The 69,983-nt window shown below is 33.4% G+C and overlaps 4 protein-coding genes and 1 pseudogene across 4 annotated transcripts; 4 read left to right on the top strand and 1 right to left on the bottom strand.

Annotated features, from left to right (window-relative positions):
- The first annotated feature begins 1,598 nt into the window (after nucleotides 1-1,598).
- LOC145563351 (putative serine/threonine-protein kinase PIX13) lies at nucleotides 1,599-5,968 on the top strand. Its single transcript, XM_081623796.1, has 6 exons — nucleotides 1,599-1,884; nucleotides 2,079-2,416; nucleotides 4,283-4,418; nucleotides 4,492-4,634; nucleotides 5,027-5,150; nucleotides 5,299-5,968. The coding sequence occupies exons 1-6, from the start codon at nucleotides 1,797-1,799 to the stop codon at nucleotides 5,745-5,747; spliced, it is 1,278 nt and encodes a 425-aa protein (XP_081479922.1). The 5' UTR covers nucleotides 1,599-1,796; the 3' UTR covers nucleotides 5,748-5,968.
- Nucleotides 5,969-9,992: 4,024 nt separating this feature from the next.
- On the top strand, nucleotides 9,993-20,681 carry LOC145562117 (phytyl ester synthase 2, chloroplastic-like). Its single transcript, XM_081622298.1, has 14 exons — nucleotides 9,993-10,468; nucleotides 11,935-11,986; nucleotides 12,096-12,151; nucleotides 12,464-12,622; nucleotides 13,321-13,428; nucleotides 14,413-14,519; nucleotides 15,216-15,337; nucleotides 15,614-15,764; nucleotides 16,733-16,863; nucleotides 17,313-17,679; nucleotides 19,170-19,283; nucleotides 19,617-19,699; nucleotides 19,851-19,960; nucleotides 20,106-20,681. The coding sequence occupies exons 1-14, from the start codon at nucleotides 10,066-10,068 to the stop codon at nucleotides 20,294-20,296; spliced, it is 2,154 nt and encodes a 717-aa protein (XP_081478424.1). The 5' UTR covers nucleotides 9,993-10,065; the 3' UTR covers nucleotides 20,297-20,681.
- Nucleotides 20,682-23,392: 2,711 nt separating this feature from the next.
- LOC145563350 (phytyl ester synthase 2, chloroplastic-like) lies at nucleotides 23,393-29,456 on the top strand (annotated as a pseudogene).
- A 1,854-nt stretch (nucleotides 29,457-31,310) lies between these two features.
- Nucleotides 31,311-42,739, top strand: LOC145564692 (phytyl ester synthase 2, chloroplastic-like). The gene is made up of 14 exons (XM_081624927.1): nucleotides 31,311-31,740; nucleotides 35,712-35,763; nucleotides 35,860-35,915; nucleotides 36,190-36,348; nucleotides 36,935-37,042; nucleotides 38,143-38,249; nucleotides 38,934-39,055; nucleotides 39,680-39,830; nucleotides 39,994-40,124; nucleotides 40,527-40,893; nucleotides 41,289-41,402; nucleotides 41,716-41,798; nucleotides 41,974-42,083; nucleotides 42,363-42,739. The coding sequence occupies exons 1-14, from the start codon at nucleotides 31,311-31,313 to the stop codon at nucleotides 42,551-42,553; spliced, it is 2,181 nt and encodes a 726-aa protein (XP_081481053.1). The 3' UTR covers nucleotides 42,554-42,739.
- Nucleotides 42,740-52,104: 9,365 nt separating this feature from the next.
- On the bottom strand, nucleotides 52,105-57,324 carry LOC145562116 (uncharacterized). Its single transcript, XM_081622297.1, has 6 exons — nucleotides 57,158-57,324; nucleotides 54,936-56,495; nucleotides 54,579-54,830; nucleotides 54,339-54,419; nucleotides 52,919-53,431; nucleotides 52,105-52,296 (listed from the first exon to the last, which is right to left on the bottom strand). The coding sequence occupies exons 2-6, from the start codon at nucleotides 56,154-56,156 to the stop codon at nucleotides 52,240-52,242; spliced, it is 2,124 nt and encodes a 707-aa protein (XP_081478423.1). The 5' UTR covers nucleotides 56,157-56,495; nucleotides 57,158-57,324; the 3' UTR covers nucleotides 52,105-52,239.
- Nucleotides 57,325-69,983: the final 12,659 nt, after the last annotated feature.

Below are 69,983 nucleotides of genomic sequence, written 5' to 3'. Positions count from 1 at the left end.
CTTTTCAGTATAATGTCCTTACAATTGTACCAGTGCATGTACTATATTGTGAGCTGTGACATACCAAGTTGTCCAAGTTGCCATATTTTTTTTTTATTTTTTTTATTTTTTAACAAGAAAAGTAAGATACATGAAAGAGATTAGGTACGTGTTGTTGTAAAACCGTGACCTAATCTATCAAAGAGTTAAAAATAAGAAAATTTACTATTTAGAACAGATCTATATCTTGATGAGTCGGAGTTGAATAGGCGAGAGAGGCAACATAATCTGTTGCTCGATTCCCTTTCCGATAGATATGTCTTGCTTGAAAGCTCGAGAAAGAATCCAAAATAGCCTTGACATCTGGCATAAAAAAGATGAAGTTTCCATGGATAGTTGAAATGCCCTGCAAAATATTAATAACTGTTATATTATATGTCTTTATCCTCTTAATGTTCACCCGAATTTTCTTTTTATTTTGTCTCTTTTAAGTTTGTTTCTCATAGATTGGCAGTCATCACAAATGGTCGTAAACTTAACTTGTAAAGGACCGTGATTGTCAGATGGAAAGCAATTAAGCAATTACGGTAGATTATGTCTAAAGAACCTCACGTAGTCATGCCGGACACTTGTATTACATTCGTCTGTTTTTTTTTTCATCTAGTCCCTCCAACAACAACAACAACAAAAAAAAAAAAAAAAAAAAAAAAAAAAAAACTTTATCTTAATAGCACTAACAAAAGGAGGTGAGAATTAAGGGATAGTTCTAGTGGTTAGAGCTTTCCTCCCAATACCTGTAGATCTTGTGATCAATTTTCATCACTCACTCTTCTGACTCTTTAAACAACAAAAAAAAAAAAAGAAGTAATTCTATTGCTACTGTGCTATACGTACTCATATAAGTCATATTATTACAATCTTATTTTTTGCATGTGTGCACCCCACTTGTATAGTTGTACTATATGCATTAAATTGGCAAGGACTCTTTTTGTAACTTTGATTAAGATAAATGTTCATATCGTCTTCAATCAAAGTGGAAAGAAAAATTAATTTCACATGGCTTAATTAATTGCATGAAGTATCACAATCTATGTAGTTATATCACCATGTTGCAATCTACTATCTATACCAAATTTACAATTACCATATTCTTCTCTTATAAAAAGCATACTTTACATTTTCTAGAATACATTTATATAATAAGTCCGAGCTAGGTTTACAAATGCTAACAATGACATTGACTCGATACAACTTCGCAAAATTAAGTCATTTATTTACTAAATTTTCAATTTCATTATTAGATTTTCATTTAAAGGCTAAATTTTGAATCTTTTCATTTAGAGACCTTGTACGATCGTCTACCTTACATATGCCCGGAAGTCAAAATCAACTTTAATACAAGTCCCAATAACTTCTTCTCGGGGATGTGCAATAGATTTTCAAATGCAGTCTATGAAATATGAATTGCTTGCAACTTGCAATCAAATGCTTTTGTTTTTTAGGAGTTGACTAGGACAATTATGCTAAAATAAATTCTCCTTCAAAAAATACACCTAATACAAAAATTAAAGTTGACCAAAAATACAAAACAGGAAGAGTATTTTAACTATACATTCTCAGAATTGGACAAACTACACAGCAATACTGTAATTACCTGAGAAGAAAGAGGAAGAATTTGCAACACATTTTCTCTCAATTTTCCCTCTCTTCCTCTCTTTCTCTCTCCTCCGTGACAGCTACTACCATTGCAGAACTTGGTTGAAGAACAAATTCATATGTAAACCAAATTCTGAAGTAAAAAAACCCCGGAATTTAAAATGGGTAATTTGATGGGTTGCTGTTGCTTTGGAAGATCCACCACCCCAGATTTACTCCCTGAAATTCTCACTCCTAATACTTCTTCAGGTACTCCCTTTTTCTCTTTCTTTTGCAATTCTTCATTTTAAATTCATAAAGTTTTCATCTTTTTTGGTGGGTGTTTACCATTTGTTGATATTTTTATTTTCTGAAACTTTGGTCTTCAAATTTGTTGTTTATATGAAGTTAATTTCTCAATCCTGCATTAAAATAAATGTGATTTTGATTTTTGATATTTACAGGAATTTCAGCTAGAAATGCATCAGGAAAAGGGTATTCAGAAAGCAGTAGTTCAGGATATAGTGGATTTTCCTTTGGAGATCAGCTTAGTATTGGGGAAACATCACCCAGTGGAGAATTATTGGAAAAACCCAATTTAAGGATTTTTAGTTTTTCAGAATTAAAGAATGCTACTAAGAATTTTAAGGCTGAAACACTTCTGGGTGAAGGAGGGTTTGGGAGGGTTTACAAGGGTTGGATTGATGAGAAGGGCAGTGTGACTTCTAAAAGTGGGTTGAAACTTGCTGTGGCTATTAAGAAGTTGAATTCTGAGAGTATGCAGGGTTTTGAAGAATGGCAGGTAGTCAATTCATTTTATGTCATCCTACATTTTTCGGTTTTGATTTACACAGTTCTGAGGCCTAACTATAAGCATTGGATATGTTCGTAAAATGAATGTAATATTTGTTTAGGAATGCAGGACAAAATCACATGTCTGAGTGGTGTTATTAATGTTTTGCTGATGTCCTGATGCTTATTGTTTCTGCTTTTAGCTTCTTTTAGCTGGCTGCCTGGCTAACTATGATTATCATTCAGTCACTAGGAGTTCTAGATGCTACAGTTGGGAACCAGTATGAATTGCCATCTGAGGGTGAATAGTAAAACCTAGGATTAACTGTTAAATTGGTTCTTTTTGTGATGATGCTTCTAGGGCTGTACACAGTTTGGTCTGGACCATAACCAAACCAGACCTATGCAGTTTGGTTTGATTTACGGTTTGTAAAAATACAGTTTGGTTTTGATTTTTTTGTAAATACGGTTTATGGTTTGGTTTGGTTTTTCAAAAATTATAAACCAAACCAAACCGTAAACCAGTAAACCGTATTTTAATATTTATATAATTTTTAAATAAGTTAAAATAATTATTATATATTATAAAATAACTAAAAAAAATTAAAAAAAAAAAACAAACAAAAACATTAAAAATCAAAAGAAAACTATAAGTGTTACTGTGTTAGCACTTGATTAGTTGATAGTCATATTTATTATAACTTTGTAGTACAATTTAATCCCTTTGAGCTAATTAATTAAACTTTATTATAAATTTAATAAGTATTATTTGACAATTTTTAGGAAAAAATGTCGTCTCATTATAAATTGCAAATCAAACCGCACCAAACCGTATTATTACGGTTTGGTTTGGTTTGGTTTGGTTTGAAAAATTAACCAAACCGTATTTTGTGGTTTGGTTTGGACTCAAATCACACCAAACCAGACCATGTTCACCCCTAGATGCTTCTATGTGTTGAATTTCAAAGGAATAGTACTTACGATATGATTTATTGATTGTGTTTAACTAGCTTTTGTTTAATTGTAAAAACTTTAAGAGGTAAAGAGTAAAAGTTATAGTTAGGACTTTTGCATCAAATAGGAAAGAAGATACTTACCTCTTGGATAGTTGGTAGGTTAATGGGGAGGCAGTTGGTGTTGTCCCCCTCTTCTTTTGTGACTTTAGATCTTTATGCATGATGTTGCTAAGGTCTATTTACTCAAGTTGCGGTTTTATAATTTTTTTTTATCAGCATTTCTTAGTCTTGACGACTGAAATTTGATTTGTTAGTCTTCAGTAGTTGAACAAAAACTTAAATCTTGGTATCATCATCGTAAAAGTTAGGTTATTATAAATACTGATCAGAATTAATATTTGACATTGTCAAATAATCATTGCTACAGTGCTGATAGTTACTAGGCGGCCTAATTACGCATGCATACGTTAGAAGTCATGTAAAAAGATATTAGTGACCATTTCTTAACACTTTTAACAGCTAATAATTGTTCTTTTGAAGTATTAAATGAATTAAGATGGTTTAGCTACCCTGATGCCAATGTTGGCCACCTTATGCTGATAATATACAGCAGAAGAATTTGGAAGAGGCTTCTGCTTTAAGTTTTACCGCAGGGATAAGGGCTTCAAACCAACCATTAAATTGCTCATATGCCACCTTTTTTTGTCAATTTGTTTAATAAAATGAAGAAGAGAGATTCATAGTTAGATGGGGGGGGGGGATCTGAGCATGTATCTAGCTGATGAATAGATATGATCAGGCAATCAGCAGGACAACCATCATCATAATGCATCAGGTTTTGTTTATAGTTAATTCATCTGACAGGAAAACCTTTCCTATTGGGGTCGTGTCTTATTTGCTGCTTCTGCTAAAAAATGCAGTCGGAGGTGAACTTCTTGGGAAGGCTGTCCCACCCCAACCTGGTTAAATTGTTGGGATATTGTTGGGAGGATAAGGAATTGCTTCTTGTGTATGAATACTTGCCGAAAGGAAGCTTGGAAAATCATCTATTCAGAAGTAAGTTTGAAGAGATTGATTGTCGATAATGCTATGCTTTTTAAGAAAAAGCTAACTCTCTATTAATTTATAGGGAATACCAACGTGGAACCACTCAGCTGGAACAGGCGGATGAGCATAGCTTTGGGAGTAGCTCGTGGCCTAGCCTTTCTGCATAATTCAGAAAAACAAGTGATATATAGAGATTTCAAAGCTTCAAATATACTTCTTGATGTGGTATTGTGGACGATTATATACTGTTTTCTTTATAATAGCTTGGCTACTGTGGTAATATGTTTAAATGCTCTGTAGTAACTACTAGTAAGTAGTAAGACAATGAGAATTAAAGGAAGCAGTGTGTAGCTATGACCTCATTACTTAGGCTGCATAACTTTGTTTTATCAGAAATCATCTTAAATCTCTTCTACTGATGTGAGAATTTGGATTATTTTATTTGACACATATGCCTTGTATCTCTGCAAACAAATGATGTATTTACGTTAATATATTTGACATGGATAAACAATTCTGTTAAAAGTTTAAGCTGCACTATTATTACTAAATTGTCATGTTTGTCTGGAAATCGCTTGTAATGTTCATTCATCTGTTCCCTTTTTACATGACTGCAGAATTATGATGCAAAGATATCAGATTTCGGTTTAGCTAAACTGGGGCCATCTGTTGGAAACTCACATGTGACAACCAGAGTCATGGGCACCTACGGGTATGCTGCTCCAGAGTATGTTGCAACAGGTAATATTTCTTTGTGTATCTACATGTGACAGCTCTGTTCACATAACCGGCCTTATATGGCTGAAAGCCTGAACAGAATATATTTTTTGCTTTTTTCTGAACTTAAACTTGCATTTTGCTGAAAGTATTTGTACCCAATGTTCCTCAGGTCACTTGTATGTGAATAGTGATATATATGGATTTGGAGTTGTGCTGCTTGAGATGTTAACTGGGTTGCGAGCAGTTGATTTGAACCGACCAAAAGGGCAGCAAAATCTTGTAGAATGGATGGGGCCTTATCTCTCCAACAAAAAAAAGCTGAGAATCGTCATGGATTCACGCCTTGAAGGTCAATATTCGCTCAAGGCAGCATTTGAGTTGGCTCAACACACTTTAAAATGTCTCCGCACTGATCATAGAACTCGCCCTAGCATGAAGGAGGCGGTAGAAGTGCTACAAAAAGTTGAAGCCATCAAGGTCAAAGAAAACAGAGGACGCGCTGGAGAAAAATCTCCATCTAATGATAAAAACTCTGATAATTCTCGACGTTCTCCTTACCATCCACGACACCATGATCCAAGGGCAGGGATGGGATCTCAGTCACCGAAGGAATGGTAAAACTGCAAAATACAGTCTAAGACGAGGTTTGCTCAAATCATGTTGTAAATTGTTTGGTTAATGGATATGTGGCTAATTTATGAGATAAAAGCTACTCGCCCTGCTTATCTACAAGCAATTAATTGATTGTTATTTAGTTTGCCTAGTCTTCTAATTCAGCTTCATTTTGTATATCCAGTGACTTTCATATGATTACATGATTCAAGGATTAGTTGTGAGTGTTTTTGTTTGCATAAAAATACCATGACAAAGAAGAAATTAAACTTTGAAGTTAATCACAACATGCATGATTGAGATAAGTTTGCTTCCAAATGTCTTGAATTATAGGCTTTGTAATCAACTGTGATCACCCTGTTAAGGATATCTTAATCTGCCGTGCCATTTCAAAAGAGCATGATAGGTGTGTTGGAGCAACCTGATTAATTACGTCGTGATGGTTAGTTGAGATAATATACAATTATTAAGGTCTTATTGATTGATGTATTCATCCAGTCATTCTCCCTAACAACAGATCGTTGTCTTTAATGGAATACCAGTACCAGTAGAAGTTATTCGTGTAGTTGGCAATGAATTCCAATGATGATGATCAATTCTATTAGTTTGATCGCTTTAACACAGGAGGAACCACCTGTACGCTGTATCCATGAAAATGTGGACCACTGTCACTACGAGTCTACTACAGCGACTGGATCATGCGCGTTATCCAACTTATTTTACAGGGCACCTGGAATATTAGATGATTTACCCTGCTTGAGTTTTCCTACAGCAACTGCGACTAGGTTGTGTGTATTGAAAGACTGGCAGTGCCGGCTTGCCCATGGAATTGGTGATACCATGATAGGCATAGGCATAGACATAGACATAGACATAGACATAGTCGGGTTAGATTGAAATCGAGAGGAGGGGAATTGCCAGATTTGCCACCTGAATATGATTAGGCACAAGTTGAACGTCACCAAGTGAGGAGTGCCTGCAGAATAAGTAAAAGTCTCAAGTTATACATGCACTAACTTGACATACTTTGAAACAATTGATGGTTTGGGTTCGAATGGGCGACCAAGATGGTTTTCCTCATTGGAGTGCAGTCCAAATCCAAGAGCTCTCTCCTATGAAACTAAAAATTCCTACCCAAAGCTAGCCCAAGCCCCTACCCCTGCTCCTTTTATCCCCTTGGTCGCTTCTCTTTTGAGTTTTTTTGTAAGCATGGCTGTCTGTCTGTCTTATTCTCTGCAGTGTATATATGCAGGGATTGACGACACCAGGCTAGGACTTGTAAGGCAGCACCATAAGATCAGACAGTATGATCCGATCTTAGTTTCTTTCTCCTGGTCTGGAACTAATTGTTGCATAACTATGGACAGAGTTCGATTATTCCATTTTTCATCTAATTTAACCAAATAGAGGCATTTTACGAAATCAAATAGTCAATAAAAATACTCATTTTGTAACAGGTCACCATTTTTCCGAACATTCCAAAATCCAAACTAGTAAGGATAAAATGTGAACATAACTATTAATTCTAAGCTTATTATTTGTCAACTTTTTCTCTTTTAAATTAAAATACTTCTATATCACATAAAAATTGAGTTTTATGTTGGAGTATTTATTATTCTCTTTCACGAACAAAATACTTTAGCATATATGTACACAAGACACAATCACATACAGAATTACAGATTAATGTAGCTGGTAATGGACTAGTGGTGGTAGGGGGAATTTTACAGGCTATTCTGGCCAGAACAGCCTGAATTTGTTTGGATGGCAGCAAGATTTGGAGCCAAAATCGTTCCTTTGGGGTTGTGGCCTCAGATGATTTCTTTGAAGTGAGTCCAAACTCCAAAGGGCTTTGATTAATTTACTTTTAGTATTTGGTGCATGCATTTCTTTCTATTTGTTGATGATCTTGGTCTTGGTAAATGATTAATGATACAGTACTATTATAAGCTCATTTGAATGTAGTATTTGATCTTTTTGAAGTTCAAATATTGCAGCTATTTGCAGATTACCATGATTTAACAAAGATTTCTTTCATCAGACTTGCAATTGAAGCAGATTTAAATTTAGAAGTGAAATTGAGGTACTAATCTATAAAATGTTTTTTCTACTTTTTATCACATTGTCCCAATCTATTTCCACACCACTCCGCAATTGAGTAAAGTAGAAAATTAGTCTTTAATCCGGACATTTGAAAATTGCATACATGACTTTTATTTCGGGATAAAGGGAGTAGAGTAACATGCTTCAAAAACTTAAGCGTAACATACTGTTGTAACTTGTGAACTGGACTGAGGGAAATGTTGCAAACCAACCACGGCAACCAGCACACATTCCTTGATTCCTATAACATTCTCGAAATTCCAGGACGTTTAAACGATTTGATCGGGAAACTAATAGAAACAGCAGGTATAAGTTGATCTGATAACTACGATTCTAGCAAGTACCAATATGCACTTTTGCTGTAGTATACTAGTATATACCGGTAGTTGTCTCGGGACTCGTGATATATTGACTCCTTTTTCTGGTTCATGCAGGTTCTAGTCTTAATAACTTAATAAGCAGATTGTTGTCTTGTTGCCTCCTTCTTTCATGCATTATTGATTCCAAATTTCCAATTATTAACAAAGGGTGTGAATCTGTGGTGTGGACTTGTGTAGTAAAGGGCTAAAGGCCCTCGGCTGTTACACGACACTCGACACACATACAAGGGGAAAACGAGTAAATTTGCATGATCAAAAACCGATTTTACTGTTTTCTTTTCCTCCAAATAGAGCTTTGACTACCAAGCTAAACTTTTTCACCTCCATTTAATCTCATCTCCTACTTTTCTTTTTTTTACTTCTCTATTTCTTACATACCATTGATTTAAATTGTATCAAATACTTGTATTATTATTATTAAAAAATCAAAATCGATAAAAGCTAATGAATGTCCCCTTATTTAGATAAGATAATTAAATGTGGAACTATTGAAGTAAAACTAATATTAATTACACCAATCGACATATGATTTTGTCATGCATTCTAAACTTAATATTATTTCAAGTAATATGTAAATTAGTTATCTAACGCCTCGAGATGTTTATTAGAAATTTATTTTATTTATTGATTTTTTTTTTTTTTGTTTTTTTTTTTTGGTGTTTAGAGAGAGCCACGAAGGCAAGGGATGAGAATCGATCCCAAGATCTACTAGAATCGAGAAGAGCGCTCTAACCACTTGAGCTATCCCTCACTCTCTTGTTAGCAAGATTATAACTCTCTTCGTCCCATAATACTTGACACAGTTTCTATTTTCGTCCGTTCACAATACTTGATATATTTCTAAATATGAAATGGAACCACTAATAAAAAAATATTTTTCCACATTTCTCTCTCTTCACCTATCCCACTCCCACCCCACTTTTGTAATCTTGCAATGTAAAAATATAAAAGAGAATCTTTTATACAATAAACAAATGTTTTAAATGGACACACTTGTAGTTTCTTAAACTACGTATTCACTTCAACATTTCAAGTGTTATGGGACGGAGGGAGTAACAAAATAAAACTTTAACCAATTTTTTTTGTTAAATTTATACTTCCTCCGTGTTTTAATAAGTATTACACTTACCAAATCCATCAGTGTTTTTATAAGCGTTACTCTTTCTTTTTTCGCAAAAAGCTACCTTTAAATATTATATCTCTCTCCTCTTATGGTCCCTACCCAAACCCACTATTACTTTTTTATTACTACGTATATACTTCCTCTCACATTTATTACTTTCCAATAAATTATTAACTCCATTAACTTTCTTTTATAATTTTTTAATAGTCTAACTACCCCACTTACCTTTTATTTTATTTAAGTCAATTAAATTGTCTAAAACTATGTACCGATCAAAGTATAACACTTATTAAAAACGAAGGGAGTAGATAGGAATCATTATAATTGATGATTGATATACGATATTGATATTTCAACTTAAGAGTTATTCCTTGTCAATTGTCATATGCAACTATGCAAAAGAAGTCCACTTCATTTTCCATTTTCCATTTTCCATTTTCCATTTTCAATGGCTAAATCAAAAGCAACACACTATTATTAACAAAATTGAAGATATTAGTCGTGTATCGTGTACATAAATTAATCCACCCAAAAACAATTATTAGTAATTGTAGTCTCGTGTAGAGAATAATTCTAATTTCAATTATAAATTGACCCAATTACCCGAATTAGACATTTGTTTATGTATATAGACTTGGAGAGTAAAGACACACACTTCAAATTGACTACTACATTGACTTCTCTCTTCTCTCTCCTTTTTCTCTCTCATCCTAAATCCATGTCGGTTTCCGGCGTATGCTACCTCGCCGGCGCCGTATTATCATCGACACCACTGGCGTTGTTCGGAACCGCCTCATCGCGACGGAGGCCGGCGGCGATTATTGCAGTTAACGCAGAACGCAAGCTTAATTCATGGCCGGCTTCCGCCGCAACAACCACCGTAACGCCGACGGTAGGAGTGGCGGTGAATCAGGATGATAATCATGTCAATGGAAAAGCCGTGATTTCCGGCGCCATTGAAGCGGAGCAGGAAGTTAAGAGGAGTTGGAGAGATTACTTTGAATTGGCTAAGCTGTTCATCGGATCTGACGGTGGAGGTTGCTGTGGTCCGCCTCGTTGGTTTTCGCCATTGGAGGCTGGAAGTAGAATGCAGAACTCTCCTCTTCTTCTCTACTTGCCCGGTCTGTAATTTAATTCGAGTTTTGTATTATTCTGTTTCTTTTTAGATGCAACATTATTAGATTCGGGTCCAAAATTATGTCGTAAAAAAAAAATGGCGTACAAGTTACGCTTCTTATACATTTTGCTTGAAAATTTCTGGGATTTTAGGGGACCAAATGTCGTCATTGATTAGGCTAGGTGAGATATTTATAAATCATTAGTTTTTTTTTTTTTTTTTTTTTTTTTGAGATGAGGAAAGTACACTAAGTGGAGTGGCATGGTATGTGGAGTAGTTTAGGGTAGCTGATTTCGTTACTTGTTACTAAAGGTTCTTTTGAATGAATATTTTTAGAGGAGAATTTGACATATGAATTGCATTATTTGTTTGTATGAAGATGTTTGGTAAAACTTGCTTGGTAGTATAATTGACATATTGATGTGGTGATTTAATTGTTCATGCTAGGCTTGTGAGTGTGGGCAGAAGTAAAGATATCGAAATAGAGATTAATAATAGGAATGGATGTTCTCCGTGAGACAAGAGAAGTACTCCCTCTTTTTTTTTTTTTTTTTTTTTTTTGGCTACATTTGACCCAAAAACTCTCACTAAAAGTGTATCCTTACATATCCATGTCTAAGTGTTGAGAGTCCGACATGGGTACTTGAGGTGAAATGAAGAGTCCATGTGCATTCCAAGGTTACACTATCCCTCTTTGTAATACTCCTTGAGTTTTATTTCTTCGATAATCCTGTTTTTACATGGATTTTTAGGTGCTCGTTTTTTTCTCTTCATGAGTATGACACTTGGACACTTCACATTTGGTTCAAAAACATGGTTTTTTTTTTTTTTTTTCCACAAAATAGCCAAGTTAGACGCTTGGACACATACCTGTGTCGGACATGGGTAGCCGAGTCCATGTAACATAAGGAATGCTTGTTGTTTGTATGGCATCTTGTGTGCATTTGGGATGATCTAATGGCTGCATAACCTTTTCATATACTTAAGCAAGGTATGTCGGCTACATGGGTTGCCGGGTTGGTATACCAAGTTGTAGAAATGTGGAAAAAGCTCCAAATTTTCTGACATAAAAAATGATCAACAATTTTGCAAAAATCTTTAAATTTGCCATCAACGAGCGAGGATTATGTAGAGCAAGTGCACTTGATTGGAGAAAGCTAGATGCATTATTATTGGACCATGAAATCATAGACAAATCCGACAGTTCGATAGTGCCTTTTCAAAATTAGAAATAACCTACAGAGTATTATCCAATCTGCTACCAAACACAAAAGTAACTAAACCACCTGAATCCTATAATTTTTTGCCGAAACTCTGTTTACCAAACGGATGAAACAGGGTTGCACATCTTATATAAGTATATAACTAGCAGTACGCCAGTGCGTTACGTTTAATCTTTCATAACTATTTTTACCTATGTTTTTCTTCCTTAACTGTTGAGCTTATGGATTGATCAAATATAATTTTCAGGACTTGATGGTCTTGGATGTGGACTTGTTTTACAACAGCAAAAGCTAGGCAAGTGAGTACTAAATGCTCCATTACCTGTCAAAAATTTTCTTATGTATGGTGCTTGCACAAACCTGTCAACATTTGATGTGAACTAATGAGGTATTGTCTTCCTTTTCAAGGATTTTTGATGTATGGTGCTTGCACATACCTGTCAAGGACCGAACTCCATTTCAAGGTCTAACTTCTTCTCTTTTGTTTTTGCAACATTCATTATTTATATACATACACATGGAGTATATCACCTTTGCCTTTTTTCTTTCTTTCCCTGTGGCCTGTAATCCTGTTTTATATAAGTATTAACAACAACATTATGGAATTACATCTTATATAACAAATGTAAAAGAATTTTTATGTTGAACACATTATACATGTGCTACTCTCCTTTTCGCCCATTCCTCCTCTGTCCCATTTTGTATTATAGTAACCCCAATTTCTTTGATCATATAGAAGATATTGTTTACTACTATTATCATTCTCTCTATTATAGAATTGGTAATGCTGGTAGAGGAAACTGTTAGATCAGAGTATGGTCATTCTCCTGGGAGACCCATATATCTTGTTGGCGAATCAATGGGAGGATGTCTTGCATTAGCTGTGGCAGCTCGAAATCCTGATATTGATCTTGTACTCATTTTGGCTAATCCCGGTAAGAATTATTTTTGAGTAACTCGCTTGTGCTTGTAAATTTTTCTCAATGATTTCCATTTAAATAGTTTTTTAGCTGAAATAGCATCAATCTTGGGATTTCAAGTTTCTAATAAAATATGCCACTATTAGCTAAACCTTTGTCTATATGACACATTTTGTGAATCTTTCAATCAACGTTTAAAGTGTTACCCATATGATTTTATCTATTTGACTATTCAGAAAGTTTGGTTCCGCCACATGCAAATATTCTCTATTGTTGAAGTGAAATGACAGGACTTTTAAGACCAACCCTTGATCGATGAGGTTTTACAAGGAGAATATGCAAGCTGGATATATTGTTAGAAACATCTCTCAGGAGATTAAAATATTGATTTAGTTATGTCCTCACAAAAATTTGAAAATTTAGGTCTTTAATCCTTTACCAAGACTGAACTCAACATTTTAAGTCAACCATCACTTTTCAGTGTGCTGCTAGTTTAACTGTACATTCATCATACATCTGTCTGGTTGCTACTTACTTCAGGAGAAGTCTAGACATAATTCACATAAAGCTTTGATCACAGAGGAGGTTATTGTCAGGTCACTCCACCAAAGCCAAATTTTAATGTGAAATGGAACTGGAATTTGGCTTTCTTATGTTTGTTCTGTTACCCTGCATGTATTAGTAATTATATGTTGTTGATTTTGGTCTTGCAGCTACTTGTTACAACAAGTCACACCTGCAATCTCTGTTACCTCTACTGGAAGTTATCCCTAATGAGCTTTCTCTGATTAGTTTACCATACACCCTCAGCCTAATGACAGGTACTGTTTCCTTTCTATTATTTCATTCTCTGATGTGTATTGCTTAATCTCTATGCCTGCAGTCTGTACACAGACTGAAGACTGGATAATATTTCCTACCTTCCTCTGTTCCCTCTTTTATAAATCAGTTGCAGGATCCGGACTAATTTGTGTTTGTGGTCTTTTGTAATAGATTTGTATAATTTTATGCGAGTAATTGGGTTAGCTTTAAGTGACTCATAATTAATGGATCTACACCTCAGAAATGACCATAAAGGTGAAATGTCAATGTCCAGCTGTGACTGGTGTTAACTTTTGTGCTCCATATATTCAATTTCTTTCAGAAGCAAAGTGTATAGGGCAGAAGTATGCCAGTATCTGTTATAATATATGTTTCTAAGATAAAACAAGTATAGATCAGAGAAAATGTATCTGTCAAGTGATTGTAGTTCCCATGTTGCCAGAAACAGCAGTGTAGACCTTTACCTGATTAAAATCTTTACTTTGAAAAATCAGCAAAACATGGTATGTGGAGTATTTTAGTCTATTATTTTATCTCAGAGGATGTAATAAACTGGATATTCAATGAAAGAGTTGATATGTATAAGAAGATGAGTTTGATTGATGAAATGAAACGTACATAAAATTAAAAATATAATGCAAGCTTTCAACAGTTTAAGAGTCTTGTTCTTAAGAGGGGAGCTTGACTTCCATAAACATTACGAGCTGGACACAGTTTAGATACTAAGTTGTTAATGGTTAACTTTATAATGTGGCTCCCTGATGATAGAGCTTCTAACTTCGTCAATACTCAGTACTCACCCGTCACTAATTTTAGACAATGCAGTGAATATTTTTTTTGATAATGTGACTTTTTGGTGCTATTCCATATTGGGCTTCAACTATGAGAATTGGACAAATTAGATTCAGATTAGCACCAAAAAAAAAAAAAAAAAAAAAAAAAAAAAAATCAAGCAATTGACAATTTCTTGACAATTTTTTCAGGTGAGCCCTTTAATCTGATCTCATCTAGTGTGGCGAAAGGGATTGAACAACAAGCAACATTGGAACAACTTTCTCAAGGTCTTGGTGAGCTGTCATCATACTTTTCTGTAAGGCTCAATATTTTTAATGAATCTCCACTGCATGTATTGTCTGACATCTATGACTCACTGTGAAAATTGATTTGTGTAGTTTTAAACTGTGTTGCAAGGCTTTTGAGCTTCTATGCTTGTTGTCAAAATTAAATTTCAAGGAAAGGCATTATAGAACAATAACTCCTTTACATGCAGTTTTTCACTCTGCTTTTCTGCTTGAAGACTTTCTCTTACTTCCTGGACTGCAGGGATTACCAGATAATAAATGTTGTTTTGGGATTTGGGAGAACTATGGGAGAGAAATAAAAATTTTAAACCCTTCTACTCAATTATCATGTCTTCTTTCTGATTTTATGTGAAATATTATTGTAAGCTTTTTTTGCTTAACATATATGGCTTATTATGTGACTTTACTTTGTTGAAATACCAAATTACGTATGAAGATTTATACCATTCATGTTATTAGAATGTTATTTCTTGTCTTTTTACAACTGACACCAAAATAAGAAGTGGGTTCTTGGTTGAGCTCATAGCTCATGGCTGGAAATTTCTTAGAGTGAACATGTTTCTTACAATTTTTCATGTATCGGTGCTCAATCTAATTTGCAGAACATGCAACAGTTATATTGTTGTATTTGTCTGAACAATTGAGACCCAGTTTGTTTATTCACATATTACCTACTTAAAAGACATTCATGATTAAGGTTGCAGGTCTTGGCTGATATCCTTCCTAGAGACACGCTTTTGTGGAAGCTGCAGATGATGAAATCAGCTTGCTCGTATGCCAATTCGCGTTTACATGCTGTCAAAGCTCAGATTCTAATTCTGGCCAGGTGGTCATTCTTTTCGTCTCATAAACTTAATCTGTTGATAGGTAACACAGATATCCTCTATATCCAGTTCTGATTTGCTTAAACCCCGAGAAAAGCATGCTAGTTTAATTGTTTTCAGAGAAGTCAACTTGTTGTCTGCACTAGGTAAATACAAGTATATAATGAACTCTTGCTTGCATGTACCACTCCTTTCTGTGTCAGGGTAAGATCTTACTCAGGGTGGCTATCCTCACTTTTCACTTTCATTTCTGAATTTTGGCTTTTATGTTATCTCAGTGGAAGGGATCCACTTCTGCCAAGTTTGGAGGAAGCAGAAAGGATTCGTGCAGCTTTACCAAAACAAGAGATTTATGTGTTGAAGAACAGTGGTAAAATGCCAAAGTGTGAGATCCGCAAATTCAATGATTCTGGTCATTTTCTCTTCCTGGTTAGTTGAACTTTGTCCTTTCTTAAAGTTCAGGATCGTACGTGCAAAATTGGATGCTGGTATGACATAGTTAATTCTGAATATAAATATTCATGTAATAATCGTGAGTGTTGTGACACATATAAATGCATTGCGGTAGCAATTTCATGGGGAGGGAATGTTATCTGAGTAATATTTTAGAGAGACAAAAATGCATTTGAAGACACCAGAAAATGATAGTACCCTGTTAATCCCATCACTTATTATATTGTGTGCTTATCTATCATTTATGCCTTTATGGTATTCAGATGCGTTTCTGAAATACGCAAGCTCATTTTTGATACCATTACAAATTTACTGTATGCAACTTTACATCCAGATCAACTTTCGGAAATATGTATGTTCATATCACACTATCTAAGGTGTACGCTCTACTATTTACATCTGTTCTCCTCTTCCCTCCCTGGAAAAAGCAAGGAATTCATTGTTTATATCTATTTTATTTATTTTTTTAATTTTTTTTTATAGTATTTATTTTTATTTCTGGCAAGGGAAGTCAGAATTCTTTTGCCCCTCGTCTCTTCAAGATGAGAGGTTATTAAGTTTTGTTTGTAATCTTAACCTGATAATCCTGCCGACACTCTTATGAGTTAGAAACATTTGGTTACTTGTTTTGCACCCTTTGTATAAAATTACTTCTTGATTTAGTATATAGGTAATCTGTTTTTGTTTGCTTTTTTACTATCTGCCTTTTCACTTATATTGTGTGGGTAATGTGAGTACTATACAAAGTATTGAAGAAACTCATGTGCTTTGTCAGTTTTCTTGTGCACACGGTATTAATTTTGTCTCTGACCCTAAATTTTCACTCTTCTGCTTTTAACTTCCCTATCTTCATTTAATATACTTGTCTTTACATGATCCTTTTCTTCGCTGTTGATTTTCTGGTCTAGTCTTCACAATTTTTTTATTGTGTCCTAATTTCACAGGAAGATGGTGTTGATTTAGTGACCATTATAAAGGGCACAAGTCTCTATCGCCGTGGTAAATTCCACGACTATGTTTATGACTATTTGCCTCCCACCAAAGCTGAATTTAAGAAAACAGCTGAATCATTCAGGTATATAATCAATTTTAGTATATATCTCCTGAATGAACAGAAGTATAGACACCAGACTTGTAAAAGTTAAAAAGGGAGAAAAGAAAAGCTTTCAATGTCATATAAATCGTATAGCCCCTTCATTACAAGATATACAATATTTTAGTAAAACATTTTGTTTTTAATACTAGTCATTCTACTATTTCAATGCTCAATTAGTAGTTCATTCTATATCATCAATGTAATACGGAGTATTATGACAATTGACATCATCAAAGCAAATAAGCAATTCTTCTTCTTTTTTTTTTTCTTCCTAAAATTAAACTGATTTCTTAGTAGATACATAAGTGATTAAATTGCCTTATGTTTTGATAGGGAAGGAACAACGAGAAACTCTATTAATACGGTATAGATTTTAAATGTTGTGTGGATCTAGAAAATAATTGTCTTTAATTCATCATTGATCACAGATGGCTTGAAATTGCTACTGGACCAGTGATGCTCTCTACTTTGGAGAATGGTGATATTGTGCGAGGCCTTGCAGGAATTCCTAGTGAAGGTCCTGTTATATATGTTGGATATCACATGATACTGGGTTTGGAGATTTATCCCCTAGTAATGAATTTTATGTCAAAGAGAAATATCCTCATGAGGGGGCTTGCACATCCTATGATTTTTGCAAAGCTGCAAGAAGATGCCCTGGATTTATCTATGTTCGATTCATATAGGATCATGGGTGCAGTTCCAGTCTCAGCCAGTAACTTCTACAAGTTGCTTTCCTCAGGTTCTCACATTCTTCTATATCCAGGAGGAATGCGTGAAGCTCTTCATAAAAAGGTTCTGTCTCTCTTAGAATATTGCATGTTGTTCGAGTTAAGCTCTTTTTTTGTGGAAGGTTAAAAGGCTTTAAAGTACTGATGAATGTCAAATGTATGTAGCTTTCCCCATTATTAGGGTAACGTAGAATAGAGGTCTTTTTAGAAAGACCTGCAGTGAGAACCTTTTATAATGGGAAAAGTGGATTCATAGGTAATTCTAGCAACTTAGCAGAGAACTATTTATAAAAGCAGGACCAGGACTCCTAGAGTAATATCAATATTGTGATGCTAATTCATTAGGGAGAATCTACAACATTATGTATCTTTTAAAGCCACTGCTGGGAAAGGAGGAGTGATCACTGGAGAAGACTTTGAGGGAGAAGAGTGGAACTGATTCCTACACCATCTGTGTTATTGAAATGCTATAGGAGATCCCTCAGTCTACAGAGTCTAGAATTTTGCACCACATTATAATACTAGAACTTAAAAAGCTAAATCTAGTGTTACCTCTTCTATCTTCTCTTTTCTTCTTACAATATTAAGCTCATGAAAAAAAAAAAAAAAAACTCATGTATTATATTAAGACTTCATTCTTGATTCATTTCTAGTTTAAGATGATAAAAACTCAATATTGTTTATCGATTTTGAGTGGTATCTTGCTGAAAGCTTTTCAGCAACCCAGGAATACTGCAACAATGCCTTCAATATCATTGCACTGCCTTAGAGAAAACAAATTAACCTAGACATGTCATATCTGAAAAGGGCCAGCTATTAGTTGATCCATGAATTTGCTTGATTTGTACCTCGATTTGTGTGGCTTATGACGACAGTGTAAGTTTGCACTTATGAGATTAAGCCTTTGATTGATTAAAAGTAAGAGTGCAATTTCGGATGATGTTGCACTTGTAACTTAATATGCTTTATTAAGCAGTCATAAACTGATGATACAAGCTCCACTTTAGATGAGTTTCCCCTTAACAGCAGAAAATTCTACCTTAGGCTGTGACATATGTTAATGAAGTGTATTGCAAAGCTTGTTTATTTGCTACTACAGTCATCAACACAAATATACATCTTAAAGTTCAAAATTAATTTATAATTTATGGCATTAAAAATGCCAGACGCAAATTGTTAAAAACAGTAGAATCAATGATTAGTTTCCAATGTGCCTTGTACATTAGTTTCCAAAGACTGCTAAAAGTGCTAATTGACTTGGCAAATGTCTATTAGTTAAAACATTGATTTTCGAGTAGATATGTGGGCTAATTACATACAGAGCTACATAGAGTTATATGCTGCATGTTTGAAACCCCCTCTCCTTTTTGGATAGAAACACCTATGTAATAAAATATAAATGTGCCAAGTTTCACTCTCTATTGTAGTTCCTGGAATTAGATAATTTAAAGTTGCAGATGCAAGTCTTGCATCTGTATGATTGCATTGGAGTGATTCTGTTGACTTTCTGTGACAACTTATAGTTAGAATTTGATTAAATGTTGAGTAATGCAGGGTGAGGGATATCAGTTATTTTGGCCAGAAAGGTCGGAATTTGTGAGAATGGCTGCTAGATTTGGAGCAAAAATTATACCTTTTGGGGCTGTTGGAGAAGATGACATTTGTGAGGTTAGTTTGTGCTCCTCTGTAATACTTTATCCATTATAACTTTTTCAAGTTTGTTCATTCTGTACTACAAGTCTACAACAATGAGCTTATATGAACCTATATGCAAATTCATTCATACACACTCATACGAAACGATCCTTGGCTTACGGAGGTTAGTGAAGTATGCAAGTTGTCGACAACCTGGTTCCTTGTAGATGTACTTTTTTACACCTTGAAACAAGCTGTACAGCTTGTTTGTCTCACTACTTTCATCCATAAATTACTTGAATTTTTTTTTATGTATGAATGTTCTTTTGGTTCGGTGTAATATATGACATAGTTGCATTTCTCAAGATTCTACTAGACTCAGAAGATCAGATGAAGATTCCATACCTCAGAGAAACGATAGAGAAACGAACTACTCAGATTCAGTTAAGGTAATTCTTCTCCTGATTGTTACTTGACAAGAATTTTATATGAGCCATTAAACAAACAACAAAGGCTTGCAATAATATGAAAGCATATGCATGCCCCATTCAATCTGCTCATCTATGACTACAAGCTAACCTTTGTTAAAATTAATGTTAGGACTGACATGGAAGGGGAAGTTGCAAACCAACCTGCGTATTTACCAGGGCTTCTGCCAAAACTTCCCGGCCGTTTCTATTTCCTGTTTGGTAAACCAATTGACACAGCAGGTATCTTTCTGATTTGCTTGTGCGAAGATTTTATCTCATGTCCGCTACTTCTCTATTCATCATCCAATCAACTTATCTTTTTAGTATTTTGTCAGTTATCTTTGCTATAAGCCTATAATGTATCGAATTTTGTTGTGTACTACAGGGATGAAACAGGAATTGAGAGACAGAGAGAAAGCTCATGAAATATATTTGCAAGCGAAGTCAGAGGTTGAGCGTTGCATCTCATATTTAAAGGAGAAAAGGGAAAAAGATCCCTATCGGAGTCTTGCTGCTCGAACATTGTACCACACCATTCATGGTTCCGCAGATGATGCTCCCACATTCGAGCTTTAACTATTAGTTACTAATTACAAATGGTCCAGTCATCATGCATACTTCCTACACAGCAAAAAGGACCTTTTACTACGAAAAAATCTGGCAATCGATTGGTGACTCAATTCTTTCTCTGCTTAATACGGAGTCAAGTTAAAACTTCAACTTCGTATTGGTTGAAAAAATATGATGAAAAATTAACATTATTTAATTTCTGTATCGGTTTTTATTCTTTTTAATATTTGAATATAGATATAATACTGTTCAATAAGGTTGTGGTCTATAATAATTTTCGTAATTAAAGACTAGTTAACGTGTAAGCATTCTTACAAAGAGGGAAAAAAAAAACCATGTAAGCATTGAAACGCCACCCGTAATAATGACAATTATGCAAATATAGTGTTCAGTTTGACTACTCTACTAGCTTAATTCTCCAACAATTTTTTTCAAGTTTAAGTGCTAAATTTATTTTATCTTAAAATAACTTATTCTGCTTTCTAAGAGTGAGGTCAATATTCTATCCAGAATTTGGCTTGAGAATAGAAAACAATAGTATAATACAATGTAAAGAATTAAGAGAATGAGAGATAGCTCAGCTGATTAGAGATTATGAAGGTAAATAAGTGGGTTGATTATTTTATTGATTTTTTTGCATTTGTTAACTCTTTTTTTTAGAATTTTTTTATATTTTAAGTATAAAATAATCTAATATTCAATCTATTTCACTACTCCCTCCGTTCCCAAATAATAGTCCTTTATGGGCAAATTTTAGTCCCAAAATGTGCAACTCATTTGCCTTTTCTAACAACCATTAATATTAATTTTTTACCAAAATTCCCTCCAATTTGCAACAATATTTGTGTAAATTTAACTTTCCCATGTAAATTTTGTTTTCCCATGTACTTTTATTACTTTCTTCTCTACTTTTTTGTATACCCAATTCAATTTACTTTTTCAATGCACTTTTACTATTCTTATTTGTGTTTATTATTCCCGTGAAAAATGCCTATAAGGGACTATCAATAGGGGACGGAGAGAGTATAATTGATGCTGCTTGAATGGATACACATTCTAATGCACAAATTTGACTTAATATATTCAAATATACGGATTACTCCGTAATAAAATTTACAAAAATGATATTATGAGAATTTGCACCAATACTAATATAATAGTCTAAATTGAGTTTTTAAATACTCCCCTAGTCTCCTCGTTCATGATTTAGGGCCTGTTCTGATTTACTGAACTGAGCTGAACTGATTAGAACTGAACTAAACTGAACTGTTTATGAGAGAAGGAAATTAAGAACAAAACTGAACTGAACTGAACTAAACTGAACTGAGCTGAAATTAAGCTGAACAGAACAGGCCCTTATGTTCAGCCTAATTTCAGTTCAGTTACCAATCACTTAGTTCGGTTCAGTTTCTAATTTCGTTCTCTCATAAATAATTCATTTCAACTCTATTCAGTTCATTTAAGCCCCAATCAGTTTAGTTTAGTTCAGTTATTTTTAATAAATTGAAACAGGCCCTTAGTATATTTGCATGTGTTATGTTATGCATGGTTAGTTTTGACCATCTTTGTATATTATTAAAGATTAATAAAAATTATTACAAGGTAAATATTACGAGTACAAAAAAAAGAAATACTTTACATGACACTAGTTTCTTTTTTTTTTTCTTTGAATAGTTTTACATTTTACTAATTGTTTATCATGAATTACTCAAAAATTATAGTCTTTTATATGTGAATAATGCACAACTCTCCCGAAATTAGGTGATAGGTATTAATGTAAACTAGCCTTTTGACCCGTTCGATGCACGGGTTGTTGCTTAGGTTATTTTTCTTGAAAAGTGTCGGTGTTGTTATGAAATTTAATACGGTATATATACATAGATATTGTAGGGAATGAAATGACACATTGGTTTAAGTTATATTTAAGTTTAAGAGATGAAAAGACTATTTTATTAATGTAATGAACACTAATTAGTTTAACTTTAATTTATTATAAATGGGAATTTAAAAAGAAAGGATTAAGAGAGGTAACATGTGGCATATGAGTGATTATGGTGACATGTGGCTTAGGGCCTGTTCACATTTACTTAATTTCAGTTCAGTTCAGTTCAGTTCAGTTCCAATCAGTTCAGTTCAGTTCCAATCAGTTCAGTTCAGTTCAGTTCAGTTCAGCTCTTAGGGCCTGTTCACATTTACTTAATTTCAGTTCAGTTCAGTTCAGTTCAGTTCCAATCAGTTCAGTTCAGTTCAGTTCAGTTCAGCTCTTAATTTCTCTCACATAAAATATTCATTTCAGCTCAATTCAGTTCAGTTCAGTTCAGTTCAGTTCCAATCAGTTCAGTTCAGTTCAGTTCAGTTCCAATCAGTTCAGTTCAGTTCAGTTCTTCCAATCAGTTCAGTTCAGTTCAGCTCAATTCAGTAAATATGAACAGGCCCTTAATTTCTCTCTCACATAAAATATTCATTTCAGCTCAATTCAGTTCAGTTCAGTTCAGTTCAGTTCCAATCAGTTCAGTTCAGTTCAGTTCAGTTTCAATCAGTTCAGTTCAGTTCAGTTCCAATCAGTTCAGTTCAGTTCAGTTCAGCTCAATTCAGTAAATATGAACAGGCCCTTAATATAGATTGTGGTTTGTGTTTTTAAATACTAGCTATAGATTAGTCCTACCTTATTTATTATGAAGATCAAACTTGTATTTTCCCCCAAATTAGATGATAGGTAAGATTACTTAATTCGTGCTCGTATTTAAATGTACTTATTGAAAATTGTACTTAGAGTACTCATTACTCAATATAACAATTAATTAAATAGCTTAGGAAGAGAACTTTCGTTAGTGTAATAAGATCACTGGACAAACAAATGATGTTGTACCCTCCACAGTCCACATTTAAAATGTTGCACCAAAAAATAACATTTAAAGTGTTGTAGACTTTGCCGTATTGGATTCTTGTACATGTATATAACTACTACCTCTATTTCATATCACTTATAAATTTAAAATATTTTATACCTCATAAATAATACCCCAAAATTGCAATTTAAAACGGATATAGTATATATTTGCATTCTTTACTGTTTACGTACTTTTCTCTCATATTAAACCAATGGCTACTTCCGTCGCCGGTGCCGGATTATCATCGACACCGCTAGCATTGTTTAGCACCGCCTCAGCACGGCGGCGTTCGGCTGCCCTTGTTGCTGTCAATGCGGAGCGTAAGGAGGATAATCATATGAACGGAAAAGCTGTAATTTCCAGCGGCATGGAAGAGGAGCAGGAAGTTAAGAGGAGTTGGAGCGATTACTTTGAATTGGCTAAGCTGTTCATCGGATCTGACGGTGGAGGTTGTTGTGGTCCGCCTCGTTGGTTTTCGCCGTTGGAGACTGGGAAGAGAATGCACAATTCTCCTCTTCTTCTCTACTTGCCCGGTATGTTATCTTGGAAGACTATTTAATGACTACTATAAAATTATGATCATTATAATAATATTAAATTTTAACCCTTTATTTTTAAGAAATGATCTTAACCATTCATTTATGTCAACAAAAAAAATATAAATTAGTTTTGAAACACACTAAGAAACACTTTTTTTTTTCCAAGAATTAAACGTTAAATGTATAAAAATAATGTTCTTTTTTAAACTTCAAGATCCAAAGATTCAAAACTTATACCTTTCATGGAAAATCAATGGAAAAATCTATTCCAATCTATGTCTGTTTATTAAAAAAATGTCCCCACTTTAATATATACCGTATATGATTACTCTCATATCTCTTGCTGGTCATATTAAATTATCATTCTCTTTGTGTTCTTTTCATTTGATTGGTGATCGAATATGAATTTCATGTTAACTGGGTTGAATGATTGATCACAAATTGCAGAGAATAAGCAATGAAAACTTTCGGTAGGAGTAGTTTTTTGTTTTTGGGAAAAAACAGTTAAAAGATTTTTTTATTATTATTTTTTTTAAGGTAGTTATTTTGGTCAATTTAATCAATGTACTAATTTATGTAAAAACAATCAAGGGTGTAGATTTCATTGTTATAATGAGTATAATTTTATTGTAGCCATTGCAAAACTATCCATGTTATCTAACCTTTTTTTTTATATGAAACATGGTCGAGTTTATCAAAGGAAGTTTCATGTAAGTATTATAATGTTTTTATATAAAGTGTGTTCTATTTAGTTAAATTTTATATCTTTATCTAATCTAAACTTGTATAGAAAGAACTAAAGGAAAATTGTTCACATAGTATATCCATACATGCAAGTTTGAGGTGGTGGAGAAGTGGACACGTGGAATAGTAGCCAGAGGTGGGGCTATAAATGCTAACACTGAAAATGACCCGGTGTAATTTTGTTAAATTGAGTCCTAAAATCATTTCTTAAAGGAAAAATATTTTACTAAGGCTCTTTTCTCTTCACCTTAAAAAAAATATTAAGTAAAAATAATTTTAGTTCAATAAAAATAAATTCAGTTCAGTAAAATTAATTTCAGTTCAGTAAAATTTAGTTTTCTTAAAGAAGAATTATAAAAGAAAATCAGTAAAAATAATTTCAGTTCAGCAAAAATAATTTCATTTCAGTAAAATTAAGTAAAAATAATTTAAATTCAGCAAATATAATTTTGTTTCAGTAAAAATAATTTCAGTTCAGCAAAATAAAGTGAAGAGAACGAAGTCTAAATTATAATTTTTATGATTAAATTGAAGAATATATTAGGGCCTTTTTATAATAGTTTCCAACGGCGATCCACCACCCAACACATATTCACAATTTATAGTGGTAATCTGGTAAATGGTGATATCAAAGTTGAGAAATATATTTGATCAAACTCACTCATTAGTCATTACAAAGGTAAAGGTGTTCAAATAAAAATAAAGTACATACCAAAAATATATCTTGGGAAAAGTAACACCCAAATCTGAAACGATCCTCGATCACTTTCCATCTATTTCAATCCGGTTTTTATTTGTTTATTCTATCCACGTGTATCAAATTAATGAATATAGTTTAAAAAATTGTCAAATAATCCCTATTCTTATACCTCCTAACAAATAATCCCCTTAGCTGATAGCTTATGTCATATCGTCATTAGTTGATACTATTGGTTGATTTGAGTGATTAACTTAATATGGAGATTTCGACAATTATTAGCTGTTGGTGTAAAAATCTTAGGAAAATATCTTGAAATAATTTGCAAGTCCTTTATACATACAATTGGGAATACTTTTAACTCCTAAGTACTAGAATTTGCTGTGTTTAGTCTTACATTAGCTTTTGAAAATTATTAAATTTATCAAGTATTAACTTTTAGGAATTGATGGTCTTGGATGTGCTCTTGTTCTCCAACACCAAAAATTGGGCGAGTGAGTATAATTTTCCTCATTACCAATTCTATTACTTCATTGTTTCTGCACTTGCATCTCAATTGGCAAGTATGTTGTAGCCTATATCAAAACATGTATTTTACTGCTCCATAAATTGTGTTGATTACACGAAACTCAACTAATGATGAGGTATTGTCTTCCTTATCAAGGATTTTTGATGTATGGTGCATGCACATACCTGTCAAGGATCGAACTCCATTTCAAGGTCTACCTCGATCTTTTCTATTTTATTATTCACCATGAATGGTTATTTACAATGCACAGTACTTTAGTTTAATTTGTTATACAAGTAGCTTATTATCGTGTTATGTTTAATTTTATACTACCTCTGTCCCATAAAAGCTTCTTATTTCTCTGTTATTGTTTATCCCAAATAAATTATGTGCTTAAGAATAACTTTGATTGAGTACTTCATAATAAACATGATTATGTACTTATGGAATTAATGTTCGTTACTCTTTTTATAATGTTTGTGATCATAGACAATATTGTTTACTACTATTTTTACTCTGTCTATTTAGAACTGGTGCTGATTGTCGAGGAAACTGTAAGAGCAGAGAATCATCGATTCCCTGAGAGACCCATATATCTCGTTGGTGAATCAATTGGAGGATGTCTTGCATTAGCTGTGGCAGCTCAAAATCCTGACATTGATCTTGTACTCATTTTGGCTAACCCTGGTAAGAATTATTGTTTGTGCAACAATAATCTCCAATGTAAAAAAATTGTTGAGCAGAATTAGCATTAATCTTGTGATCTCAAGTTTTGAAACAGAATTTAAATTTCTCATGTTTATTCTGTTACCCTGAATGAATTATTGGTGATGTATTGTTGTTATTGGTGTTGCAGCAACAAGTTACAACAAGTCACACCTACAATCTCTATTACCTGTATCAAAAGTCATCTCCAATGAGCTTTCTCTGATGAGAATACGACACACCCTTGGCCTAATGACAGGTGTTGTTTCCTTTGAACTAAAATGAGTAGACTAATTAGCTTTTGGCTAGCAAAGAAATCAAATAATTAACCAACAATCTCTTGACAATTTTACCAGCAGGCGAGCCCTTTAATCTAGTCCCATCTATCATGGAGAAAGGGCTTGGACGACAAACAACATTGGAACAACTTTCCCTAGGTCTTAGTGAGCTGTCATCCTACTTTTCTGTAAGTCTCAATGCACTGTATGTTGTCCATATTTTTGTGTATTGTGTTGCTTTTAATCTTTTGAATTATATTGCCAAATTTCATCCTTCAAAATCGAGACCTGTTACCTACAGAGTATATGAAAGAAACTTGTAATTAATCGCAGGTCTTGGCTGATATTCTTCCTAGAGACACTTCTGTCGAAGCTGCAGATGATGAAATCAGCTTGCTCATTTGCTAATTCCCGTTTACATGCTGTCAAAGCTCAGATTCTAATTCTTGCCAGGTGATCATTCGCTTTAATAGTGATATAACATTTCACTTGGAGGAGATCCTAATTCTTTATCATTTATAAATTATCTCAGTGGAAGAGATCCACTGCTACCAAGCTTGGAGGAAGCAGAAAGGATTCGTGGAGCTTTACCAAAACAAGAGATTCGTGTGTCGAATAACACTGGTAAAATGCCAAAGTGTGAGATTCGTAACTTCAGGGATTCTGGTCACTTTCTCTTCCTGGTTAGTTAAACTTTGTCTTTTATTAGAGCTCAGGACTGCATGTTTGTGGCATATTCAATTATTCCTGATGTATAGATACTCTTGTCTTGTCAAGATTATTTTCTCCTAGTTGTTCTGCTCTAGTCTTTGTTCTGTTCTAGTCTTGACATTTTATTTTTATACTTCAATTCACAGGACGAGGGTGTTGATCTAGTGACCATTATAAAGGGTACAAGCCTCTATCGTCGTGGTAAATCCCATGACTATATTTCTGACTTCTTGCCTCTCACTGACGCTGAATTTAAAAAAACATATGAATCATTCAGGTGAATAATCATTTAGTATGAACACTATATATATTACATGATTTAGATTCAAACAACGTGTAGATCTTGAATGTAGTCTTAATTAATCATCATATCATGGACTACTACAGATGGCTGGATGTCACTACTGGACTGGTGATGCTCTCTACTTTGGAGAATGGTAAAATTGTGCGAGGCCTTGCAGGAATTCCTAGAGAAGGTCCTGTATTATTAGTTGGAAATCACATGTTACTGGGATTGGATTTATATCCTATAGTACTAAACTTTATGACAAAGAGAAATATTATCTTGAGAGGTCTTGCACATCCTTTGTTTTTTGTAAAGCTGCAAGAAGACGTATTGGATATATCTTTGTTCGATTCATTTAGGATGTTGGGTGCACTTCCTGTCTCAGCCAGTAACTTCTACAAGTCACTTTCATCGGGTTCTCACATTTTGTTGTATCCAGGAGGCATGCGTGAAGCTCTTCATAACAAGGTTCTCATCTCTATTAAAATTGTCTCTTTCTCAATTTTAGCTACAACACTGCTTTTTTTTTTTTCCCTTTTATTGTAGTCTTGTAACTGTATGGCAATGGAGTGTTCTGTGGACATTTGGTAATTAACGTTCGATTACATAATAAGCTATGCAGGGTGAGGAATATCAATTATTTTGGCCAGAAAGGTCTGAATTTGTGAGAATGGCTGCTAGATTTGGAGCAAAAATTATACCTTTTGGGGCTATTGGAGAAGATGATGTTTGTGAGGTTAGTTTGCGTCTGTCTTAACACTAAGTCTAAAACAATTAGCAGACATGATTCTCTACACAAATTCATTCATATGCACTCAATATATATGGGGTATACCCTGGCATACTAAGGTATGCAATTTAGTAACAACCTCTTTTTCTGTGGATGTACCAATATATGCAACATAAACATGTTTGTCTCGCTATTACATCCATAACTTGAATATGAATGATTTTGTTTTCTTTTTCCTTTTTTGCATTTCTGCAGTTTCTTCTAGACTCTGAAGATCAGATGAAAATTCCTTACCTCAGGGAAGCAATGGAGAAACGGACTAGTCAGATTCAATTAAGGTAATCCTGATTTGACAAGATTTAATATTCTGTAATCCTTCTATTAACAGGTATGGTATGTTTTGCTCCGGTTTTTACCTGACATATATCAGCTCTCATATAAAGGAAGACTTGAAATACGAAAGAATATCCATTCGCTAACCTTTGTTAAATTTATGATAGGACTGATTTGGAAGGGGAAGTAGCAAACCAAGTTGCGTATTTTCCAGGAGTTGTACCAAAAATTCCAGGCCGATTCTATTTTATGTTTAGCAAACCAATTGATACAGCAGGTACAGACTTAAATAGACGCCTTACAGTCTTCTTTCGAGTTTTCAGATTGCTGATGAATTCTAGTATAACTTTGAAATTAGAGAACTTTATTGATGCAAGTAGTGGTTTTGCAATCATGTACTATCTATGTTCCTGACTTCCATTCTCTATTTCTTCATCCGATCAACATCACTTTTTAATGGTTTAATTTGGCAGTCATTGCTGCTACATACAATGATATGAACTTTGCTGTATGTGTATGACAGGCATGAAGCAGGAATTGAGAGACAAAGAGAAAGCGCACGAATTATATTTGCAAGTGAAGTCGGAAGTTGAGCGTTGCATCTCATATTTAAAAGAGAAAAGGGAAAAAGATCCCTACCGGAGTCTTGCTGCCCGAACATTGTACCACACCATACATGGTTCCGCGGATGATGCTCCTACATTTGAGCATTAGTTGCTCATTATTTACAATTTTACATACATGAAAGTTCACTTAGCTTACAGGAATTCAAGTACTATTAATCTATTATGTACAGAACTGTATACAATGCTCCATTCATCCTATATATTCTCAACACAAGAAATAAGGAGACCTTTACTATGTAAATTCAGAAAAACAATTGATGAATAGATTCTTTAAATTTTCTCGATAAAAGTTTCAAATTTGATCATATATACCAGTAAATTTCTTACTATTATATACTTGTATGAGATTTCAATCTTTGCTTTATAGTACAATTATGTAGGATTTTGATCTTACATTCTTACGTGCTAGGATAAATTAGCTTGAGTACCTTTTGGTTGTTGAGATTTAAGAATAAATTCAAAAATTGCTTGCTTTTGGTTGTTGAAATTTAAGAATAAAATAGCGTGTGGTTCGGGCATTATTATTATTTTAATTATTTTATTATTATTATTTGTGTTTATATTTAAAATCTTACAAAGTAAAGAGTTTGAAAAAGTTGTTTACTCATTAGTTTGAATTATTTTCACTTTTATGATACATTCTAAATGTATTTATATATTTATTTAAATAGATCCAACATGATTAATTTGTAACTAAGATGGTAATAAGTGTCTTCAATTTTTAAGGAGGTTAAGTGTTCAAACCTCATTTACATGCGTTGCTTTTTACTATGGATTCAAAAGTCCCCAGTATTATGGAATGATACAGGAATCATATACCAATCGTCTAATTTGATCTATCATTAATTGAAAATGTCCTTTCTTATTCACAACCAATAATAGATGTACAAAATTATTACGGCATACTATTTAAATTAGCTTGCCATGCCACATAAGCTTTTAAGCTACTCTCTCCATCCCCAAAAGTTCGACCTTTTTGCCTAATTTTAGTCCCAAAATAATCAATCCATTTGCATTAAAATACCCACCAATTTACAATAATATTTGTGCAAAATTAGTTTCTCCATATAAAATTTTGTTTTTTATTATACTTTTAATACTTTCTCTCTCTACTTTTTAACAAACCCCTTGTAAATTTATCATTATAATATATTTTACTTCTTTTTATTTAACTTTCTTAATACCCGCAAAATCAACCCAAAAGGGGTCGTTCTTTCGGGGACGAAGGGAGGAATTGTCATTTTAGCTCTAATGGCTAGCTAATAACTTACTATTTAAATAGATCACACCTCCTTAATTTACGTTGATAAATTTCATTTTATTTATTCTAATTTATTTTATTTTAGCAAGTTTTTCCCAAGCAAATTAGCTTTGTTAGATTGGCCAAACTAATTGCATTTTCTAGCTTTAATGGTTAAGCTAGTAGCTAGAGATTATTTTAATATTGCAAGCAAATCCCTAGCTACAACCATTGGAGTTGCTTTAGAACGCACATATCTTCATTTTATACACGTCAAAATTATAAAAACGTAATATTAATAAACTATGCAATAAGCCGAATCTAACAAGTTCACTCATTACTATATTATCTCTTATAAATTAACGATAATTTACGGTTAAAGTTTATAAAGTTTCTCAAAAAATGACAATGGAGCAGAAATAAAGGGATAGAGGGAGAAGTACTCGTGCACTTCAAATTATCCACCAATTATGAACAAACATATCAACAATTCCATAATATTGACATTTATTACTCCGGACTATCTATACTTAATCAATTAATAGGTGGTGTAGTGGTGAATGGTGATGGGGCTGTACATGATAGGAAGAACCACGTATTCAATACCCTGCACCAATAATTGGGACCAGGTGGAGCACAAAAAAAAATCTTTATATAAATTTATAGAGTAATAACACTCTACTACACTACCTAAGCTATTACTTTTCTCTTCATCTCTCTCATCTTATATTGATGGCGGAAACCGGCAAAGGCTACGTCCCCGTCGCCGGTGTAGGATTATTATCGACACCAGTGATGAGGTTGTTTGGTAGTGCTTTGCCACGGCAGCCGGCAACCGTTTCTGCAGTCTATAATGCAGAGCGTAAGTTTATTAGTGCATGGCCGATCACTTCCACCACAATAAAAACTGTAACGCCAACTGTAAAAATTGAGGTAGCTAATAAAAACTATAATCATATCAATGGAAAAGCCATAAGTGCAGGTGCAATGATGGAAGAGGATCAGGAAGATAAGAGGAGTTGGAGAGAATATTTTGAATTGGCTAATCTCTTCATCAAATCCGACGGTGGAGGTTGTCGAGGCCATGGACCGCCTTGTTGGTTTTCGCCGTTAGAGACGGGGAGTAGAATGCACAACTCCCCTCTCCTTCTCTACCTTCCCGGTATATAATTTATTACTTTCACCATTCTATAAATATTGTAACAATTTTTTTTACTAACGTCTCTCAACTATATATTTGTATTATTTGTTAAGGTGAAATTAAAGAGTTTAGTACTAAGATAGGTCAATGATGTTTTAAGGGTAGAAATTAAAAATTGATTACGGTAATTAGTTTATTACATTATTATGTACTTATTGAAAGTCTTCATTTTATTGACGTTTAAATTTATTTACATGTTACAAATAATTCATAACCGAAAAATCCGTCAGTTAACATATTGGTCTAAACTAGCAGGTTTGGGCATAACTTGCTTTTTTGCCTAGAAAGCATGGCTCAAAATGAGTCTTGTTTTTGGGCAAAATCCAACCCAAAATCACCTTTATGGTTCTACATCAAACTCCTAAATATAATATTAGTAAGGTTAAATTGGAGAAAATATAAGTTTTTCATCATGAGAATCATCTATCTATTTCAAAGGGGTAAGTTCACTTGGCCCATTAAATTGTTGCAATTTATTTTTTCAAGGAAATTTTGATTTTTACCACAGAAAAAAAAATCAAAAAATTATTTTTTACCACCAAAATTTTTAAAACTTTTATTTTACCAACAAAAAAAATTCTAAAAATTGTTTTTTACCGCCTAACATCAAGAAAACCGTTAAATCTAACAGTTAAAATTTTTTTTTTGAATTTCGTGCGCAAAACACGTTCTTCATAGGTTTAGGGGGACATTTTGGCCTTACGGACCCATTTTGAGGTCAGAATTGACAAAAAATGATCGAAAATGCCTCGTTTTGCGTGTTTCGCGTAAATTGATGTATTTTAAAACACGCCAAACGAGGCACTTCCGATAATTTTTTGTCAATTCTGACCTCAAATTGGATCCGTAGGTATAAAATGCCCCCCAAAACTAGAGCTGTCAATTCAGGTAAATGGGTCGGGTTTGTGTGGGTCGGGTCATCTCGGGTCGGGTCAATACGGGTTAATGTCAGGACCTATGTGGGTCGGGTTTGGGTTGGGTCATGCTTGAGTCGGGTCATACATCTTTTCGGGTTCGGGTCGGGTTTAGGTCGGGTCAATAAAAGGTCGGGTTACATTCGGGTCGGGTGAAAAACAAGTCGGGTTAAATTCGGGTTTTTACGGGTTTAAAAGAGTTAGGGTCGTGTTCGAGTCGGGTTCGGTTCAAGTCAATTATTTTCGGGTTATAATCAGGTCGGGTCATTATCGGGTTTGAGTCGGGTTCGGTTCAAGTCAATAATTTGCGGGGTCATAATAAAGTCGGGTCATTTCCAAGTCGGGTCATTATCGGGTTCTATTCAAGTCAATAATTTGCGGGTTATAATTAAGTCGGGTCATTCTCGGGTTCGGGTCGGATTCGGTTCAAGTCAAAAACTTGCGGGTTATAATCGGGTCGTTTCCAAGTCGGGTCATTCTTGGGTTCAAGTCGGGTTTAGTTAATAATTTGCGGGTTACAATCAAGTTGGGTCATTTAAACTTGTCTGGTCATTCTCGAGTTCAAATTGGCAAGTCAATAATTTGCGGGTTATAATCATGTCGGTCATTTCCAAGTCGGTCTCGGGTGTGGTTCAAGTCAAAAAATTTCGAGTTATAATTAGATCGATCCTTTTCAAGTCTTTTTATTCTCGGGTTTTAATAATCAAGTCGGGTCATGTTCGAATTCGGGTATCAAATATTGGATTAATATGGGTTTAAGTTTGATATCAGGTCGGGTCATATTGGGTCCAGTTACATTTTTTTTTATTTTTTTTAATTTATTTAAAACTCCAAATTAAATTACGTAATTTAAAACATTTTCTAAAAAAAAAATATTAAATAGACAAGTGAATAATAAAATTTGAATTCCCTTAAAAAAAATAATAATAAAAAAAAGATAAGTCAAGTAAGATGAGAAAGACCTGCTATTGTCTGGGTCTCGTGTATTTTTTATTTTTTTGTTTAATTTTTTTTTTTTTGGCTGCTGTCCTGTTCAGTTTTTCTTTGACGAGGATTATGTAAGAGATAAGTCAAGTAAGATGAGAAAGGCCACTTTTGTTTTATAATTGGAATCCATGTTAATAAATTGAAAAAAGCCTAAAACTCAATAGTCAATACGGAGAACTCTTTTTATCCTAAAAATTCCTAAATCCTAAAATTCGGGTTAGTAATAGGTCGAGTTTAAATTCGGGTCGGGTCAATAACAAGTCGGGTAGAATTTGGGTCGGGTCAATAACAAGTCGGGTTGATTTCGGGTCGGGTTTGTAACAGGTCGGGTTTAAATTCGAGTCGGGTTAGGAACGGGTCGGGTTAGTAACAGGTCGGGTTGAATTCGGGTTTTGACGGGTTAAATCGGGTTTGGGTCATTCTCGGGTTCGAGTCGGGTTCGGTTCAGGTCAATAATTTACGGGTCACATTCGGGTCGGGTCCTCTCTAGGTCGGTTCATGGTCAGGTTCGGGTCTCAAATACTCAGGTCAACTCGGGTCTAGGGTTGGTTTTAGGTCGGGTTTGGGTCACCATTTTTTTCGGGTTCAGACGGGTTAGGGTTAGGGTCGGGTTAGGGTCCGTATTTCGGGTCGGGTCAACTTTTGACAGCTCTACCCAAAACCCCTAAAGAGCATGTGTTTGACATGAAAATAAAAATTCCGTTAGGTTTTTTACGACAGGCGGTAAAAAAACAATTTTTTATTTTTTATTTGGTGGTAAAATAAAAATTTTAGAAGTTTTGGTTATTAAAAACAATTTTTTTTTATTTTCTTTTGTGATAAAAGTCAAAAAATCCTTAAAAAAAGACTTTTATAGTTTAATACTCTCATTTTTTCATCTAATTATCCTAGCGTAATTTTCTCAATTTCCCTCCCATTTCCAATTTCATTGCGCCGAAAACATCCCCTCTTTTTTTTCTTAAAAAAATTAAAAAAAGAACTTCCCCTCTTCCACACAACATTTCCTCCGTATAAGGCTTTGTTTGGTTCATTGTTAGTAACGAAAAAGAAGAGAAAGGAAAGGAGGGGAAAAGAAAGGAAGAGAAGGGAAGAAAAGGGAAAAGAAAGAGATTTTATTTCCAATGTTTGGTTAATGAAATGTAATGAAGGGAACCGAAAGAAAATATGCTTTTATTTTTTCTTTCCAGTCGAATTCCTCCAATTTTGGGAGGAAAAAAAAGCTGAAAAATTGTAAAGAGGCTTTCCTCTCACTTCCCTTCCTTTCTTTTAAATTTTCATTCCAGTCATTCAACCAAATAAAGGAACATAACCTTTTCTTTTCTTTTTTTTTTTTTTCCAGCCAAATTCCTTCAACCAAAAAGGGCCTAAATTACAGAAATCAATAAAAAAAATAAAAGGGTTCAAATTATAATTTTGTGAATACATCACCAATTCCTTCCCATATCAGATAGCTATTATGTAGCAGAAAGTTACTGTCTCCATTAGTTATGATGCAACCATGAATTTGAGGAATTCTAGTTTTTGGGAGAAAAAAAAATGATGTGAAATTCAATTTTTTGGGGTGGTAATGGGTTTTAATAGGTTGGGTAGATAGAAAATTGATGACATTTTGGATTGGCAAAGCTCAACAAACTCGTCGCCGAATTCTACCGCGAACTGGGTTTCCCCGTGCTAGGGGTCTTTGGCGACGAGTTTGTTGATCAACCGCGGGGAAACCCAGTTCGCGGTAAAGTTTTCCAACATCTTCCAGACGTAGGATATGCTGAAATTGTTTGGAGGAGAGACTGAAAAACGAGGGGTTGAGCTTATTACTTTGGTTGTGGTGGTGAAGAGGTTAATGGATGTGGGGGTAATTGGGCCCATGGGACGGAGAAGTGGATGAAATCCGTGAAATGGTAGTGCTACCAAGGAGGTAGTTTTTGACAAGTTCCCCATGTTTAACGACTTCTTTACTAGTAAAACTGTAGTACAATTGCTATGCTTGATGTTTTATTATTCATTTAAAGTTGGTTTTGATCAAATAACTTACAGGAATTGATGGTCTTGGATGTGGACTTGTTTTACAACACCAGGCCCTAAGCAAGTGAGTATTACCCGCCTCATTAGTTCATTATCAATCCTAGTTCTTTACTGTTTTTAATACTTCTATTTTTAATGGGATATTGTCTTCTTTGTCAAGGATATTTGATGTATGGTGCTTGCACATACCTGTCAAGGATCGGACTCCATTCCAAGGTCTACCTCTTTTTGATTTTGCACCGTGAATGTATAGTAGTTGTATACATATGCAGAGTACATTGTCTGTTCTTTATTTTTTGTAACCTGTTATCCTGTTTTGTATTATACTTTGTAATAAACTACATGATTATGTATTCACATCTATTCAACAAATGTAGCGTATATTCATGTTGAACCCATTTTACATAAATATAATGTGTTGTAGTAATAATCCTAATGCTTGTGATCATTGACAATATTGTTTAACCGTTATTATTCTTTCTTCATTTAGAACTGGTGTTGCTGGTTGAGGAAACTGTAAGGTCAGAGAATCATCGGTCCCCTGAGAAACCCATTTACCTTGTTGGAGAATCAATTGGAGGATGTCTTGCATTAGTTGTGGCAGCTCGAAATCCTGATATTGATCTTGTACTCATTTTGGCTAATCCTGGTAAGAATTATTGTTTGTGTTATTGTGTAACCAGCCTCCACTTGTAAATTATTCTCAATATTTCCCATGTAAATTTTCTTGAGCTGAACTACCATCAATCTTGTGATCTCAAGTACGTTTGTAAGGAAAATATACCACTAAGTTGTATCTGCTAAACTTTAGCTAAATGTGATGCATTTTGTGAATCTCAGTCTACGTTTATAATGTTCTAAATATGATTTTATCAATTCAAAAAATCTACCTGTATGGTGCCACGATTTGCAAAAATTCTCTATTGTTGAAGTGAAATGCTTAGGACAAAGACCATTGATTCATGAGGAATATCTTGGAGCATTTGTAAGCTAGATGAAAATTATGTTAAAAACATCTCTCATATCCTGGAGATTAGAACATTGATTTTATTATATCTGGTTCTTTGATCCTTCATCAAAGTTGTATTCAACATTTTTTGTCTACAATCACTTGTTAGTTTGCCACTCCATAAAGTCCAAGTTTTACTGTGGAAATGAAACAAAATTCAACTCCATGTTTATTCAGCTACCTTGCTTGAATTAGCTGTAACATATTGTTGATATTGGTCTTGCAGCTACATGTTATAGCAAATCAAACCTGCAACTTTTATTTCCTTTATTGAAAGTCATCCCCAATGAGCTTTCTCTGATCAGTATACGAAACACCCTCGGCCTTATGACAGGTTTAGTTTCCTTTTCGTTTATCTGATTCTGTATTGCGCTATATCTAAGCCAACAGTTTATGCATGCTGAAGACTGAATACTATTTCCTAATCTCCCTTGGTTTTTTTTAATCCAAGGATCATTGATACCTCTTTAGTAAAGCAGATGTATGTATGATCCTAAATAATATGGTGTTCATGGTCCTTTGCCTTGGTTTTCTAAGTATTTTTATATGAATCCGACTTTAAATTACTTATAATTAATGATCCTACACCATAGATATGGTTGTGAGGGTGAAAATGAAATGTCCACCTTTGACTGATGACTGTAGTGCTTTACATATTCAAATTATATCATCAGCAAAACAGACGGGGAAGTTGTATCAGTTTAAATATGTGCTTTTGAGTTAACAATTTATCATATCAAGTGATTGTAGCGTGCCCATGATACCAGATTCTGCATTGGAGATTTTTTCTTATTTATGTATTTTTTTTAAATTTTTATTTGAGAGATAGATCAACAAAAAAAAAAATGAGGTTTAGAGTATAATAGTTGTAGGAACATGTATTTCTCTTATGATTTTTTAGAAGTAGATCTGTATAGAAACATATTGAGACTCAAAACTGTAATTAGCAAAGATAATATCTACCTGTTTCCGAAGTAGAGATAGTCTAAAGTTTGACCTTCACATTTGCAAACTAAACTGTTGGATGTTAATGCAGGATATCTGGGTATGTACCACTCTCTGAAATATGAGACCTAAACTCATAACTGCGAAAGGCTACCATTGGAATGTTGAATTACAAATGCTAGGAATACCTGAAAATACAGTTTTATAAGCAGTGATATTAATAGAGGAGAGCTTGACTTCCGTAAAACATAGCTAGCTGGACATAGGTTAGAAGCTGAATTGCTAATAGAACTTGTGATGTCCCTGAACATTGTGTTTATAACTTTGTCACCACTCAAATATCATTATTGATGGGCAATGCAGCAAATTTTCTAAGCTATGAGACTTTTTTTATTAATCCATGTTTGTTTTAATGAGGAGGAGGCAGACTAATTGTATCTGGCTAGCAAAGAAGGCAAGCAACTGACAATTTCCTTTCAATTTCCCCAGGTGAGCTTTCTAATTTAATCTCATCTAGTGTGGACAAAGGGCTTGAACGACAAGCAACATTGGAACAACTTTCTAAAGGTCTTGATGATCTGTTATCCTACTTATCTGTAAGGCCAATACTCTTGTTGAACCTCCATTGCACAACTTATTTTGCATTAATGATAGTCAGCTATGTACAGTAGATTGTCCATTATTTGTGTTTTGTTTTGTTTTGGGCTGTGTTGTATCAAGGCTTTTGAGCTTTTATGCATGTAGACAATTCAATTTAATTGCAAAACAATAACGCTCTTACATGCTGTTCTTTCACTCAGTGTGTCTCTGCTTGAAGGCTTTCTCTTCCTTCCTAATCTGCTGGGATAATAAGAGTGTTCGAACTTGGGAATACTAAGGGAGAGAAAAAAAATTCAAAACCTCTTTTATTCATTTATCATGTCTTCTTTCTTATTACTCTGTATTCTATACAAAGTATCATTGTAACCTATTTTCCTTAAAATATCAATTCTCTTCCTATATGGCTAATTACTTGTGAAATTTGTACAATTTGTGTACAGTATCAGAATGCTATTGCTTATCATTATACAAGTGAATACTTACTAAGCAATGAGTTCTTGAATGAGGTCACAGTTATTGGCTGGAATTTTAAATGAATTATTATGAGCATATGTCTGAGTTGTAAACTGAATATAGTTGTACTTCAATTAACTAAACCTTTTGTCATTGATATTTTAGACCCAATCAATTTTTACTTCGCATTTTATCTACTTGTAAGAAATTCATGGTTAAAGTTGCAGGTCTTGGCTGATATTCTTCCTAGAGAGACACTTTTGTGGAAGCTGCAGATGATGAAATCAGCTTGCTCATTTGCTAATTCGCGTTTACATGCTGTCAAAGCTCAGATTTTAATTCTTGCCAGGTGGTCATTATTTTCATTTCATAAGCTTAATCAGTTACTGTTAAAACTAAAGAGATTTCCTTAATTTGCAGTTCTGGTTTGCTATAACCCCAAGTTAAGGAATGAATATATCTTTAATCTTGCTAATCTTTAGTTTGGGGATTTCAAATTAACGTTCTTGAATACTTCTTAAGATCGATTATAATGTGTGTGTTCCTCACCAGACCACATGAAGTGCCAGTCACCTTTAGATTTGTGAGGTGATGGTGCCAATTTGATTTTTGACCTGATGTACACCACAATAGCTTGCTTATTTTGTATGATAAATAGTATGTAAATCAAATATCTCACAAATGCATATACAAGCATATAGCACACCTTTCTATATTTAAGATTTTAAGTATATGTGCAAATATGCAAAATTGCAAAATATACTAGGAAGCAGAGAATTAGAAATAAGATGATGTCAAATAAGGCAGGACGGTCTTAGCTAATACTTAGGGAAAAAAATGCCAAAACACTCCACAAAAACTTTTAATTCTTCATGAGAATCACCATCATTTCACTGTACTCAATAAGTCTCATACAGTGATATACTACTTTCACTTCTTGATTTTCAGCTTTATCATTTGTAATTTATCTCAGTGAAAGGGATCAACTTCTACCGAGCTTGGAGGAAGCAGAAAGGATTCGTGAAGCTTTACCAAAACAAGAGATTCGTGTGTTGAAAAACACTGGTAAAATGCCTAAGTGTGAGATTCGTAACTTCAAAGATTCTGGTCATTTTATCTTCCTGGTTAGTTGAACTTTGTCCTTCTTAAAAGTTTGGGACTGGATGCTGATATGGAACATTCTATTCTTCTTTATATGATACTCTTGTCTTGGCAAGATTATTTTGTCCTTTTTGTTTTTTCTGTTCTAATCTTGACATTTCCTTTTTAATATGCTTTAATTCACAGGAAGATGGTGTTGATATTGTGACCATAATAAAGGGTACAAGTCTATATCGTTGTGGTAAATTCCATGACTATATTACTGATTACTTGCCTCCCACTGATGCTGAATTTAAAAAAATATCTGATCCATTCAGGTAATTCATCATTTTTAGTATAAATTATCTGTATGAACATAGTAATGACTATTGACACCAGATATGAAAAATTCAAGAAGTAAGGGAGAAAAGAAAAGCTCTTGAGGTGATATTACCTTATAATCTCTTCATTTCAAAAATTCAAAGTATACTACATTTCAAATCCTAAATTATCAATGCAGCATTAGTTGTCACTATAGAACACCAATTTCTCTATACATCAACACAATTATATGTGATATTAACTGAATTCTATAAGTGTGTAAGTAGCTATACTTCCTTGTATCATAAAATAAAGGGGCAAATGAGGAACACTATCTTACATGGTTCAGAATTCGGATTTTAAACATTTTGTGTGGATCTTGATTATAGTTGCTTTTATCATCATATCATTGATCACAGATGGCTTGACATTGCTACTGGACTGGTGATGCTCTCTACTTTGGAGAATGGTAAAATTGTGCGAGGCCTTGCAGGAATTCCTAGTGAAGGTCCTGTAGTACTAGTTGGAAATCACATGCTACTGGCTTTGGATTCATTTCCTATAGTACGAAACTTTATGGAAAAAAGAAATATTCTCTTGAGATGTCTTGCACATCCTTTGTTTTTTGTTAAGCTGCAAGAAGATGTATTGGATTTATCTATGTTTGATTCATTTAGGATCATGGGTGCAGTTCCAGTCTCACCCAGTAACATCTTCAAGTTACTTTCATCAGGTTCTCACATTCTGTTGTATCCGGGAGGAGTGCGTGAAGCTCTTCATAATAAGGTTCTGTATCTCCTTTAAAATTGCGTCTTTCTCAATTCTAGCTTTTTTGGTGGATCCTGGAGGTTTAAGGGTGCAAACTCTAGACGGATGTCAGAAGCATACAGCTATCCCCATTTGTTTACTTGGCTAATCTTGTATAGCCGTCTTGTTATGTCAAGACCAGCAAAAAATTATAAGTAACACAATGATATTTTTTTGTATGTTAATAAAAAGGCAGACAACTTCAATATAAATGCTAAGTGTAATGGTAATGCTGATGAGCATTTCCTTTTATAGATTCGCTGCTGGGAGAGGGATGTCAAAGTCAGAATTTTGTAGTCCTGTGACTGTACGGCAATGGAATGTATTGGTTGACATTTTATAAAAAACATTCGATTTAACAATTGACTATGCAGGGTGAGGAATATCAATTATTTTGGCCAGAAAGGTCTGAATTTGTGAGAATGGCTGCCAGATTTGGAGCAAAAATTATACCTTTTGGGGTTATTGGAGAAGATGATATTTGTGAGGTTAGTCCGCGTCTGTCTTAGTACTTAGTCCATTTGGAAATTTACTAGTTTACCTTATGATTATCCATTTTGTACATCAAGTATAAAACAATAAGCATACATCCATGATTCCTTACACCAAATTTATTCTTCATTCATCTCATTTATTTATATATGACATATTCCCTAGCATACTAAGGTATGCATTTTGTGATCAACCTGCTTATTTTTGGATGTAATTATACAACATAAACATGTTTATCTCGCTATTACATCTATAAATTGCATGTATTTTATTCTTTATGAATGAATTTTGTTTGTTGTATATCTGCAGATTCTTTTAGACTCTGAAGACCAGATGAAAATTCCTTACCTCCGGAAGTCCATAGAGAAACGAACTAGTCAGATCCAATTAAGGTAATCTTGGTTAGCATCATGGTTTGACAAGAATTATATTTTCTTATAATTCTTTTGCTAACAGGTATTGTATTCTCTTAGCTTGCTCCGGTCTTTACCTAACATATGAGCCCTCAAGTAAAGGCTTGAATTTCGAAAAACATCCATGAGCTAAACTTTGTTGAATTTATGATAGGACTGACTTGGAAGGGGAAGTAGCAAATCAAATTACGTATTTTCTAGGAGTTGTACCAAAACTTCCAGGCCGATTCTATTATATGTTTGGCAAACCAATTGACACAGCAGGTATATTTAATTTCTGATTAGTGTATGCAAGGATTCTGTCTCATATCCAGTACAGACTTACTCTCCTTACAGTCTTCTTCTATGTATAACATGGAAATTAGAGAAATTTATCAATGCAAGTAGTAATGGACTAATGGTTCTGTGGTTGTGTAATTCATGTACTAGTTAATAATATTCCTGACTTCTCTACTTCTTCATTCAATCAATTTTTCTTTAATGGTTTGTCAGTCATCAGTGCTACATACAACGATATGTATGAATTTTTCCGTGTATATACAGAGATGAAGCAGGAGCTGAGAGACAAAGAGAAAGCACACGAAGTATATTTGAAAGTGAAGTCAGAGGTTGAGCGTTGCATCTCATATTTAAAGGGGAAAAGGGAAAAAGATCCCTACCGGAGTCTTGCTGCCCGAACATTGTACCAAACCATGCATGGTTCTGAGGCTTATACTCCTACATTTGAGCATTAGTAGTCGAGCTCAGCCTTCAATTTGATTGGAAACTCAGCCTTTAATTTGATTCTGATTAATAGTCGAGCTCTTAGTATGAATGTAGCTTGAAAGTTTTCTTAATTTTCTGCTTTCTGGCTTTGTAGTCTATGACTTTGGTTTTAGGAGTTGGAAACTTGGAAGCACAAGGTAAGTTTTCTTAATGAAACTGGCATCATGCGTAACGTGGAAATTGTTACACATCCGGGTGCACCATGCACCCAACTAACCTAAGGTTAGTTTTTGCTCTTCATTTGATGATTAAATGATTAACAATCATAAAAATGAGAACAAAATGCTCATGGGTACACCGTACACCCTGGTGTATATAACAATCTCTCTGTGTAACAAGACCATAAAGATATATAAATCTTCTGTTCTCTTGTACTTCCTTATTTTGTGTCCTATGAATCTATGATCCTGCTATATATAATAAGGTTTAGAAGGTTTGGATGGTTCCCAAGTCACAAAAGGAACATGGTAAATTTTTTGTTCGGTAATCTATATTATGATTATAGAGTCAATTTTGCAACATTTCACCACAATCTTACAAATTCCCGATACTCAAATTCTATGCATTCCACTTCTTTTTTTCCTAAAACACCAAAAACTACCCATTCTACAAATTTCTTTTTTTTTTTTCTTTTCTGTATATTTTCAAGGGACTCAAATAACTACTAATATTTCACTTTGCTCTAGTTATTCTTCTGTTATAAGCCAAATGTTATTAGAGGACCTTGAAGAAAAATGCGCCTACACGCCTAGTTTTTTTGTCGTCACTCCTACATGATTAAGATTTAAGCAATAACATTTAATAACCCAAAAAAGAAAAAATTAATGTAAGACAACGAAATGGGCTTATATTGGTAATCAATTAGGGTAATGAATAAGAATTGGGACATCGATAGGTCCATTAAGAGACTAGTTTTATTTTAAGGATTTTACCCCTATGCTTTTAATAAAAGGATTTTTCATGGTAAATAAATAAATAACTTACATAAACCTTGAACACAAATTATTTAATGTTTAAAGTTTAACCCTAAAATCCAAAATAATTATTCTATTTGAATTATTGAATAAAAAGTTAAAGGAAATTCTCAATGATAGTCCTCTACTTTTGCTTATTTTCAATGGTAGCCAATTATTTTTCGGATTCCCAATGGTAGTCCTAAACTTTCAAATTTTTACAACTGTAAACCTTAATGTTAATTTTTTGTTAAATCTAACTTACTACGGTAGTACGGTCTACGAAGTAATAAACAAATTAATTATTCAATATTTAAAAAAAAAAGGGAAAAAAAAAAAAACCAGAAAAACAACTCCCAAAAAAACCTCCATACTCTATCTCTCCTCTTTCTTCAACCTCCAAACTCCAAGGATTTATCTCTCCACCTTCATCACCATTATTTGATAAATGTGTCAATGTCCATCAACCTCAAAACTCTTAATTGTTTAATTCTCTAAAGTACTCTTCTATTTCTCCCCTTTTTCTTTCAATCAATTTCTAGGGTTCTTCATTTTCGTGGATGGGGATTTCAATATATGGGTGGTGATTTTCCTGGGTTTGGGGTATCTTAGGAGGGGTTAAGGTGGGTGGGGTTTTCTTGGTTGGGGTTTTGGTAGGTGTAGGTGGTAATTGTGTGAGTTGCGGGTTTCTTGGGTGGGGTTTTGGTGGGCGGCAGTTCCATGGGGGTGTTTTCGTGAGTGGGTTTTTGGTGGGTGGCTGATTTTGTGGTGGATTTTGGGGTTGGAGGCCAATTTCGTGGGATTGTGGGAGGTTATTGCGGTTGAGTGAAGGGGGATGGAGATGTGGTGGTTGTTGGAGTGGGGAGGGTGTTGCGGGTGGAGGGTTTTGGGGTTGGAGGTGGCTGCCATGGAAGATGAATGAATGGAAGGAGAGAGAAAATGGTTAAGAGAGAGAAAATGGATGACAACAGTTTAAGTTAACAGAATTTAACGATTTAGACTTAATAAGGTTACAGTTGCAACTTTTTAAAAGTTGAAGGTTACCATTGAGAATCCGAAAAAAAATTGACTACCATTGGAAATAAGCAAAAGTAGAAGGCTACGATTGAGAATTTCCCAAAAATTAAAAACGATTATAGCCCAAAACTAGCTAATAATGTAATAGTCTCTCAAGGGTTTTCTATAGGAGTTATGCAAGCATAAAATTGTGAACTAAAATATCAAGGATTTTTCTTAACAAAAGTCAGAATCATAAAAATATAAAAATAATAATTAAAGAAAAACTTCAACTTTAGTGTTTTAGTACATTGAAGTGAAAATTGCTACTGTAATTATAATAGAGTAAATTAAATTAGATACACTCAGATTGAAAAGAAGCCAATAATAAGCAACAATCTTTATTAATCGATAGTACTAAATTATTACAATTGATAACTTGTAAAAGCAACCAACAAACGTACTTAATAAAACTAATACTTCGTAATATAAAACATCAAAGAATTGAATGATGAGTACGACTGTACAAGTGATCAATAATCTTGGACAAATCAACTAAACTTAATCCTCGAAAGAGTATTTATGGCCTATTGCAGTTCCAAACAGCGTGACGGGTTTGGCTTTGATGATGACAAAGTGAAGAGCGTTGTTGTGTCGAAACGTTGCAAGAAGAATGTAATCATCTTGTTGTAGTCCATTCTCCTTCTTCAGTTTAGGCCACTCCCGTCTTTTCCCGGACTTCAAAGCGTACTTAAATCCGGGATCCTCGTTGTTGTTGTTGTTGTTGTTGTTGTCGTTGTTGTTCTTCTTCTTTTCTTTATCAACGAAATAATTCCATCTACTCAGGGGCATCTCGTACACGAACGATCCCATGACGACCTTGACGTTGATATCCGCCTTTTTAAGAAGCTCTTTCTCTTCATTTGTCAGAAACGACGCGTCAAGCTTTTTTAGTGAACCTGCCGGGAGGTAGAATTAATTAATTAATTAATCGATCGAGAAAGAAGCTAGAAGGATGAACAATTAAGGGAGAATGATTTCAAGGGAATGAAGGTAGCTATAATGCGTAGAAACTGAATATGAATGTAGAGTTTGGGATGATGTAGGAGTGAACAAACTTGGTGAGCAAGTATCCTAATTGTAGTAGTAATATGAGAGTAGTTTTTAGGAAATAAAATCCAAAGATTTTGTTCAAAAACATGAAATAAAAGTATCTATGGCTTCAAGGAAATTGAATGAAGGTATCTATGGTGCGTAGAACTGAAATAAATAAACAAGTATATATAGGAAAATGGGAATGAACAGTTTGGGATGATTTAGGAGTGGTGAACAAACTTTGTGAGCAAGTTACCTAATATATTTGTTTTAGTAGTAATAGGATTGTTTATAGGAAATAAAATCCAAAGATTTTGTTCAAAAACGTGATAATCTTATTTTCTTAGGAAATAAAATCTAAAAACCTCGATCATGATAGCAGATACTCGAATATTTTAGGAAACTTTTTAGTTTAGAAGCTAATAGACTACGAGTATTACTTATAATGGGTTTTGTTGATATACTCACCTCATTCCTAAGAAAAATCTTTCAAGCTGAGTAAACATAAATGGAAGGTACTAAAATTTGCAAGAAGTTGCAGTTTAGGTACCAAAGTTTGAAAAGTTGCAAACAAGGTACTGAAACATGTAACCTCTTCTAATGACCTTATGCAGCCGGTAAAAGTTAGTAAAAAAAAATAGAAAATGTAATTTACTAACACAAATTAATATAGGTATTTCATCCAAAAAAAAAAAAAAAAAAAAAAAAAAAAAACCAAAAGAAGATCGGCAGCCATTTTTAAAATGCTTTGCTGGAAATTGTTCAAGAAAATTTGCTTTACCCAATCTAAAGGTACTCCTAATCTTGCAATTATATAGAGACAAAAGGAGGAGGCAAAAGAATTCCCAAGCAAACTGATGTCTTAAAAAATCAGGGCCCTTCCTTGCTCCAGATAGAAGATGACTTTCAATACATTAGGCTTAATTATAAAAGCAATCTTAGTCGTCTTTGGGAGAAGAAATTCGGAAAGGGCATAAGTAAATTGATGGTGGGTCAATTAATTTTAAGCAAAACCCATCAAAAACCGCCTCTTCCAATTATGATGATGAGATAATGTAATCTGGAATTTTGTTGTTCTTCGCTTCATCATCTGATTTGTTCCAAGTTTCCAGATCTATAATCTCCAACAAGTTCAATTCATCAACTTTCACCGAAGTGGTTTAGTGGTGAGGATCAGTTGATCCCCTTTCAATTTTATTTATTATAGTTTTCAATTTTGTTGCATTTAATCTAGTAGTAGTACAAATTAAATCGTAGGAGGTAGGGTCCATTTAACTAGCTTAGTAAGATACGGTCATACGGAATAATAAATAGCAAGTCATTGGAGCTTAAAGTAGATGAAATAATACTCCTTCCGTCTCATAATACTTGACACAGTTTTTATTTTCGTCCGACCTACAATATTTGACACGTTTCTAACTATGAAATGGGACCATTAATAAAAAAATTATTTTCCCACATTTTCTCTTTCTCGCCTACCCCACTTCCACTCCGGTTATTCTTTTCTTACAATATAAAAATACAAAAGAGAATCTTCTATATAATAAACAAATATTTTAATGGACTCGTAATTTTCTTAAACTACTTGTTCACCCCCAACGTCCCAAATATTATAGGACGAAGAGAGTAATAATTAGCTTAAAAATTATATGGCATACCAAGCTAATTTGACAATTAACTTGTCATTGGAGTTGTTACTATAAAGAGTCGCAATCTTAGTTGATTGAGTACCTCTTAGCTTTCAAGGATCAGCATTTCTGCAGTGCTTTTGCAATTAAGTTTGCTAAATTCAATTAAGCTTATGTTGCTTAATTTAATTTGTCTATAAAACAGAAATCACCATGTATGCTCATTCAAATCAACAACATTACAAAGTATAAATACAAATGAATTGTTACAGGAAGCAAATAAGCCACCAATTAGTCAATTACTATACATTAGAATTCTTTAATTTCTATCAATAAAAGCTTCCAACATTATATAAGTTCTGAGGTTAACATTATGTATTACTGTATCAATTATTAATCTTTAAATATAGGTATAGTAATATTTGTAGCCATGAAAAATGACTAATGTAAAAATTTTCAAGAAACCATCACGGATTCACGGTGCTTGACGGCTTGTTACCTCAATCGAGTGAAGCCCAAATCGGCACATGCTGCCGCCAATTCATGTGTACTCCTATATGTACACGTGACATTTTCTTTCTTTCTTTCTTTTTTTTTTTTATTTTTTTTTTTTTTTTTTAAGATTAGGAGAAAAACTCTAATCGTACCTTAATCCTCACGGTTTTTCTGATCCGGTATTTGCGGGTCAGACACTTCAAGAGTGAGGGGAAAGGGTAAGGAATCCCCACCCTCAAAGTATTTTCTTTACTTCACCTTATTTATTTCACATTACTTAGCTTGTTATTGTACATAGTGGTTGTTACTGATTTTTATATAAATCAGATTAGGAAAAAAAAATCAGAAAATTATAGATTGACTCAATATATCAGAAAATTTTATATTAGACTAAACAAATTTATAATGATAATTATTCAAATTAAACCAAATATATTTAGATCGACTTAAGAAAAGTTAGACCAAATTACCTTTTTAAGATAAAGACAACATACCCTTAGGACTACAAATATCGTTACCTACTTTTATTTACCACTCTTTAATTTTTATCACATCATCATTAATTAGCAATAATGTCAAAAATTGTGATTTTGAGACTATATATATCACTAACTCAAATAAAAAAAAAAAAAAAAAAAATACACCTTAATGCAAAAGCTCTTAATTTTTACTAGGAACTAGTAAAATCATAAAGATACAATTACAAATCAAAATAATGATATATTCATGTATGATACTCCGTATTTAAGAGTAATGAACCATTTACTTTTAGTACTCTATATATTAATAATGGTTATAATGGTATTGAGTTGGATTCTAATCCGTTATGCGTGGTACTATGTAGTATGTATTCTATTTTGATAATGAATAATTTACTCCATTTTGGTAAATTTTGTTTTCTTTTTTTCCATGTAGTACTGATCAATTTTTTCATGTAGTACCAGGTAAATCAATTTTTTTCCATCTGTAGTACTGATCAAATATTCATCAACATTTTAACAGTGAGCTACTTAATAATTTCATTCTCTTAGTTAATTTACCACTAATAAAATATGAATTCAGAGTTAAGTTGCCAATGAAAGTATAGAATAGTACTAGTAATGCATGATAACAGATTCTTGTCAAAAAAAAAAAAAAAAAAAATGCATGATAACAGATTCAGATTCAAGGAAGTAGAAAGTAAGTGAAGTTCAAATAAATAAAATAAAAAAATTAAACTGAAGAACAAACTTGATTCATAAATACCATCATATCATAAACATCAAAACTAGCTTAGGGTGTACTGTACTACAAGATTAAGAGATCAGATAACAACCCTCTTAATTAAACTAGATATATAGTCATTATTACACATCAAAATAAGCTAAAAACCAATAACAAAACAGATTAAACTAGATGTTTAGCATCTATTTAATTAATTTAAACTAACAGAACCTTTAATCAAGTTAATACTTCATGCATAATTAGTAACTTAGCTTGAAACTAAACCATTTTTTGCAATGCAATAATCCCATGCATAATACTGATTAATCAAGGAGCCACCAACAAGATTATAGAGACAGTGAGAGGTCTATACTTTTTCCTCCTGAACGCTGGTGTTGCTGCTGGTGGTGGTGGTGATTCTCCAGGGGAAAAGGACTCAGCATGACCGCGGCCGGTGGCGGCGGAGAGTGCACCATACCACCCATACCCATACCCATACCCATTGTATTACAAAACCCGCCACCGCTACCGGTATCATCAAAGTAACCACCAGGAGGCGGCGCCACCACTGGACCACCGCACCCACAACCGCAAGCAGAACCATTAGGATAGAAAAAACTAGCTGCATCAGAATGTAGAGGTGCTGAACCATACACCGCCTCCATTAATCCATTATTATTAGTATTAATAACACGATTATTATTATTATTATTATTATTATTATTATTATTATTATTATTATTAGTAGTAGTAGTAGTAGAATGATTAACCTCAAAATTAGTACACCCTCCTCCTGCTGCTGCATTCCCATACCCAAACCCGTATCCGTATCCGTACCCGAATGAATACGAACACCCATCTCCATACCCAGAACTCACCGGAAAACCAGAAGCGGCGGTGTTGGTGGCGGCGGTAGGATTAACGACGGCGGCGGCTAGCTGTTGATGGGAAAACAGAGTAGCAGGAAAGTAAAGAGACCCAACTCCACCTCCAACGCTTCCGCCGCCTTGAACGACGTCGTCTTCAATGGAATAACAGGTGTTATTGGGGGTGTTAGAGGCGGCGGAGGTGGGAGATTCCGACGACAAAAGACGGCGAGCGGCGGCTCTTTGAGCTTTATGGGCATTTTGATGGCCACCCAAAGCTTGAGAAGAAGTGAAGGTTCTAGAACAATAATTGCAGCTAAATACTCTGCTATTATTATCACTGCAACACTTCTTCGTTTTGGGCTCTTTTCTGGGTTTTTCTCCGTAAATCGAGAGAGTTGAAGAGTTGTTACTATTATTAGTAGTGTAATACGAAGGGTATTTTAGGAATTCATACAAGCTTCCATGGATAATAATACTGTTATCGTTATTATTATTATCTGAATTATCCCCCATTTTTGGAGTTGAGTTTGAGATGAAACTCTGATAAAATGAGCTGAGTAGTAGTAGTAATGATTAGGAAGAAGATGAAGAAGAAGAAGAAGAGAGAAAATATCAGAGTTTTGGATTTGTTAAGAGGGGTTTTATAGAGAGAGAAAGCTAGAGGGGTTTAGCTGTCCTTGATTTTGTAGTGCTGCAGTGATTCCAACAAATTTCAATTATTCCCAAATTCCGTTATCCAATTTTGTCTTTACCTTGATTGTGTAGAGGAAACTGTTATTGGTTTTTGATATTATTATACTTCATTATATGACCATTTTAACCTTCTCCAATATTCTTGTGATAATGATTATTCATGTATAGTACTCCGTTATAACTTTTAAATGTCCGTGTCTAACTCGTGTGTAATTTTGTCGTATTATTTTGTCCGAAATCATAGCATGACTAGAGATACATACTAGATAGTAGATAGAGTACGGATGGAAGTACTATATATCAACGTAGCTATTAATGACAGATATTTGTAAAATAGAGGGAAATGAAGTGAGGGAGGGAGGTAGGTAAGAGATTGTGCATGCACAATTGCACATATACAGTTATACACCACCTGATGATGAATAGAGTACTAAAAAGATGAAAGATATGAAAAGAAAAGGACAAATAAAAGGTGAGTAGTATTAGTACAAATTGAAAAGCACGTCGTGAGGTGAAGTTGGAGGGCGCCCCTCCCCCCCACTCCAAGTTTCTGTAATTTTTGCAGATTGTCAGTTTTCATCTTATTCTCTCTCTTTCTCTCTCTGTCCGTACCAATTGGAATGTAAGCAAATCAAAGGAGAGAACTCCACGTGTCCCAATCATAATGAGGATGGTTAAATCTTTTATTTAAAAATTTTATCATAGTATAATTGTTAATCTAGCTCCATGAAATTGTGAAATTAAAAGGTTAGAATACGACTTACTTTACGTATGTATGAGAAGTTTCGGAATAAGTAATTGTTGTTGATCTAATATAGTGAAATTTGGCAAATGTAAACGAAGGAGTCATTATAAAAATGTGTTAAATAGGAATGTTTTTGTGTTGATATAGTTCTTTCGAGAAGATAATGTTGCTACGATTGTATGGAGAGGTTTAAAGGAGGTGATAGATGTCGGGGTCATGTTTTATATTTTATGTTGTACATTTGCATGAGAATGGAAGGAGATACATATGTCATGCATACAAGGTGTGGGTAAGGGGGGGTCTTATACTCTAAGCTCTTGTAATTTCACTAGATATTAATTGAAATTGACTATTCATCTTTATTACTCACATTATTACTTCCCAAATCATAGTCCGTACTTGTAAAACATATATTTTGAAGAAGAAAATATCCTATTATTGTACACTGCGTAGATTTTTTTTTTATTATTATTTTTATTTTGTTCAACACGGTTACTATATTGATACATAAATTTTAAAAAACAAAAAGTGAATCTAGTAATAAAGATTGCGAGTGAAAAATACAATAATGAACAATAACATGTTTGTTTACAGTATTGTTTTATTTCTTCCTAGGTAATGTACCAGTAATAAACCCTACTTGTATTTGATTTCCTGAAGTTGCATTACAGGCTTTCCTCTTCTCTTTAGTTTGCCTTTAGGACTTTAGGTGATGGGCCTGGTATGTTTGGGCCTTTCTTATTGGGCCGACCACTCAAGGTTAGTACAACAGACCAAGAAGTACAAGTACAATTACAAGCATATAGCTTATGGTAGCAGTCCATAGCACACAACAATCAATCAGAAAATAAAATAAAATTTATTAAAGTAATCGTCAGCTGTACAGATGAAAGTATACTTAAGAAGACTCCCAAAGTCCCAAGTTGGAATCATTATGATGAATGTAGATTTACAATATGTACAGTCAGAATAAGGAGATCAATCGACGAAGTCATAATACTTTGGATCTGCTGGGAAATGGTATTCCACATTCAACTGCAACCACGACATCAATAAGGTAAGTATCAGAAGAAGCTCAGTGCATAACAAAGACATTCAAACTTAGCAACCAAAACATCAACAAGTTACTATGGGAAGAAGCTCAATTCAATGCAAAGACATTATCACAGTAAACCTTATAATGCCAAATGGAAGTAGGTTCCCTTCCAGATCATTCTTACTCGTAAAAACTATAGCCATTGCCATTTCTAAGTAGTACTTTGGAGCAAACATCTAACTGTAACATTTCTACATTCAGAAGTCAGAACTAAGCCACCAGCAAACTTCAGCCACTCGGATTTGAGCAAAGTGGATGGTTAATGCATTCGGGCAAATATTTGTGCATGATGAGCCATTAAACATTGCAAATGCAATAGTTGGAATTTTGGAAAAATCAGGGAAAAAAGTTAGACATAAAAGAAGATGAGACTTTTGTTGAGTTAGTGATGTCTCTTTAATGGAAGTTTAAAATATTCGCACGATTTGGGGAAAAAAAAAATTCTAACTAGAAGCAAAATACTTCGTATGTAATAAGCTTAGTTTGAAGCTTTATTGTACAAAAAGAGTATAAGTGAAGCAAAAAAGTTCAAATCATATATCATATAGTAATGACACATACCTTGCCCTCATCGGAATCAGTATGCCTCTGAGGGAATACAACTCTCAGGTCATTGTACAAGTAAAATCTCCTTTCCCGTTCATTTTCTCCAGAATTACCTCTTGGAGAACATTTCTTTAGTGGAGGACACATAAAACGAAGATGCAGAGCATATCGTAGGGTTCCAGGACCGTTAACGTTCTCTTTAACCTTAAATGAACCAAGTGAAGCTTTCTTCTCACTTGCATTGCTCACACCCTGGGAGAAATTTTCATGGCAAGTGTTTTGACATTCACTTTTGTAGCCACTACAAGCGATTCCCATTTCTCTTAAATTATTACACACACAGTGTCGTTCTTTCCCCGTAGAATTCTCTTCACATGCAATTCTTGATGGTGTGTCCAGTCCCGCTGAAGAATTCTTTTTTGAAGCTCCTGTGATCCTTTCCCTCACCGTCCTCTCACAGGATTTATGTTGTTCAGGTTCCGTAGAAATTTTAGTAGTTTCAAGCGTGATCCTTTGGCGCATGAATGTCTGTGTCAAAGAGAAACAAAATAAGGAATATGATCTAACCAAACTACAAAACAAGTATGGCTCCTAATATTAATTATAATCTCAATCATTGGCTCATTGCCTAGATCAAAATTGAGAATTGTGAGGCTCAATACTATAACAAAAGGAAGCAGCTGCTTCAGTTACATCCAGCAGTATACAAAACAGCAATTGTCAACACATATTGTTAAAGAAGATAATGGATCTAATTTACAAAGAGAATCCACGGAAACAAGCAAAATAGGCCCATACTCCGTCCATATTACTTTGCTATCAGATAAGTAAGCAGTGGAACAAGATGCAGATCATAAAAGCAAATGTTCGGAAATTCACTCATAATTCTCCATCCAACTATTTTTAAAAACAAGATCCAATATTTACAAAAACAAAAGGATAAACACACAGAATTGATGTGGAAACAGAACAGGGGATAAACTACAATTTAACAGTATCATAAATGAATCCTTATTTACTGATAAAACCACAACCTCATATTGTGGATCTTCAAACCATATATACCTCCATTATTGCACATCTAACATACATGTCTCACCCTAGAGCCACCCCCAACAGCTTGAAGGCACTCAAACTCGCAACTCCTATTCAAAATATATGCACTAACATCCAAAAATCCCTCAGCCTTAATCATAACCTCTTTTTCACACAATTTGTGTCTTCCTAGCTCTACAACTCTTGCAATGCACTATGTCTGCCTCTGACTAACCAATTTCTTCACAAACCAAAATAATCTGTTATATGAGGGCCCCTCATATTACCAGCTAATCCAACCACATATCAGCTTGTGCTTGTTTCCTAGCAAGATGTTATAGTGCCATAAAAATTTATAGGCTCTAACCAGTAATAAGCAGAATTAGAACATAAATTTCACCTTGGTACCAGAGGGCATGTCACTCAGATCATAGTTGCAAAAGAAGGTATGGATAGGGGTTTTTTCCGGATTGCTGAGGACCTGCAGAGTGAAGTCAAATACAATATTCAGAAAATCAGAACACAATTGCTATACAATTTCTTTTAGAAAACAAAAGTATATATCCAAGAACAGCACAGCACAGACTTGTAATAAAAGTTATCACAGAAAGATGAAAGTGCAAGTCCAACAACAAAATACCAGCTGTATCCGTCCTTTCATGGGAATGCGCAGTCGATTTTTGTCAACTCGCGCATCGTTATTGCTAAGACTTTTTTGGAACTTGTGGCCATAAATCCCACCGGACGCAGCTCTACTTGGAAGATCTATGGATGCATAATAGAGTAAGTAGCTATCTCCATCCACACTGGTAACAGAAAATGGAAGTTTCTGCAACTTTGGTGAGAAATTTCCCCCGGTAACACTTAGAACAGCTAGGAAGCCATCGAGTTTCTAACCAAAGACAGATATAACTGTAAGCTAAATAAAATATTAGAAGCCATTACTTTCTAAAAAATACAATAGGCAGAAACCTGAAGATCAAAGTAGTGCACCAACCTGATAGATACTATCAATGGGGAATCTACCAGACAAAAGAGATTCCTCAAATGAGCCAACCAAAGACCTCCGCACACAATGTCTACTCAAAGTTCTAATTGGCTTTCTGCTTTGAAGATTAGGGGCCAAGTCAGGAAAAAATGGCCAGATAAACCCCCCCGAAGAATCCAATGATGACGGCCGAAAGTGTTCTTTCGGTAACCTAGTGATATTGCACCCCTCTTTTTCAGCAGAAACGGGTGCGCCAACATCAGGTCCATCAGGTGACAGTCTAATACTACTAATTGCAGTATATTCACTCTCTAACTGTCTTCTAATACTCTTAAACCCATCTGCAGCTTCCATCCTATCACAAGATTTCCGACCAAGTGGAGAAGATGGAAGGGAATGGGAGGTCATTTTTTCCATGCATAAAAAGTTACCCCCAGCATGACTTCTTACTAGACTAGATTTTTCCAGTTTGCTAAATCCATAAGAGGATAAAAAAACATCAGATGATTCCTGGTCTAGTGGTGATGGGCCATCAACCAAAATGTATGAGGCCTTTCTACCACCTACATAAGATGCCTTTATCTGCTCTCTGCAGTAAGAGTATGACGAGATTGGGGTACTCATTTGATCCTTCAATCCAGAATCATCAACTTTACTGTCTTGTGTCCCTGCACTACATGTTTTCTCAGTATTGACAGGAGACAGCATCCCATATCCCAGGTTTAAAACATCACGTTTGCAGTTATCAGGGATCATCAATTGGCTCAAAGGTGACAACATTCGCTTTCGAAGTGTTACACCACATGATCCAGTATCATTCACAGCACGATCAAATTCATTTGAAGAACTACTGTTACTCAATTCATCACAACGTACAGTTTCATTTGCTTGAAATCCTACAATCCTAGAAACAGGAGTAACATCCACCTCCTGCTTAGCATTGCAGCAGCCAACACCCTCTTGCCCAAATTTCACTTTGGGAACATAAAGCACAATATCTCTATTCCTTCTTAGCATTAAGGAGTCATCAGAAGTACCTACACCCTGGTCTCCGATCTTCAAGAACCCTCCTCTTGGAGATATTGACGAATTCCCACATAATGAGCTTACATGTTCCCCACACAATCCATCCCGGTCGAGTGAGCTCACACTACTATAATGGGTAAGCTGGCTCAATTGTGCCAGACGTTCCTCATTAGACCCACTAGAGGATACTTGAGGCAAACCCATTGTGAAGCTTACTAGTACTACTATAAAAAAAATTCAAAAAAATCCAAATTGAAGGTTAAATCTTCAAGTTCCTCTACCTATCTATTGCAGTGGTCCATTAATTCAATCATCGCTTAATTTTCCAAATGAGCAACTCTTTAGATACCTCAAGCCGCCCTAAAGAATTGAATTCCATTTTATCGGTTATCCAAAAACTAAACATTCATACAATTACCACCCTTAAGTCTTCAACTAGAAGTCCAATGCAACCTAACCATCCGACCATAGATTAAAGTCCAAATCATTATCACCTCAAAGACCTTAAGCAATACAGCTTACACAAGCCATGGTCATTTGTACCTGCAAATGTATCACAATACTTTTAAAATCGCGCATAATAGTGGACCGTCAAATTCAATGAAAGTTCAAGCAACCCAATAAACCAAACATTATACAGAAGCTACAAAAAATAAAACCGCATACACCTCTGAAATTAGGCTCTTACAGTCTATAACATAACTACGAATTCACCAAATAATCAAGAATCAAATGCAATACAATCCAATAAACTCCAATTTCATATATTATTAACAAGAAGACTAATATTATTACATAAAAACAGCCCCATCAATAATCTAACATTAAAAGATAACAATAACAACAACAAAAATAACATGGTAATAATTTGCAAGACTAACTTAAACAAGACAGCAATTATTCAAAGCTTATTACAGCTCCTGTCAATCTTTTCAAAAAAAACCTCAAATTAAATTCCCAAAAACAATCAACCCAATTTAAAGTGATAAATTGATCAAACAAATCAAAATAATCACATAAAAACTAAACAACCCGTTTAAAAAAATCAAAGAACAGAAGAAACCCAAATACATACGCACCAAATAGGAAGCCATTTTCAATCAAACTAATAAAAATCCATGAAAATCCGCAAAAAATTAAAAAATAAATTTGAATTGAAATGAAAGAAAAGATGAAATAAAAAAGAAAGAGATAGAAGTAAGAACTGGTAAAGTGAAATGTGTTGAATTTTCAGCTTTTTCTTGCGTCGCTTTGAAGAGGCAGAAGGTTGAAAATTTGGGATTGCGGTTTTCGACATAACCATTACTTCTTCTTCTTGTATGTTCTCTCTCTCTTTTATCCTCTGTATTTTTTTAATGTTTGTTTATCTGTAAATTGTGTCTCACTTTGCCCATTGATTTTAATTGCCTTTTCTTTTTTCTCTTTTGCCTTTCTTTTTACTCTTTCTTTTTTTTGTTAACTTATTATTACCTCCATTTTATAATGTTCTAACACTCAATACATTTCATTTTTGTTCGATTCATATAGATTCCATTTTATAATATTCTAGTTTAATTAAGTCGGTTTTATAATCTTCTCAACATATTTGTTTTAATACATTTTTAACAAGTTAAACTTTTGTGTAAAAAAACACTAATTTTAAAATCTTACCCAACAGTCCTTACTCCTTAGTCTATAATATTTATTTTTGTTAATTAATTTCTTTATATTGATTTTATTTACACTCTCGTTCTTACTCTATTTGAACCCATTTCACATTATTTTGTATTAGGTGAATCTTCCGATAACCATATTATCGTAGGGGTCTAATAAGTTCAAAAAAGCTAGTGTATTTCAAATGAAAAAAAACTCACCACTTGATTTCTTCAATTGGTCATCAATTCTAAAATTTAAGGCATGGAACACCATCTTTTACTTTTATCAAACTTAAACTTAAATTAAAGGTTCTTCAAAATCAAGACCATCATCTTGCCCATATTGGAATGAATAGTTCTTATGGCTAAAGTTGTAAACACTGGTCATTTTATTACTCCGTATATTGATGAGATACATTGTTTTGATTCATTTTATTGCATAATTTTTCCGAATATAGATTTAATATACTTCCTTTATCTTTTAATAATCGAGTATTGTAAAATTATTTCCAATTGCATGTGTGGGCCGTGTGGCATATTAAATTGGCAAGAATAATAAAAATATCCATCAGTATACATGGCCCAATAGCTTATTAAGCTATAAACTAGCCATATTCGGATGACACGTGGCATACGATGTGGCTAGGTAGCAAACTACGTTGACACGAGAAGATGAAGAAGAAGCAACAAACGACACGAGTGTGGCTTATTTGAAGAACATAACATGATTGCACACCTTATTTTGTACTACTCATTTAGTTTAATCATAGGGAATTTATAGATATTGTAAAATTGAAACTCTAGAATGCGGTGTGTGCGATTGGAACATTTTGTTTGCCTAATTGCATTATTATAGAATTCCTAAGTACGGAGTATTATTATTCGTTTCTTTCTAATAATGGTGATTATGATTTTACAATTGATATATTAAGGAATCATAAATCATAATAATGAGTTTTCATATATATTTTTGAAGAAAATCTTATGTCATGATCCATAGTAATGTAATGTGAGTGCATACTTATTATCTCATTTTATTCGCTAATTTTCATTATATTCCATTACCACATATCACTTGAGAAGTTGAGAGGCGGTATTGAACGATAATGAAATGTTTTGAAGGAAAACACTTGTTTGACTATAAAGTTTAATAGCCTTGGTAATGAATCTGTCGTTTTTTACTAATCAATACGCAAATTTGTTGTCATTCTATACCCACAATATATGATTACTTACTAAAGTGCCGTTTGTGTTTTTCTAACATGTTTGTTTTTAAGGGATTTTAAAATCCAATCATTTGTGCTTTATCTAATAACATACTTGTTTTTATGTCTGTTTGGTTCCGTATGTAATATGTATGAAATTAAATTTGAGGATAAAATAGTAATCGGATTCAGGATGAGCTAGGTTACTAGGAGGCTTGGATTAGACTAGATTTAGGTTTCTTGATTGCAAAAGAACAACCACGTACCTTGATAATAAGCTTGAATAAACTCTATCTAATTCTTGAATCACTTGCCTTGAAGGCTTGAATTGATATTTTCAAATGGTTATTATTGGTTTCGAAATGGAGCTACTTTGAGCTTTGGACAAACTCTTTTAGTTCAAGCGTTGGGCCGGCCCATGACTCCCTATCTTTGGAGTTATTAGCCCAATTCAGTTCCTCACTCAAACTTTCTCGATGATATTCAACTTAGTAAAAATATTAACGAATCGTTATGCTCACCATTAGGTTATTACGTCACTCCCCTTGTTCATATGTAATAGACTATCTAAAAGTATTGTAATACATACTTTGGATAATTCCTATTCCAAAACTTTATGTTCTAACCAGTCAGATTAATTTGGCATCCATAAGTTGGATATTCATCATAAATTATAAGTTGGATATTCATCATAAAACTTCACATCAATGTGATATTATCAACTACGAGTATCAATCAATCGTACTTGTTTCACCAAAAAATAAAATAAAATAAAATAAAAATAAATAAATAAATAAATAATCGTACTTGTATGTATATCTTTTGTTTCACATTCATAAACTTAGAGATGATTGCATCAAAATTAAAAATTACTACTATGAGATGAGTACTTTGGTACCATAGATAAAGAATACGGAGTAGCAAATCAAAACTAAAAATATGGTACTGTACCATAGAAAAGATAGCAAACGACCCAGGAGCCGTCATCTTTAGATCTCATACAATAAGATAAGGACCAATTCTATTGTGTGGCCCATGACATGAAATGGGCGTTAAACATGGAGCCATCTTTTCAAATTCAAAGACTCCCTTATTTTGAAGTTAAAATGTAACAATGTGAATTTCATCTACTATTTTAATTGATTGAAGTTTTGAGAGTGATATTTAAGACTTAAAATCTGAACTTTAATTTTTTTTTTACATTTCTCTCTATATATTATTATCAACATACAGTATAAGAGTATCAATCAAGTGTTGACATATCAGTACCATACTATCAAATAATCCTTCCAAGTTTCAACCTTAAAATTGTGGAATGGGGATCAATCTTTACTAAGGACACTCTGAGGGTGATAAATCTTTTCTCAATAAGCCGATTCTTTTTACCTTAATAAAAATATAATATTAACGGAATTTTAAATTTTATAAACTCTTACTAATAAAATTCTTAAATTTTTAAAATTGTATATCAACAAACTGTACAATCAAATCGTTGCATTTAATTTGAAACAGTCCGCCCAATTTTTATCCCAATCTACAAGCATCTAGATCACTAGTCACTACATAGTACATACGCAACGAAGTAAAATTGATTTCTGAAATTATGATATGCGGTTGATATGACACGGTATTACGTGTTTACGTTTTATTTGAATTTTCAAACTTAAAAACCAGTTCATTTGATATTTTTGTGTTATAAAAATCAGAATCTAAAGATAGGGATCTTTTTAAATCATCTGTGGGTCTTCCAAGTGGGCTTTCTATGTGATGTCATTTGTCGTTGATAATTCATATCAGTTGGAATCTTTTAATAAGAGGATGATAATAATTCAAATACTAGTAGATTCTTATTGTATTATCTCAATTCACAATTTTAGATAAAAAGGCATGACAATTGTTACGGAGTAAGTTGTACGGGTACTACTTTGAAAGGGAAATACTACTCCGTAGTAGATTACATTTGTAGCATTAATCACTTCCTAAAGTACGGAGTATTAATTAAGTATAACGTTATCATTCGAATTAAGCCTTTTATTCCAAATAATTATGTTTTAGCTAAAGGAGGTTTGTGGTTGTCTATTGATCGGGTCAATCTGAACCCACAAAACCTTAATTTAGTTATCAAATGAATCATAAGTCACCAATCATGCATGCACCTTTTATTAGCATCAATCAATATTATTTCGATATCTTTAATGACACGCAGTTTGATTCATCGGATATTAAAGTATAGCAATACTCTTTATTGTCTTACATTGATTACAATTTACAAGCAACTAGTTCCTTCAATCACAAGCACATGGATAATTAGACTCCACTTCAACTAAAAATGAAGATGTGTTACATTCCAAAACTTCATGTACACAGGTTGGCAATCACAAGTTTAAAGACTTTAAACAGCAAAGTACAAACAGTATCTCATATAAAAGAACCTTCAAAATCTGATCAATCTGTATTCTGTAGTATGTACAAATTAAGTACAATAATATTGCATCTATTTTAGCTTTATTATAAGCAGTCAATTCATTAACATAGATTAATCAGGCTAGCTAAGTCACGATCTAAGTGACTTAAATTATTATAGCATGTAGGAGTTGTTAAAGTAGCATTGGAATCTTTTTAACAACACCCCCTCCAATCGGCTTCACTAAGAGCAATCAGATTAATTAGATGCTGAATTATTGATCAACCCCATCCATTATTGATTATAGTAGATTATTGATCAAGTGGCTTCACTAAGAGCAATCAGATTAATTAGATGCTGATTCTATACTTGTTCCGGGAACTATATTGTACAACAAATGCACTTTCTCGGTTCCTTTGCACTAAAAGGATCTTTGTTAAGTTCTAAAAAGAAAACAAATTCATATGAGATCTTATTTTATTTTATTGTGTAATTTCAAATCATAGTCTTTTTATATAGTGGAATAACTCTTTATAATGTATTACTCGTATGTGTAGTAATGTAGTTGAAGATATTGATGATCAAATATAAGCATTATTGATTTATTGAAAACTGTGCATAAATGTTTTAAATATACGCTGGAGGCCAGAGATATTAATTCATATTATATATGTGTATATATGCATTTAAATATTAGGTCTTATTCTTCCCTTCAAAAAAAAAAGGTCTTATTCATGGGGCAAATTCATGTTCATGTTTATATGTAGGGATAATTGAATTGACAAGGCTAATCCAACTATGCAAGTATCTAATACTAAAAAGGGACTATATTCTTCAAGAATTCATTCAAAAAGTTCTTCAGGGAATTTTCCATTTCAAAGGTGTCAATTTTTTAGTTTTCAAAATTTTGAATTAACCAGGACGTAAAAAATGCAAGATAAGACTTGATTCCCAAAGCTGAGTAAAATTCAACCCTCAAATAGGGCTGTCAAACGGGTCGTGTCGTGTCAGGTTCGTGTTCGTATCAATGTTAAATAGGTTGAAAAACCCTTGATCCAAACCTAACCCGTTTATTAAACGGGTTGAAAATCCTTGACCCAAACCTAATCCGTTTATTAAACGGGTTACTCGGGTAATCTTTTACCCACATAATATGTATAAACTAATTAATATTCTATTAAAAAAAATAAAAACAAATAAAAAAAAGACAAACATCATTAATTCAATAAAGATACTACAACAAATTAAAGTTAGTGTTTTAGGAAAAGATATTACAGGCGTTACTTAACAAAAAGTGTGAGTGTTTGCCATAGTAATGCTTAGGGTAGCTTTCAGTGGTGGAGGTAGCTTTTATGAAAAGTTAGAAATGTTAGCTCTTGAAAGTAGAGGTAGCTTTTGAGGTAGCTGTTGAAAAATTTAATCTATAGTTTTAAATGTAAAATATTAATTTTTATATGTAACAGCTAGTCAACCACTACTTTACCGAACACTCATACCTCAATTATCTATTTTCACAGCTATAACTTGTTGACAGCTAAAAGCTACTTTCACAGCTAACAGTTACCTTCACATCTATATTTTGCCGAACACGCCCTACAAGAAGTTAAAGTTAGAAGTTTTAACAATACAACCATACATAAGAATTGTCTCAAATTAACCGGCAAATTAATTTTTAATTTACAAAAGATGAAAATTATAATTTTTTCGCCTAATTAACCGCCATAAATTTACCAAAATGTATAAATGGTGTCAAGATAATTTACAAAATTACAAGTTTTGAAAAAAAAAAATCAATTTTTTACTACTTAATTAATAAATTAAGCGTGTTAGGTTCGGGTTGACGGGTTGTCGTTCAACCCATTTATATAATCGGGTTATGCGTTCGGTTTCGGGTTGAAAATTTCAACCCAAACCTAACCCATTTAATTTCGTGTCGTGTTAGTGTCGACCCAATTAATTGGTAACGAAGGTAGTAATCTATAACTAATACTAAAATGATTACCGCTGACATCATCACTATCCACGTGTCAGCTTCTTATAATAAATTTTTCCTCCAAAACTATATTTGATATTATTTTATTTTTTTTTAAAAAAAAAACTTTTTTAAGGTATAGTTAATATTTGAAAATGATTGATTAATTATACATTTTTCTAAAAGCTTTTATAATTACATTGACTACATACACGATTTCTACTTCTATTGAGTTAAAGTAATTGACGATTGGTCTCTTTCACATTCTTTTTTTCCCTTCTAAATAGGGTTTTTTTATTTTTAATTTTTTATAATCTTCTACTTCACATTTTATTGGCGATTGTAGAGTTTGGATTTGATTTTTCACTCTTTATAAATTCTTTTAAATTTCTATGATGGATAAAAAATGAACGCTAGCATTTTGAAAGTTTTATTATAGCTATGAAGTTAATAAAAATATTTAACATCATGTCCTTCATCTTAACTCAATTAATCTAATGAGACGGATCACGATTTGCTATGTTTTGCTTAAAGTACTTATATTACACACTTACAAGTAAATTTCTCATTATTATAACCGTGCATCGCACAAAACTAACCTAATTAATAAACATATGAGTGCCTAATTCAATTTAATCAAAGCAAGTTTTCCTGTAATTCATCTTTGTGCAGTTCAGCATGCAATGTTAATGTATCAGAAATCAATACTCCGTACAAATTATTTCCTTTTTGGCAATATTTGAGAATAAACTTTTATACTACTACTCCCAAACTTTGAAAAAAAAAAAATACTCCCTCCATTTCAATTTGTCCCATATACTATTTTGAGCGTTTTAAAAAAATCTACCTATATTGAATGTATTCCACTTTTAACTTAGTTTTTTTTTTCCCCCTATTTTATACATATTAAATTCTGATTGGTAAAATTAATTGATTGTGAATTGATAACATGACTCTAAGTAAGGTAATTATTCCCTTGAACTATGCAATTATGTTTGATGGTTTCCTAAAAAAATCAAAAAAATTTAAATAAGACAAAACTGTTTATGTATTGTTTTTGACTTTAATGTTAGATTCCAAATATTCTTCTTTTCTTATTTTATGTGCAGTGATTGATTCCTTATGGGACTATCATATTAAAACGGAGGTAGTATTAACTCATTAAAATTATAAAAATACTAGTTAAATTTTTATCCCGTATATATATTATGTATGACTGTACGTGCGAGTTGTATATACCGTAATATTATGAATAAATACAATCTAAAAATAGGATTGGCTGCACCCAAAAAAAGAAAGAACAGGATAGGTATAGAGGAAAGAAAAAATACAAGTACATGTGAAGGCGTGGTCCAAAAGGGTTGAAAATTAGAGATCGGAAGGCATCCTGATCTACTGAAAAGTCACTATTATCGTCATTCATGAATAAATACTACAAGTATACTAGAATTAATTAAGTTTTTTGTGGTGGAGGGTGGTGTAAGAGTCACTCTACATAATACTCCGTATCTAAGAAGTAGGTTAACTAATTACTAAATACTTTTATTGACAAAAAGACATCTCAATTAATTTTGAATAGTTTTTGTATTTTTATTTGGCTATTATTTATATCAACTACATACGAAGCATAACTTATATACTCCCTTCATGTTTTAATAAGTATTACACTTATCAAATCCGACTGTTTTTTAATAAGTGTTACACTTCTTTTTTTTGGCAAAAAGCTACTCCCTCCGTCCAAACCCACTAGTATTTTTTTAATTAGTTTTTACTCTCACATTTACTATTTTTTAATAAGGACAATAACTATTGACCTCACTTTTTTTCTTTTTTTTTTAATACTCCAACTACCCTATTTACCTCTTATTTTATTTAAGTTAATTAAATTGCCTAAAAGTATATGTCGATCAAAGTGTAACACTTATTATGGAAGGAGTATGGAATTGAACACCTCGTGCCTTCGTCCTCCTTCTATAGAGACAACATTGCCCCACACCTAGTTGTACACCACTTCTTCTCCCTACCTATCACAACTTATCCTCTTTTCTTTCTTTTACATTATAACTAAGTTATTTTCGAAAAATAATATTTACAATTATACGAAGTATATTTATGTATTCATCTTTTGTAAAAAATCAAACCTTAGCTTTTAACAAGAGCCATTCTAAGACCAATAATAAGGCGTGGCTCATCATGTCGTGTTGTTGTGTTATTGTCGTGGCTCATAACAATACACGCGGTGAGTTGTTGGGTTAGACATTGGAGCATGACCGTCAAGTTTTAGAGAACCGCCCCATATTGGCCACATATAGTGTATGCCCATGAGTCCATGATAGGCCCAGACGGCCAGCATAATGTGCAACTTAAGTTCTAAGTTAACCTAGTACAGTCCTACTAGCTAGAATTGAGTAACTATTAAGCGATAGAGTTTGGCATATTTTTAATTGCATTTTCATGGATGATTTTTCGTAAAATTGTGTCGGTGATTCAACTTTTTAAAATCTTAATTGCTTGAGGTACAGACCAGAGCCGCACTATATATGGTAGGGTCCATCTTTAGATGCTACAATTAGCATTGACAAGAGCAAGTGAGTGATTATTCCTTAGATTTTTCATTCTTTCAATGCTTAAAAACAAAGGTACATTATTGTTAATTACATATCACATATTCAAACAATAATCGACAATCACCTCTTTTACTGATAACCGATATCTCTCACGCTTAGTCTTCAGGCTTAGCTCTTATAGATTTTATCGTTAGATTCTTTTGAAATTTTTAGCGTTCAAGCTTACTTCTCATAAATTGATAAATATGCAAACAATTATCGGCAACACATACATCTTTCACTGATAACGGACATCTCACATTTTTAGCTTACATGCTTAGTTCTCATAATTTTCATCGTTAGATTTTTCTTTTGAGATTTTTAGCTAGCTTTCAGATTTAGCTCTTATAAATATATAAACACTAATCGACAAAAATCACATCTTTCACTGATATCGGACATCTCTCAATCCACACGACTCTGGAAGAGTATTCGAGTAGGTCAAGATGTGCCACAGAGTGAGCCGCTTCATTTAATAGAATACGAGTAGTAATATGCTACATTAATTCTTATAGAAATTTGAACATTTTCCAGACAAACTCTCATGCATACTCAACCTATAATGTTCTTAATCCTTAAATCCATCACTTGAGGTGGAAAACTTACCACCAATTCCTGTCCCCTCTTATGCATCACGGTCCCATAAATACATATTCTGGGTATCTAAAGATATGGCCTAAATACTTAACAAATTAATCAAAATTAATCTTTGGATTAATCCAAGTAATCAAATAAAAAAGCAGGGATTATTGCCGGTAATAACGATGGTAATGGTACGAAATTAATGGATTAGTTGACACAACGCACTAAAGGTTGATTAAGCTGTCATTTGATCTAATATATATGATATGATAATATTGTGAACTAATCATGATAAATATTTTTTGATTTTCTTTGGTTAGAGTTTAACCTAATAAAAGGCTAAAAGGTTCCTTTTTGGGGGCCAAAACCCACCATTTATGTGAAAGGATTTGGATAGTGATTAATGAAACAATGGGAATCCACCCAACATTGCTTATCTAATTTGCTTTTGCATGAAAATCTAGCGATGAAATATTCGGTGCAATCATTATACTATTTACGCAACTCTATCAATTAGATTTTAATCAACCTGTTTAAATATGTGCCGTATATTTCAAAAGTTGTAAGAAGATTACGACAGTCATAAATTACATGCGTGGTGTTATTGTTGCATTAGAAAGCTCACCTATGAACCAATGAAATCATACAATATATACAACTAACTAGAAGGATGAATTGAATCAAAAGGGTATGTATTAGTGGGGTAGTTATTGATAAAGAATATTATTCCTAGTGTAGTTAGTTAAATTTGAAACCAATGGAATAGAAGACTAAAAACATAAAAATTATAATAAATTTTTTTAAAAAAGACTATACTATATATATATGTTATGTTGCATTCTCACTTGTGGTACCTAAAGTTGAAGAGAACAACAAAGGTCAAAAAGATGCCTAAAAACATGAACTTAAAATAGGCCAAGTGTGTGAAAAGGTTAATAAAGCAAAATCCAAATTCCAAAGTAGCCATTACTATATTCCTTCACTTCTTCCATTTTTTGCTTACACTATGCTAAACTTTTAGAATTGATTCAATCAAATCAAAGATCTAATTAGGGTTTTCTAATTAAAGTCTCAATAATTGGTACTCCGCATTATTAGATCAACATTTATTCTTTTATTATTTCTTGATTAATAGTTTCTAGGATCCAATATTGCGGACCATTAATTTGGGTGGATATCTTTATATGATTTAAACATTACTTCGAAGCTTTGTATTTCAATCTTTTCTTAACTTTTATACTTTCAAATACATGTATCAATATATGGGATCTGATTCGCTTATTATTGGGTGCATTGTTGGAGCTTGTTTTCTATAAGTGGACATTGTCCTTTTTTTCTAAGACCTTTGGTCAACAGGGTGTACTTGTTCAACAAAAGAATCAATATGATAAATTGACTTGTGTGTTTTGATCATCTCCTTCAATTACTCTTTTGTTAATACTCCATTTAAATCAGATAGTCTCAACTTGCATATGACTTTTACTTAATGGATCAACTAAGTATATCGATGTTGAAAAAAAAGAGGATATATATAAATTGACAAAAACGAAGTAATAGCTACTTATTCTTCAACTCTATAAAAGTTAAAAGGAATATAGAGGTGTTACTTTTACGGTTTGAGATAAAATAATTTTAGTTTTATAATTTAAAGGACAAGTTTAGATTAGTGATTGTTTAGTTTGTATATGATTATTATAAAGACAAATTTTTGAATTCTGTAATTGTAAGTTCAAAAATTAACCTGGCCCAACAATTTAAAGCAGTACAGTAACACGGAGTACAGAGTAAGATGACAAGGTTGCATACAAAACTAAATTGGGGCTCTAATTCCACAATGATAGACCAAACATAAATTCATAGACACTTCGTAGTACGTTTTAAGAAGAAAGTACATAAACTATAAAAGGTTTTACACTTAAAATTGACTAATCTATGTTTATATAGTAAAATTGTCATTCTGGGAAGTGAGATGCAGAGATGGTAAGGTGTTAGGCTCTTTGGGTAAGTATACCATGCAAAATGATTTTCTAAATAAATTAGGTCTCAATCGACACCCCATAAATCTCAATGGCTCCGTCAATCGTATAATAGGAAGCAATTTAATTCATGTCAGTGAACTAGCTTCAGCTTAGTTATTAAGTGAAATTAACAATTACATTAATATTCCAATAAAATTAAACCCCAATGCAGTACCTACCTCTAACTATACATGTAGAGAGTAAAGTAGATGTATCTACACAACAGTTCAATGACTGATACCCTAAGCGATACATAAAAGTCAACTATTTAGATAGTCGACTTTTTATAAGAAAAATGTGTCTAATCAGAATGAAACCTCTCAATATATATTCAAACTAGTCCGGTTTAGCGGGCACAACCTCTTGAGAAGGGGAAGGGAGAGAGATGGGAAAATATGGAAATCTCCACCCCAAATTGTCCTAGTTTAGGGCTTGTTTACATTTACTGAACTGGTTTGAAATGATTGGAGCTGAACTGGACTGAACTGAACTGAATATTTTATGAGAGAAGGAAATTAAGAGCTGAACTGAACATCTGAACTGATCGATTGGAGCTGAATTGAACTGAAATTAAGCTGAAGTTAACAGGCCCTTAGTGACCCAGAGATTAGTCTCAGGCCATAAGGTTTCGAGATACAATCTTTATCATTAAAGCAAATACAGAAATGTAGTAATAGTTGACATTTTGTTATCTAACATAAATAATGATGTTGTATGGTATACCATATACTTTGTATATATATCAAGAGTTAAATAATTTCATTCCCATCCACCTGGTTATGTTCTAAATGACATAGACGTGCTGAAGGTGAAGGTGTTGATGGGAGCATGATTAGCAATAGGCAGTCGTTAATTAGGGTGTATACGTCTTCGTCAAAAGTCGACAAGTCGTATAATTTTCATTTTCCATGAACAATTTATTTAGTTTACTTTTCGTATTGTACAAAATCTTCTAGCAATACGTTAGTTTTTTTGTTTTGTTTTTTTTTTTTTTTCAAATCATATTTTAATTTGTATTGCTAGTCACCGTCAATACAACTTTATATTAACGTACCGCGATACAATTGGGGTAAATTGAATCTAGGCTTAATTAATTTACTAATTACGTGTATTAGGAGCCTAGGAGGGCGGTCATGTGTACAAAATTAAATTATATATTCAATTATAAAAGGGCCCAAATATATAACTATATGAGGAAAGATATTCTATGATGTTCAGAATTCGATCTTATATAGTACAGTGAGGTGTTATCTAAGAGAATCAAATGATGTGAAGAGAGATTTGGCAAAGTCCAATATTTGTGTTTCGTGTTTATTGGCTGATTGAAGATATATTTGGAATCAGTTTTGTTTTTTTTTTTTCTTTTTTCAAAAGTTTTAGAATAGAATAAAGAAGAAAAATGTATCTAAAAGATTACATTTACGAAAGAAAGTACTTCAACAATAAATCTTGTTGATTTCTATAAGTTATGTTAATGTATACTCCAATCTCTCATATATGAATAGATTGATTTCTTTACAAAAACAATCTCCCAAATATAATATTCTTCTACAATCAAATAACAACTTTGCATCAAAAAAACAATCAAATAACAACTTACAAGTATCAAC

Source organism: Chenopodium album, chromosome 10, assembly GCF_948465745.1.
Source record: "Chenopodium album chromosome 10, dcCheAlbu1.1, whole genome shotgun sequence".
Lineage (NCBI taxonomy): Eukaryota > Viridiplantae > Streptophyta > Magnoliopsida > Caryophyllales > Amaranthaceae > Chenopodium > Chenopodium album.
Note: the sequence above shows the minus strand (reverse complement) of the source record. Positions and strands in the feature narration are given on the sequence as shown.

What these genes read in the sequence shown, in the direction of transcription:
- LOC145563351 (XM_081623796.1), top strand. Translation starts at nt 1,797, where the DNA reads ATGGGTAATTTGATGGGTTGCTGTTGCTTTGGAAGATCCACCACCCCA. An exon ending in AGGGTTTTGAAGAATGGCAG is followed by an intron (nt 2,417 to 4,282) that starts GTAGTCAATTCA and finishes TAAAAAATGCAG; the next exon opens with TCGGAGGTGAACTTCTTGGG. An exon ending in GGAAAATCATCTATTCAGAA is followed by an intron (nt 4,419 to 4,491) that starts GTAAGTTTGAAG and finishes ATTAATTTATAG; the next exon opens with GGAATACCAACGTGGAACCA.
- LOC145562117 (XM_081622298.1), top strand. Translation starts at nt 10,066, where the DNA reads ATGTCGGTTTCCGGCGTATGCTACCTCGCCGGCGCCGTATTATCATCG. An exon ending in TCTTCTTCTCTACTTGCCCG is followed by an intron (nt 10,469 to 11,934) that starts GTCTGTAATTTA and finishes TATAATTTTCAG; the next exon opens with GACTTGATGGTCTTGGATGT. An exon ending in CTGGTCATTTTCTCTTCCTG is followed by an intron (nt 15,765 to 16,732) that starts GTTAGTTGAACT and finishes CTAATTTCACAG; the next exon opens with GAAGATGGTGTTGATTTAGT.
- LOC145564692 (XM_081624927.1), top strand. Translation starts at nt 31,311, where the DNA reads ATGGCGGAAACCGGCAAAGGCTACGTCCCCGTCGCCGGTGTAGGATTA. An exon ending in CAACACCAGGCCCTAAGCAA is followed by an intron (nt 35,764 to 35,859) that starts GTGAGTATTACC and finishes TTCTTTGTCAAG; the next exon opens with GATATTTGATGTATGGTGCT. An exon ending in GGATCGGACTCCATTCCAAG is followed by an intron (nt 35,916 to 36,189) that starts GTCTACCTCTTT and finishes TTCTTCATTTAG; the next exon opens with AACTGGTGTTGCTGGTTGAG.
- LOC145562116 (XM_081622297.1), bottom strand. Translation starts at nt 56,156, where the DNA reads ATGGGTTTGCCTCAAGTATCCTCTAGTGGGTCTAATGAGGAACGTCTG. An exon ending in TGAAAGGACGGATACAGCTG is followed by an intron (nt 54,420 to 54,578) that starts GTATTTTGTTGT and finishes TTCACTCTGCAG; the next exon opens with GTCCTCAGCAATCCGGAAAA. An exon ending in CTGATTCCGATGAGGGCAAG is followed by an intron (nt 52,297 to 52,918) that starts GTATGTGTCATT and finishes TCGTGGTTGCAG; the next exon opens with TTGAATGTGGAATACCATTT.